Source organism: Salvelinus fontinalis, chromosome 6, assembly GCF_029448725.1.
Source record: "Salvelinus fontinalis isolate EN_2023a chromosome 6, ASM2944872v1, whole genome shotgun sequence".
In the NCBI taxonomy this organism is placed as follows: domain Eukaryota; kingdom Metazoa; phylum Chordata; class Actinopteri; order Salmoniformes; family Salmonidae; genus Salvelinus; species Salvelinus fontinalis.
This window is the reverse complement of record NC_074670.1, coordinates 1,386,716-1,458,804: the sequence shown is the minus strand read 5'-3', so window position 1 is coordinate 1,458,804 and position 72,089 is coordinate 1,386,716. Positions and strand designations below refer to the sequence as shown.

Sequence of the window (72,089 nt, the reverse complement as noted above, 5' to 3'; positions counted from 1 at the left end):
TCCTTGGTGAAGTACTTCACTTCACTTGTTTTTTCTTTATAGCAACATCCTGTTTTACGATGCCCACGCCCATGGATGATTCCATCGATGACTAAAAACAAAATCGTGCAATCTAGTTAAGCTAGTTAACTAAATCCATGCTTTGATGAATTACAGTGTGCGGGAAAACACTACTCTCTAGTATTAAACGGAGCTGAGTGACCCGACCCAGTCTTCCCGAGAGAAGTGAAAATAGACTAGATTTATTATTGTTCTGAATTTCTTTAAGTATATGGAATGTTACGGGTGCGTTAGCAGTCCATCTGTTTTTAGACAGTTAGTTATGACGGCCACACCAAGCCAAGCCAGAGCTCTGGCTGTAACTGGGGAGTTTCCAGAGCTTCCACAGTCAGCACCAGATGAATAGCTTACTTGTGTACTGTGGGTCTGCATTAACGTTTGCCCCCCCCCCCCCCCCCCCCCCCCCCCCTTCTTTTTTTGTAATCTATCTTCAATGCAAAATATCACTCACTTCTCTGGGTGTAGATGTTAATCGGGGTGATAACAAGTGTGGTGCGTTACACAGCGGGTGTGTTCAGGCAATGCCTCATGTTGCATTAAGACCAGTTGCTGTTTCGTAAAAAAACATAAATAGAAACATGGCTAATGCTATTCGATGTATTCTAACCAGAAATCAAAAGGAGAAAGTGTAAGTAAAGCTTTGGTCAATATGAGGAATATACTGTAACTATATTGTTGGAGATTTTGTGTGTGTGTGTGGGGGGGGGGGGGGGGGGGGGGGGGGGGGGGGGGGGGGGGGGCATCCATGTCCTTTCTTGTCAGGGACATATGTTCTGCTGTGTGTCACGTCCTACAGATCAACTCCTCTGACTCAGGCCATACAACTTCTGACCACATGCTTCTCCCAAGACACAAGAACGTAACTCAATATCACTAGGAATTCAACTGAATGTGGCTTCAGGTCAGTTTGACCTGAAAAACCACTTCTCCAATATGTTCTGCTGAGTCTAAATATACAGCTGGGAATTTACAATCTCAATCAAATCAAATTGTTATTGGTCACATTCACATATTTAGAAGATATTATTGAGGGTGTAGTGAAATGCTTGTGTTCCTGGCTCCAACGGTGCAGTAATATCTAACAATACACAACAATACACAACAATACACAACAATACACACACATCTAAAAAGTAAAAGAACGGAATTAAGAAATATATAAATATTAAGATGTGTCGGAGTGGCATTGACTAAAATATAGTAGAATACAATAGAATACAGTATCTACATATGAGATGAGTAAAGCAGTATGTAAACATTATTAAAGTGAACAGTGATTCCATGTCTATGTATACGGGGCAGCAGTCTCTAAGGTGGAGGGTTGAGTAACATTATTAAAGTGGCCAGTGATTCCATGTCTATGTATACGGGGCAGCAGCCTCTAAGGTGGAGGGTTGAGTAACATTATTAAAGTGACCAGTGATTCCATGTCTATGTATAGAGGGCAGCAGCCTCTAAGGTGGAGGGTTGAGTAACATTATTAAAGTGGACAGTGATTCCATGTCTATGTATACGGGGCATCAGCCTCTAAGGTGCAGGGTGGAGTAACATTATTAAAGTGACCAGTGATTCCATGTCTATGTATATGGGGCAGCAGTCTCTAAGGTGCAGGATGGAGTAACCGGGTGGAAGCCGGCTAGTGATGGCTGTTTAACAGTCTAAAGGCCTTGAGATTGAAGCTGTTTTTCAGTCTCTCGGTCCCAGCTTTGATGCACCTGTACTGACCTCATCTTCTGGAAGATAGTGGGGTGAACAGGCAGTGGCTCGGGTGGTTGTTGTCCTTGAGGATCTTTTTGGCCTTCCTGTGACATCGGGTGGTGTAGGTGTCCTGGAGGGCAGGTAGTTTTCCCCTGGTGATGCGTTGTGCAGACTGCACCACCCTCTGGAGAGCCCTGCGGTTACGGGCGGTGCAGTTGCCGTACCAGGCGGTGATACAGCCCGACAGGATGCTCACGATTGTGTATCTGTAAAAGTCTCTGAGGGTCTTAGGGTTCAAGCCAAATTCATTCAGCCTCCTGAGGTTGAAGAGGCGCTGCTGCGTAGGTGGACCATTTCAGATCGTCAGTAATGTGAACTCTGAGGAACTTGAAGCTTTCCACCTTCTCCACTGCTGTCCCGTTGATGTGGCTAGGGGGGGTGCTCCCTCTGCTGTTTCCTGAAGTCCACAATCAGCTCCTTTGTTTTGTTGACGTTGAGGGAGAGGTTATCTGACCTCATTATGAAGACAATGTGTGTGTCCCCCAAATGGCACCCTATTCCCTATATAGTGCACTACTTTTAACCAGAGCCCTATGGGACCCTATTCCCTATATAGTGCACTATTTATTTATTTTATCCCGTACGGGCTCGGGAGAGACGAAGGTCGAAAGCCATGCGTCCTCCGAAGCACAACCCAACCAAGCCGCACTGCTTCTTTAACACAGCGCGCCTCCAACCCGGAAGCCAGCCGCACCAATGTGTCGGAGGAAACACTGTGCACCTGGCCCCCTTGGTTAGCGCGCACTGCGCCCGGCCCGCCACAGGAGTCGCTGGAGCGTGATGAGACAAGGATATCCCTACCGGCCAAACCCTCCCTAACCCGGACGACGCTAGCCCAATTGTGCGTCGCCCCACGGACCCCCCGGTCGCGGCCGGCTGCGACAGAGCCTGGGCGCGAACCCAGAGACTCTGGCGGCGCAGCTAGCACTGCGATGCAGTGCCCTAGACCACTGCGCCACCCGGGAGGCCCATAGTGCACTACTTTTGACCAGAGCCCTATGGGGACCCTATTCCCTATATAGTGCACTACTTTTAACCAGAGCCCTATTCAACATGGGCGCCATTTGGGATGCACAAAGAGCGTCTGGAATGAGGCACACTTCTTCTCTGAAGCAGAGGGACGTTTGTCATTAGGGTCAAGAGGAATAGTCTTCAGAGAGAGTGACCGACCCTATTGTCTACTCTGCATGGAGACCAATGGTTTCCAGTGGTCCAAATCTAGACACTGGGGCTGCCGGGTGCCAATATCACGTCTGGTTCTCTCAACAGACGGCCAAGACCAGAACAGAACCAACTCTGTCCAAAGCGACAGCTTTTGGTCTTTGTTCAGGTCTGGATGCCAGTGTCTCTCTCCACATGAAGCCTTCCAAGGCGGGGGCTGCCGTTACCGTGGTGATGATCTAAATGACCCTGAACGCTGAATCTTAAACAAACTAACAACATGAATAATGGCTCTGTTGAGCAATGAAATGCAGCCTAAATGAATAAAACATGAAGAACTCACTGGCAGGCAACTTTAGATGACATCATCTGTTTCTTGTTGGACAATGTTAACGGCCGTGTAAGAGGTCCCGTACGGAATAACGTCCCGGGACATTACAAACGATTCTGATTACCATGGTTATATTTCACCCGTAACTACATCATTTCATTCTGATTACCATGGTTATATTTCACCTGTAACCACATCATTTCATCCTGATTACCATGGTTATATTTCACCTGTAACCACATCATTTCATCCTGATTACCATGGTTATCTTTCACCTATAACCACATAATTTCATTCTGATTACCATGGTTATATTTCACCTGTAACCACATCATTTCATCCTGATTACCATGGTTATCTTTCACCTATAACCACATCATTTCATCCTGATTACCATGGTTATCTTTCACCTATAACCACATCATTTCATCCTGATTACCATGGTTATATTTCACCTGTAACCACATCATTTCATCCTGATTACCATGGTTATCTTTCACCTATAACCACATCATTTCATCCTGATTACCATGGTTATCTTTCACCTATAACCACATCATTTCATCCTGATTACCATGGTTATCTTTCACCTATAACCACATCATTTCATCCTGATTACCATGGTTATCTTTTACCTATAACCACATAATTATAGGTACAATTTGACCATGAAGGCCTGATTCACACAGTCTCCTCTGAACAGTTGATGAAGGCCTGATTCACACAGTCTCCTCTGAACAGTTGATGAAGGCCTGATTCACACAGTCTCCTCTGAACAGTTGATGAAGGCCTGATTCACACAGTCTCCTCTGAACAGTTGATGAAGGCCTGATTCACACAGTCTCCTCTGAACAGTTGATGTTGAGATGTTTCTTTTACTTGAACTCTGTGAAGCATTTATTTGGGCTGTAATTTCTGAGACTAATGAACTCTAATGAACTTATCCTCTGCAGCAGAGGTAACTCTGGGTCTTCTTTTCCTGTGGCGGTCCTCATGAGAGACAGTTTCATCATAGAGCTGGATGTTTTTTGTTACTGCACAAAGTTCTAGAAATGTTCCAGATTAACTGACCTCCATGTCTTAAAGTAATGATGGACTGTCGTTTCTCTTTGCTTATTTGAGCTGTTCTTGCCATAACATGGACTTGGTCTTTTACCACATAGGACTATCTTCTGTATACCACCCTACCTTGTCACAACACAACTGATTGGCTCAAAGGAAAGAAATTCCACAAATTAACTTTTTAACAAGGCACACCTGTTAATTTAAATGCATTCCAGGTGACTACCTCATGAAGCTGGTTGAGAGAATGCCAAGAGTGTGCAAAGCTGTCGTCAAGGCAGAATGAAGAATATCAAATATCAAATATATTTTGATTGTTTTAACACTTTTTCTTGTTACTACACGATTATTTCTACAATGTAGAAAATAGTACAAATAAAGAAAAACCCTTCAATGAGTAGGTGTGCAAACTTTGCTATGATACTCCAAATTGAGCTCAGGTGCATCCTGTTTCCATTGATCATCTTTGAGATGTCACTGAGATGTCACTACAACTTGATTGGAGTCCACCTGTGGCCAATTCAATTGTTTGGACATGATTTAGAAAGTAACACACCTGACTATATAAGGTCCCACAGTTGACAGTGGATGTCAGAGCAGAAACTATACCATGAATTCCAAGGAACTGTCCGTAGATCTCAGAGATAGAAATGTGATAAAGCATATCTGGGGAAAGGTATAGAACAATTTGTAGAATGTTGGAAGTTTCCAAGAGCACAGTGGAAAATTTAAAAAGATTTAACTACCCAGACTCTGCCTAGAGATGCCCGTCCGACCGAACTGAGCAACCGGGCAAGAAGAACCTTGGTCAGGGAGGAGACCAAGAACCCAATGACCACTATGGCATAACTACAGAGTTCCTTGGCTGAGATGGGGGGAACCTGCCAGAATAACAACAGTCTTGACAGCACTTCACCAATCTAGGCTTTATGGGAGAGTGATCAAACGGAAGCCACTCCTGAGGAAAAAAATCACATGACAGCACGCCTGGAGTTTGCAAAAAGGCAAGTGAAATACTCTGAGAGCATAAGGCAAAAGATTCTGTGGTCTGAAAATGTAAACTTAATTATAAATGTAACTCTTTGGCCTGAATGCAAAGCGCTATGTCTGGAGAAAACCAGGCACAGCTCATCACCTGTTTAACACCATCCCGACTGTGAAGCATGGTGGTGGCAGCATCATGCTATGGGGATGCTTTTCAGCGGCAGGGACTGGGTGTCACGGCTGTCTTTGTCCGACTCATCTGACGAGGAGAAGTGAAAAGGATCGGAGGACCAATACGCAGCTTGGTAAGTGTTCGTCATTTTAATGGAAAAACTGAACACTACAAAACAACAAAGTGACAACCGTGAAGCTAATGAACAATCGTGCTGACACAAACACTACACATAGACAATCACCCACAACCCACAATGACAAAACAGGCTACCTAAATATGGTTCCCAATCAGAGACAACGACTAACACCTGCCTCTGATTGAGAACCATATCAGGCCAAACGCAGAAACAGACAAACTAGACATACAACATAGAATGCCCACTCAGATTACACCCTGACCAAACAAAACATAGAAACATACAAAGCAAACTATGGTCAGGGCGTGACACTGGGAGACTAGTAAGGATAGAGGGAACAATGAATGGATCCAAATACAGGCAAATCCTTGATGAAAACCTGCTTCAGAGTGCAAACGACCTTAGACTGGGGGGGGGCGAAGATTTACCTTCCATCAACACAATGACCCCAAGCAAACAGCCAAAGCAATGCTGGAATCTTCAGAACTAGAATGTAAAAGTCTTTGAGTGACTCACAACTGGCCGTGACCCGGGAGTCCCATAGGGTGGCGCACAATTGGCCCAGCGTTGTCTGGGTTAGGGGCGGGTTTGGCCCGGGGGGGTGGGGCTTTACTTGGCTCATCTCGCTCTAGCAACCCCTTGTGGCGGCCCGGGCGCCTGCAGGCTGACTTCGGTCGTCAGTTGAACAATGTTTCCTCCGACACATTGGTGCAGCTGGCTTCAGGGTTAAGTGGGTGGGTGTTAAGGAGCGCGGTTTGGCGGGTTATTGGAGAACGCATGACTCAACCTTCACCTCTCACGAGCCCGTTGGGGAGTTGCAGCGATGAGACCAGATTGGAATTGAAATTGGGAGAAAAAAAGGGGGGGAAAAAACAAAGAAAATCTTTAGAAAGAGCCCCCAAAGCTGATACAGACATACCCAAGACGAGTCAAAGCTGTAATCACCGCCAAAAGTGCTTCTACAAAGTATTGACTCAGGGGTGTGAATACGCATGTAAAAGAGATATTTCTGTATTTCATTTTCAATAAATTTACAAACATTTCTAAAAACATGTTTTCCCTTTGTCATTATGGGGTAGTTGTCATTATGGGGTAGTTGTCATTATGGGGTAGTTGTCATTATGGGGTAGTTGTCATTATGGGGTAGTTGTCATTATGGGGTAGTTGTCATTATGGGGTAGTTGTCATTATGGGGTAGTTGTCATTATGGGGTAGTTGTCATTATGGGGTAGTTGTCATTATGGGGTAGTGTGTGTAGATTGGGTGAGAATGTATTCAGGCTGTAACACAACACATTTGGAATACGTCAGGGGGTCTGGATATTTTCTGATGAAACTGTAACCAAGCCTGATTACCATGGTTATATTCCACCTATAACTACATCATTTCAACCATTATTTTTGTAATATTTTTAAATGGGATGTAACCAGTGTTTTCCTTTCCCTGAAGTGCGCAAACGCAAAGATCCCTAAAGTGCAATGATGTTACGGCACTTATTTAATCACGAGAAGAACATCCGGAATCTGACTTTGTTGACAGCACGGAAACCAACCGTGTTTTGAACACAACACGGTTTTGACACGAACCAGGGAAGTCAACCGCTCCTCTACGATTGCTGCAAAATCCCTGTCAATCACCTGCTGTGGTGTTGCGTTCGGTTTACCAAGGGTTTGTCCCAAATGGCACCCTATTCCCTGTATATATGGGTCTTGGTCAAAAGTAGTGCACTATAAAGGGAATAGGGTGCCATTTGGGATGTAACCCAGATCATGTGTTGCTGTGGTTTCCCCTGGTAGGAATCTGTTAGCTGCATGCTGTTACTCCTCTCCGCCCTGCAATCAATCCATTTAGGCTGATCATTCATCTATAATCTCCCTGCATGACAGCCAACTCTTTCAGACATCAGGTTACAGCCAGAGCCATATGGCACAGTTTAACACTGATTTATTTCATTTAGAATTTGGAGAAAGTTTTACCTCCTAGCTAACTAACATACTGTGTATAGGAGATGAATTTCTTCTCCTAAGGGTTGGGAATTTTTTCCCACCTATCTAACATATGAAGGAGAATTGTATGAGAGAGTATATGTGAGAACGCAGTCGGACAACTGCTGTGTTTCACTCACTATCACAGCCTGGGTCTATATTTCATATAGGCCCTGAAACCACTCATCAAGGTAGGGTTGAATAAAGGCCCTGAAACAACACATCAAGGTAGGGTTTAATAAAGCCTCCCGGGTGGCCTCCCGGGTGGCGCAGTGGTCTAGGGCACTCCATCGCAGTGCTAGCTGCGCCACCAGAGTCTCTGGGTTCGCGCCCAGGCTGGGCTGGGTTCGCGCCCAGGCTCTGTCGCAGCCGGCCGCAACCGGGAGGTTCGTGGGGCGACGCACAATTGGCATAGCGTCGTCCGGGTTAGGGAGGGTTTGGCCGGTAGGGATATCCTTGTCTCAGTATGTAAAAAAAAAAAAAAAAATGTAATAAAATGTATGCACTCTACTGTAAGTCGCTCTGGATAAGAGCGTCTGCTAAATGACTAAAATGTAAATGTAAATAAAGGCCCTGAAACCACTCATCAAGGTAGGGTTTAATAAAGGCCCTGAAACCACTCATCAAGGTAGGGTTTAATAAAGGCCCTGAAACCACTCATCAAGGTAGGGTTTAATAAAGGCCCTGAAACCACTCATCAAGGTAGAGTTTAATAAAGGCCCTGAAACCACTCATCAAGGTAGGGTTTAATAAAGGCCTTGAAACCACTCATCAATGTAGGGTTTAATAAAGGCCCTGAAACCACTCATCAAGGTATGGTTTAATAAAGGCCCTGAAACCACTCATCAAGGTAGGGTTGAATAAAGGCCCTGAAACCACTCATCAAGGTAGGGTTGAATAAAGGCCCTGAAACCACTCATCAAGGTAGGGTTGAATAAAGGCCCTGAAACCACTCATCAAGGTATGGTTTAATAAAGGCCCTGAAACCACTCATCAAGGTAGGGTTTAATAAAGGCCCTGAAACCACTCATCAAGGTAGAGTTTAATAAAGGCCCTGAAACCACTCATCAAGGTAGGGTTGAATAAAGGCCCTGAAACCACTCATCAAGGTAGGGTTTAATAAAGGCCCTGAAACAAAACATCAAGGTAGTGTTTAATAAAGGCCCTGAAACCACTCATCAAGGTAGGGTTTAATAAAGGCCTTGAAACCACAAGTCAAGATATAGTTGGTTTCATAAAGTCAGGCTCCTCCTGACTCTATGGTTTAATAAAGGCCCTGAAACCACAAGTCAAGATATAGTTGGTTTCATAAAGTCAGGCTCTTCCTGACTCTGGACCAGTTTGCCTAAAGCAACACTAGCATCTCCAACTTCTGTCTGAATCCATCAAAGCAGCTCCAAGAGTCTATAGTCATTTAATAAATCAAAAACCACAAATGAAATAGTGTGTGTGATTTATGCTTCTAGGCAAAAGCATGAAAGTACAAATCTCTGTCTTGAATCTTTGACTTAAAGCAACGTTCTTAACAGTTTTTCAACCAGACAACAGTACTTTCAGAACCCCTTTTCTTCAGATCCTTTTTCTTCAAAAACTATTTTAGTGAACCCTGCAATAACATCAATTAATAATGTGTTATTACAACGCTGATTCTCAACACTCTCAAAACACTTATCTTACTTCTCAGAATGAATGCTAAGGCTTGATCCATAAATTAAATAATGAAATAGGTAGCCACGCCTAGAAAACTAAACCAATCCATACGTTCCAATCAAAAGGCCTGATTAACATGACATCATTAACAAAGCCACATCCTGAGCCCCCCTGTGCCGACACATTCAGAAATCTAAAACTTGTTTAGTATTTAGTTTAAAAGCTGTTGACGAAGGCCACGAGAACAAGAAACACTTTTCAATTAGAAAACAGAAATCCACTTTGGGTAAAAATATATTTTTTAAAACAACTGTTTTCTTAGATGCTATACTCGTGATCATTTTAAGGAGAGAAAAAAACGACTTAGCCTACATTTGAACACGGCAGAAGCTTTGTTATTTGGCATCTTTCTAATGAAGTAACCTAGTTTTGTTGTTTATTTGAGAACTAGGGCTTATTCACTCGCAGCCACATGAGGCTTCTGAGAGGAGAACGGCTCATACTAACGCCCGGAACGGAGCGAACGGAATGACATCAAACACCTGGAAACCATGTGTATGATGGATTTCATACCGTTCCACCAATTCCGCTCCAGGCAGTACCACGAGCCCGATGTCCGCCAATTAAGGTGCCACCAACCTCCTCTTCCAATGCATTGAAGACTGTGCATCTAATTCTACTAGATGAAGAGCTGAGATGAGTAGAACATCCTGGCATTTAAACTATACTCCATTTTTTTTTTATTCACCCACTATAAAACATTCCATTTTGGCATAATGAGAATGCGGCATGCGCCTTGCGTTGTTTGCCGCTATTCGTTGTTTCCGGTAGCTCATCCCAATTGATCAGCTGTTGTCAAAGGTGAAATTAGTATGACATCCGGGCATTTAAAGTATGCTAGATTTTTCGAAAATGTTATACACTATATAAAAAAAAAAATTCTCCCCGCATACTCAAACGGCCTACAATTTTAGGACACAAGTATGGGTATTGGGACAGGCCCATTGACTGTGATGGGTTTTTCTACAGAGTGAGTTTACACAAAGGTGAGACCTGGCCCCCCAAAAAATGGATGAATGACGTCTACTCATTCGTTAATGTTGCTTTCATGCTAAATCTAACCCCCTGCTGTCAAAGGCCCTCAGTCTTAGGGTTATGTCCCAAATGGCACCCTATTCCCTATACCCTAGTTTACTACTTTTGACCAGAGCCATGTGGGCCTTGGTCAAATGAAGTGCACTAAATTGGGACTAGGGTGCCATTTAGGGTCACAGACGGCTTCAGGAGTCCTACCACTCAACAACTTGATGGGCTGTGTGCGGTGGAATGTAGCAGTCACTCTGCATGGGCACAGCTAGCTACAAACAGCCCTTAACTGCCAGACAGAAACAGAGGGAAGCGGGAACTATACGGGGAAGAACTGGTGTTTCACAACGTGTTCCAGGGTAGGTGGGGATTTCTTTTTTAAGCTTCATTCGGTTGGTCACGATGACGGATCTTCGTAAAAAGACCATTACAGGTTTCCCCTCCCTGGCTTTTATTCTCAGTAAATTCCTTGGACCACACACACGTCCTACTAAACAAGGCCGACATGACCGCAGTCTAAATGGCTTGACTGGAATAGAGAATAAACTGTACAGAGCAGATACAGGGCCTTTGGAAAGTATTCAGACCCCTTGAATTTTTCCACATTTTGTTACATTACAGCCTTATTCTAAAATTGATTAAATCGTTTTTTTCCCCCTCATCAATCTACACACAATACCCCATAAGGACAAAAGCGAAAACAATTGTATATTTGTATTTATTTATTTTTCTCCCCAATTTCATGATTACAATCTTGTCTCATCACTGCAACTCCCCAACGGGCTCGGAAGAGGCGAAGGTCGAGTCATGTGTCCTCCAATGACCCGCCCGCTTAACCCAGAAGCCAGCTGCACCAATGTGTCGGAAAAAACACCGTTCAACTGACTACCGAAGTCAGCCTGTAGGAGTCGCTAGAGCGCGATGAGCCAAGTAAAGCCACCCGGCCAAACCCCTCCCATAACCCGGACGACACTGGGCCAATTGTGCGCCGCCCTATGGGACTCCCGGTCACGGCCAGTTGCGGGCCATGATCGAACCCCGGGCTGTAGTGACACGCCGCAACACTGCGATGCAGTGCCTTAGACCGCTGTACCACTCGGGAGGCCTCTCAAAAACATTAATCTTTTCCTTTTTCTTCCAAATGCTCTGTTCTTTGTCAGTTCCCTTGGACCACACTTACGTACACTGCTAAATCAAGGCCACCGTGGCCATAACTGCACCTAAAACTAAATTGTCTGACTGGAAGGAACATAAAAGCTTTGTCAGAAAAAACACCTTTGTTTTCGTAACCGGGAGTTTTAGGTGGAGTCGTGATAAACCGAGGTAGACCAGGCCCTACTCTTCAGTCTTCACCATGACGTTTGAAGAGACACCCTCCTGAGTCATATTGCTTGGCTGTTGCTTCTGAAGTAGTTCTGCTAATCCCACATTTCATCGACAGTGAGGAAAAGACTTAATGGTGGACAAGCCTAAAATCCTAAAGCTTGGGAGTTAACACTGGCACATCATCAGATATTGTCTGTGTCAGAGGCCATTGGAAATATTACCACATCTCTAAATTAAATCATTCTGTGTCAGTGAAATCCTTTTTTAAATGTTTATTGTATTGCTTAATTTAGGATTTTGGCAACAACAGAAACAATTAATAACCCCGTCTTTGCATAGTGATGTAGTAAGTGCTGGCATACCAGTGTATAAGGACAGCCTCTCAGTGAAACAAGTGAGTGCCGCTATGTCAAACCCTAACCCAAACCCAAACCCAAACCCTAACCCTAGCCCTAGCCCTAACCCTAACCCTTAACCCAAACCCTAACCCTAGCCCCTAACCCTAACCCCTAACCCCTAACCCCTAACCCTAACCCCTACCCCTAACCCCTACCCCTAACCCCTAACCCTAACCCTAACCCTAACCCCTAACCCAAACCCTAACCCAAACCCAAACCCAAACCCAAACCCTAACCCTAACCCTAGTCCTCCTAACACAGGATTAAACATTAGAAGACACTTCATTGCACCTCAGCTACCAAGCAAACGACTGCACAGCTTCTGAGTGAAAGGCTTGCACATCTCAGTCAAACTCTTTGAGTGTTGCTGTCGTCAAAGATCTCGTCAGATGGTTGAGTGAGTCTCAGTCTGAGCTCAGTACTGCCAGGTCCTGCTGTGAGGATGGTCCAGGGAGGCCTGGGAGAGACAGACAGACTGTCTGAGTTTCCATGGAGTACTAATACCTCCTGCCATCTTCCTCCTCGGCTCTTCCCAAGGCCATAATGTGTGAAACACTCTGAGCTTTCCCTAGTCGGATCAACTGTCTAACTACGCCTGAAATTAATGAGCTGCATAGAATATTAAGTTGAAACGAATGTGACATTAGGTCCATTTCAGGAGTGAAAACCTTCCATTTTTCTGTCAGGGGAGACAGGAAGGGCCTTTTTTGAGGGAAGTTTGGTTATGTGTCAAAATATTTCCTTGTATCAGCACAGGACAGGATGCTGTCATGATTTCCAATTGGCCTTTACACAAAGATCAACATGACAAGGCATTCAGCTGTTTACAAGTTGGTCCTTCAGGGCACGTCAATGGAAGGTCACTGGAGGCAAACACAACTTTCCAATGGAGATTTTGATCAAATGCCGCCATATGAAAATCTGGAGTAATTTTTTATTTATTTATTTTTATTTCACCTTTATTTAACCAGGTAGGCAAATTGAGAACACGTTCTCATTTACAATTGCGACCTGGCCAAGATAAAGCAAAGCAGTTCGACACATACAACAACACATAGTTACACATGGAGTAAAACAAACATACAGTCAATAATACAGTGAAAAATAAGTCTATATACAATATGAGCAAGTGAGGTGAGATAAGGGAGGTAAAGGCAAAGAAAATATATATATAAATAAATAAAAATATAAAAAGGCCATGGTGGCGAAGTAAATACAATATAGCAAGTAAAAAAAACACTGGAATGGTTGGTTTGCAGTGGAAGAAGGTGCAAAGTAGAGATAGAAATAATGGGGTGCAAAGGAGCAAAATAAATAAATACAGTAGGTAAAGAGGTAGTTGTTTGGGATAAATTATAGATGGGCTATGTACAGGTGCAGTAATCTATGAGCTGCTCTGACAGCTGGTGCTTAAAGCTAGTGAGGGAGATAAGTGTTTCCAGTTTCAGAGATTTTTGTAGTTCGTTCCAGTCATTGGCAGCAGAGAACTGGAAGGAGAGGCGGCCAAAGGAAGAATTGGTTTTGGGGGTGACCAGAGAGATATACCTGCTGGAACGCGTGCTACGGGTGGGCGTTGCTATGGTGACCAGCGAGCTGAGATAAGGGGGGACTTTACCTAGCAGGGTCTTGTAGATGACCTGGAGCCAGTGGGTTTGGCGACGAGTGTGAAGCGAGGGCCAGCCAACGAGAGCGTACAGGTCGCAGTGGTGGGTAGTATAAGGGGCTTTGGTGACAAAACGGATGGCACTGTGATAGACTGCATCCAATTTATTGAGTAGGGTTTTGGAGGCTATTTTGTAAATGACATCACCGAAGTCGAGGATTGGTAGGATGGTCAGTTTTACAAGGGTATGTTTGGCAGCATGAGTGAAGGATGCTTTGTTGCGGAATAGGAAGCCGATTCTAGATTTAACTTTGGATTGGAGATGCTTGATGTGAGTCTGGAAGGAGAGTTTACAGTCTAACCAGACACCTAGGTATTTGTAGTTGTCCACATATTCTAAGTCAGAGCCGTCCAGAGTAGTGATGTTGGACAGGCGGGCAGGTGCAGGCAGCGATCGGTTGAAGAGCATGCATTTAGTTTTACTTGTATTTAAGAGCAATTGGAGGCCACGGAAGGAGAGTTGTATGGCATTGAAGCTCGCCTGGAGGGTTGTTAACACAGTGTCAAAAGAAGGGCCAGAAGTATACAGAATAGTGTCGTCTGCGTAGAGGTGGATCAGAGACTCACCAGCAGCAAGAGCGACATCATTGATGTATACAGAGAAGAGAGTCGGTCCAAGAATTGAGCCCTGTGGCACCCCCATAGAGACTGCCAGAGGTCCGGACAACAGACCCTCCGATTTGACACACTGAACTCGATCAGAGAAGTAGTTGGTGAACCAGGCGAGGCAATCATTAGAGAAACCAAGGCTGTCGAGTCTGCCGATGAGGATGTGGTGATTGACAGAGTCAAAAGCCTTGGCCAGGTCAATGAATATGGCTGCACAGTACTGTTTCCTATCGATAGCGGTTAAGATATCGTTCATGACCTTGAGCGTGGCTGAGGTGCACCCATGACCAGCTCTGAAACCAGATTGCATAGCGGAGAAGGTATGGTGGGATTCAAATTGGTCGGTAATCTGTTTGTTGACTTGGCTTTCGAAGACCTTAGAAAGGCAGGGTAGGATAGATATAGGTCTGTAGCAGTTTGGGTCTAGAGTGTCTCCCCCTTTGAAGAGGGGGATAACCGCAGCTGCTTTCCAATCTTTGGGAATCTCAGACGACACGAAAGAGAGGTTGAAAAGGCTGGTAATAGGGGTGGCAACAATTTCAGCAGATAGACCGGGGTAGGGGTAGCCAGGTGGAAAGCATGGCCAGCCGTAGAAAAATGCTTATTGAAATTCTCAATTATAGTGGATTTGTCGGTGGTGACAGTATTTCCTATCTTCAGTGCAGTTGGAAGCTGGGAGGAGGTGTTCTTATTCTCCATGGACTTTACAGTGTCCCAGAACTTTTTTGAGTTTGTGTTGCAGGAAGCAAATTTCTGCTTGAAAAAGCTAGCCTTGGCTTTTCTAACTGCCTGTGTATACTGATTTCTAGCTTCCCTGAAAAGCTGCATATCACGGGGGCGGTTCGATGCTAATGCAGAACGCCATAGGATGTTTTTCTGTTGGTTAAGGGCAGTCAGGTCAGGAGAGAACCAAGGGCTATATCTGTTCCTGGTTCTAAATTTCTTGAATGGGGCATGCTTATTCAAGATGGTGAGGAAGGCATTTTAAAAAAATATCCAGGCATCCTCTACTGACGGGATGAGATCAATATCCTTCCAGGATACCTCAGCCAGGTCGATTAGAAAGGCCTGCTCGCTGAAGTGTTTCAGGGAGCGTTTGACAGTGATGAGTGGAGGTCGTTTGATCGCTGACCCATTACGGATACAGGCAATGAGGCAGTGATCGCTGAGATCTTGGTTGAAAACAGCAGAGGTGTATTTGGAGGGCAAGTTGGTTAGGATGATGTCTATGAGGGTACCCGTGTTTACGGAATTGGGATGATACCTGGTAGGTTCATTGATAATTTGTGTGAGATTGGGGCATCAAGCTTAGATTGTAGGATGGCTGGGGTGTTAAGCATGTTCCAATTTAGGTCGCCTAGCAGCACAAGCTCTGAAGATAGATGGGGGGAAATCAGTTCACATATGGTGTCCAGAGCACAGCTGGGGGCAGAGGGTGGTCTATAGCAGGCGGCAACAGTGATAGACTTGTTTTTAGAGAGGTGGATTTTTAAAAGTAGGAGTTCAAATTGTTTCGGAACAGATCTGGATAGTAAAACAGAACTCTGCAGGCAATCCTTGCAGTAGATTGCAACACCGCCCCCTTTGGCCGTTCTATCTTGTCTGAAAATCTTGTAGTTAGGGATGAAAATGTCAGAATTTTTGGTGGTCTTCCTAAGCCAGGATTCAGACACGGCTAAAACATCTGGGTTGGCAGAGTGTGCTAAAGCAGTGAACAAAACAAACTTAGGGAGGAGGCTTCTAATGTTAACATGCATGAAACCAAGGCTATTACGGTTACAGAAGTCATCAAAAGAGAGCGCCTGGGGAATAGGAGTGGAGCTGGGTACTGCAGGGCCTGGATTCACCTCTACATCACCAGAGGAACAGAGGAGGAGTAGGATAAGGGTACGGCTAAAAGCTATGAGAATTGGTCGTTTAGAACGTCTAGAACAGAGAGTAAAAGGAAGTTTCTGGGGGCGATAAAATAGCTTCAAGGAATAATGTACAGACAAAGGTATGGTAGGATGTGAATACAGTGGAGGTAAACCTAGGTAATGAGTGATGATGAGAGAGATATCGTCTCTAGAAACATCATTGAAACCAGGTGATGTCATCGCATATGTGGGTGGTGGAACTGAGAGGTTGGATATATAGTGAGCAGGGCTAGAGGCTCTACAGTGAAATAAGCCAATAAACACTAACCAGAACAGCAATGGACAAGGCATATTTACATTAAGGAGAGGCATGCTTAATCGAGTGATCATAAGGGTCCAGTGAGTAGAGGTTGGTTGGGGTCACGGCGATCCAGACAGCTGGCCGGGTAGCAAGATATCATAGGATGGAGGTCTGTTTTTTAAAAAATTTAAATTTTTTATTATTATTATATATTTTTTTGTCACCTCGTTCGTTTCCGTCGGTAGATTAGTGGGGTTCCGTGTGGTAGAGGGGATCGATCCAATTGGCAAAATAGATATAGTGACCCAAGAAAAAAAAGAAAAAAAATGTCCGGTATATTTATTTAGATAGCAGCCGATAAGACAGCTAATAATTAGCAGATGGGTATTCAGAAACGTCGCAATGGAAAAGCCTGTTGAAACCACCTCGGACAATTACGTCGGCAGACCAGTCGTGATGGATCGGCGGGGCTCCGTGTCGGCAATAAAGGGTCCAGTCCAATTGGCAAAAGAGGTATTGTAGCCCAAGAATTTGCTGGTAGACCTCTTCGGCTAGCCGGCAGATGGGCCTAGCTCGAGGTTAGCTCAAGGCTAACTGGTGCTTGTTTCGGGACAGATGTGTTAGCCAGTAGTAGCCACTTGGTTGCAGCTAGCTAGCGACGATGATCCGGTGTAATTGTCCAGAGCTTGCGTCAGGAATCCGGTGATGTGGTAGAGAAAAAGCAGTCCTATATTCTCTGGGTTGATATCGCGCCTGCAGACTGGCAGGTATTGGCCCGAGCTGAAGCTGGCTGGTGTCCGAGTTAAGGGTGAAGACCGCAGCAGTGGCTAACTGACCACTGGCTAGTAGCTAGTTATCTGGCTAGCTTCTGATTGGGGTTACGGTTCTAAAGTATAAAAAAATAGCAGATCCGTACCACATTGGGTGAGGCGGGTTGCGGGAATGTATATTCAGTTCCAAGATGGAAAGTGAAATTAAAATATATACGAAATGTATACAAAAAATACGAGGACTATTTACGCGGGACAAGACGGGAGAAGACAAACACACGTCCGACTGCTACGCCATCTTGGTATCCACAATCCTTTAGATCCTTTATCCACAATAATACAATCCTTTAGATCCCTCAAACTCAACTCGAGCTCGAAGCCAGTTCCACTGCATTTTTTAATTGTTCTCCTCTAATCAGGGACTGATTTAGACCTGGGACACCAGGTGTGTCCAATTAATTATCAGGTAGAATAGAAAACCAGCAGGCTCCAATGCCCCTGCTTTAGATAACAAATACACCCGAAGCAACAAAGAAGAAAAGAAGAAAGAAGAAACATACTCCACACATCACAGTTGACTAGACCTGAGGTAGACTTACAGGAAGTAACATACCCCACACATCACAGTTGACTAGACCTGAGGTAGACTTACAGGAAGCAACATACCCCACACATCACAGTTGACTAGACCTGAGGTAGACTTACAGGAAGCAACATACCCCACACATCACAGTTGATTAGACCTGAGGTAGACTTACAGGAAGCAACATATAGCCACACATTACAGTTGACTAGACCTGAGGTAGACTTACAGGAAGTAACATACCCCACACATCACAGTTGACTAGACCTGAGGTAGACTTACAGGAAGCAACATACCCCACACATTACAGTTGACTAGACCTGAGGTAGACTTACAGGAAGTAACATACCCCACACATCACAGTTGACTAGACCTGAGGTAGACTTACAGGAAGTAACATACCCCACACATTACAGTTGACTAGACCTGAGGTAGACTTACAGGAAGTAACATACCCCACACATCACAGTTGACTAGACCTGAGGTAGACTTACAGGAAGCAACATACCCCACACATCACAGTTGACTAGACCTGAGGTAGACTTACAGGAAGCAACATATAGCCACACATTACAGTTGACTAGACCTGAGGTAGACTTACAGGAAGCAACATATCCCACACATCACAGTTGATTAGACCTGAGGTAGACTTACAGGAAGCAACATATAGCCACACATCACAGTTGACTAGACCTGAGGTAGACTTACAGGAAGTAACATACCCCACACATCACAGTTGACTAGACCTGAGGTAGACTTACAGGAAGCAACATACCCCACACATCACAGTTGACTAGACCTGAGGTAGACTTACAGGAAGTAACATACCCCACACATCACAGTTGACTAGACCTGAGGTAAACTTACAGGAAGTAACATACCCCACACATCACAGTTGACTAGACCTGAGGTAGACTTACAGGAAGCAACATATAGCCACACATCACAGTTGACTAGACCTGAGGTAGACTTACAGGAAGCAACATATAGCCACACATCACAGTTGACTAGACCTGAGGTAGACTTACAGGAAGTAACATACCCCACACATCACAGTTGACTAGACCTGAGGTAGACTTACAGGAAGCAACATACCCCACACATCACAGTTGACTAGACCTGAGGTAGACTTACAGGAAGTAACATACCCCACATATCACAGTTGACTAGACCTGAGGTAGACTTACAGGAAGCAACATACCCCTCACATCACATCAACTGTTCCCTAGAATATGAGTTTCTGGTGGAGACTGGAAAAAGACAGCCGTGTTTCAGCAGTGATGTCATCAACACCAACGTCCAGAGAGGTGATGGATCAGATTATAACCAAATTGTGACAGGAAGTCCTATATTTAGACACACAGCAAGGCTGCATCCCAAATGGCACCCTAGTCCCTATAAAGTACTGTTGACCAGGACTGGCACCCTAGTCCCTATAAAGTACTGTTGACCAGGCCTGGCACCCTAGTCCCTATAAAGTACTGTTGACCAGGACCCATAGGGCTCTGCTCAAAAGTAGTGCTCTATATAGAGAAAATGGAGTGCCGTTTGCTCCAAACCGACTGACACCACTGAGGATAGCTACAATGCTGCTCTAACAAACCGACTGACACCACTGAGGAGAGCTACACTGCTGCTCTAACAAACCGACTGACACCACTGAGGAGAGCTACACTGCTGCTCTAACAAACCGACTGACACCACTGAGGAGAGCTACAATGCTGCTCTAACAAACCGACTGACACCACTGAGGATAGCTACAATGCTGCTCTAACAAACCGACTGACACCACTGAGGAGAGCTACAATGCTGCTCTAACAAACCGACTGACACCACTGAGGATAGCTACAATGCTGCTCTAACAAACCGACTGACACCACTGAGGAGAGCTACACTGCTGCTCTAACAAACCGACTGACACCACTGAGGAGAGCTACAATGCTGCTCTAACAAACCGACTGACACCACTGAGGAGAGCTACAATGCTGCTCTAACAAACCGACTGACACCACTGAGGAGAGCTACACTGCTGCTCTAACAAACCGACTGACACCACTGAGGAGAGCTACACTGCTGCTCTAACAAACCGACTGACACCACTGAGGAGAGCTACAATGTGGATCTAACAAACCGACTGACACCACTGAGGAGAGCTACACTGCTGCTCTAACAAACCGACTGACACCACTGAGGAGAGCTACAATGTGGATCTAACAAACCGACTGACACCACTGAGGATAGCTACAATGCTGCTCTAACAAACCGACTGACGCCACTGAGGATAGCTACAATGTGGATCTAACAAATCAACTGACACCACTGAGGAGAGCTACAATGTGGATCTAACAAACCGACTGACACCACTGAGGATAGCTACAATGTAGATCTAACAAACCGACTGACACCACTGAGGATAGCTACAATGTGGATCTAACAAACCGACTGACACCACTGAGGATAGCTACAATGCTGCTCTAACAAACCGACTGACACCACTGAGGAGAGCTACAATGTGGATCTAACAAACCGACTGACACCACTGAGGATAGATACAATGTGGATCTAACAAACCGACTGACACCACTGAGGATAGCTACAATGCTGCTCTAACAAACCGACTGACACCACTGAGGAGAGATACAATGCTGCTCTAACAAACCGACTGACACCACTGAGGATAGCTACAATGCTGCTCTAACAAACCGACTGACACCACTGAGGAGAGATACACTGCTGCTCTAACAAACCGACTGACACCACTGAGGATAGCTACAATGCTGATCTAACAAACCGACTGACACCACTGAGGATAGCTACACTGTGGATCTAACAAACCCACTGACACCACTGAGGATAGCTACAATGCTGCTCTAACAAACCGACTGACACCACTGAGGAGAGATACACTGCTGCTCTAACAAACCGACTGACACCACTGAGGATAGCTACAATGCTGATCTAACAAACCGACTGACACCACTGAGGATAGCTACAATGTGGATCTAACAAACCAACTGACACCACTGAGGAGAGCTACAATGTGGATCTAACAAACCGACTGACACCACTGAGGATAGCTACAATGCTGCTCTAACAAACCGACTGACACCACTGAGGATAGCTACAATGCTGCTCTAACAAACCGACTGACACCACTGAGGATAGCTACAATGCTGCTCTAACAAACCGACTGACACCACTGAGGAGAGCTACAATGCTGCTCTAACAAACCGACTGACACCACTGAGGAGAGCTACAATGTGGATCTAACAAACCGACTGACACCACTGAGGATAGATACAATGCTGCTCTAACAAACCGACTGACACCACTGAGGATAGATACAATGCTGCTCTAACAAACCGACTGACACCACTGAGGAGAGCCACAATGCTGCTCTAACAAACCGACTGACACCACTGAGGAGAGCCACAATGCTGCTCTAACAAACCGACTGACACCACTGAGGAGAGCTACAATGCTGCTCTAACAAACCGACTGACACCACTGAGGAGAGCTACACTGCTGCTCTAACAAACCGACTGACACCACTGAGGAGAGCTACAATGCTGCTCTAACAAACCGACTGACACCACTGAGGATAGCTACAATGCTGCTCTAACAAACCGACTGACACCACTGAGGATAGCTACACTGTGGATCTAACAAACCGACTGACACCACTAAGGATAGCCACAATGCTGCTCTAACAATCAGGGCAAAGACAACACACAGAATCCCTCTTGATCCATATCATTGGTCGTTAAAACACAGTGGCACGTTCAGAGGCCCAAAACAAGCCCTGCTGAAAAGCAGTCAAGTCATCACAGATCCAGCAGTACACGTCACATGGTACAGCATGTCATAATGGTGTCAAGTAGTTAAATTGTCCTCCTCTTGACACCAGCTGTTATGACTGGCTGGGATCTACTATGTCATGCTTACGACAGCTTTATGATACATGGTTAGTGGACATAGTAGAGTAGGGCCATGTAACCACCACCCATTGACAACACAGCCACAAAGACATGTTATCTCGGCTCATTTGAATAGCTGGTTACTCTTTTATCATATTGACATTTAGCTCACCGGAACATCTGCATAAAAAACAAAGAGGGTAACATTTGTTTACAGGACTCACGGAATGAATTTGGAGCTCCCGAGTGGCGCAGCTGTCTAAGGCACTGCATCTCATTGCTTAGAGGCATCACTACAGACCCTGGTTCGATTCCAGGCTGTATCACAACCGGACGTATTTGGGGGTCCCATAGGGCAGCGCACAATTGGCCCAGTGTCGTCCTGGTTAGGGCTTGGCCGGGGTAGGCCGTCATTTGTAAATAAGAATTTGTTCTTAACTGATTTGCCTAGTTAAATAAAGTTTAAATGAATCCCATGTAATAATTTGGAATATGACGGCATTGAGATGCTATATTTCACACACACACACACACACACACACACACACACACACACACACACACACACACACACACACACACACACACACACACACACACACACACACACACACACACACACACACTAACAAGAAGTCTGACCACAATATTACATGTTTCTCTAATATCAAAAACTCTTCTTGACAAAGAAACATTTCTCTGAAAGTGAAATCCTAAAACCAGACGACCAATAACAGTGTGAATGTGGTCCTCGTCATGCTGCAAGCCTCTCCGCTCTCCAATAGCTGAGAGATCAGTTGCATGGATTTCCCAAAACAGTCATTATGAAAACCAACCTTGCAAAGCAGTCGGTCAGTCATTGTTCCTGTGAATAATCTGCGGTACAGCATTGCTCACCAACAACGTAAACCTTGTTGGTCCAGAAGTGTGAATCACACTAAATAAAGGGGTTCCATTGACCCACATGTCAACAATAAGCCCTTATAGTAATATGTCTGTCAGTACTATTTATACTGATGTAGCAGGATGGATGATGGGTGAAGAGGAGAGAAGAGGCACTTTCTCAGACCCCGGAGAGTAAATATTTTAAGAGAGCGAGACAGAGAAAGAGTCCATATACAGTATGCCAATAAAGGCCATTTGAATTGAATTGAGAGAGAGCAGAGAGCAAGAGAGGGAGAGAGGGAGGGAGAGAGAGAGGGAGAGAGGGAGGGAGAAAGAGAGGGAGAGAGGGAGGGAGAGAGAGAGGGAGAGAGGGAGGGAGAAAGAGGGAGAGAAGGAGAGAGAGAGAGAGGGAGAGAGGGATTTGCTTTGGCAATGTAAACATATGTTTCCTATGCCAATATAGCCCTTGAATTGCAATTTAATTGAATTGAGAGAGAGCAGAGAGCAAGAGAAGGAGAGCGGGAGAGAGGGTGAGACGGAGAGAGAGAGAGGGAGAGAGGAAGGGAGAGAGTGAAGGAGGGAGAGAGGGTGAGATGGAGAGAGAGAGGGGGAGGGTGAGACGGAAAGAGAGAGAGGAAGGGAGAGAGGGAGGGAGGGAGAGAGTGAAGGAGGGAGAGAGGGTGAGACGGAGAGAGAGATAGGGAGAGGGGAAGGGAGAGAGGAAGGGAGAGAGTGAAGGAGGGAGAGAGGGTGAGACGGAGAGAGAGATAGGGAGAGAGGAAGGGAGAGAGGGAGGGAGAGAGTGAAGGAGGGAGAGAGGGTGAGACGGAGAGAGAGAGGGAGAGAGGAAGGGAGAGAGGAAGGGAGAGAGGAAGGGAGAGAGTGAAGGAGGGAGAGAGGGTGAGACGGAGAGAGAGAGAGAGGGAGAGAGGAAGGGAGAGAGGGAGGGAGAGAAGAAGGGAGAAAGTGAAGGAGGGAGAGAGGGTGAGACGGAGACAGAAAAAAAAGAGTACGGAAGAGAGAACAAGCGTGTCATACCCTGATTAGGGTTTCATCAAATCAAATCAAATTGTATTGGTCACATACACATATTTAGCAGATGTTATTGTGAAATGCTTGTGTTCCTACCTCCAACAGTGTCTTTCTACATTATGTCTTTCTACAATTAGAGTCTCTTGGAAAGAAAATATGCTCCCCTGCCTCCTCCCCTTTAAAGATTAGAGGCCCCTGGAAAGAAAAGATGCTCCCTCCCACTTCCCCTTTAAAGATTAGACGCCTCTTGCCTCTCTCCTCCCCTTTAAAGATTAGAGGCCACTGGAAAGAAAATATGCTCCCTCTCTCTTCTCCTTTAAAAAATAGATGGCCCTGGCCTCTCTCCTCCCCTTTAAAGATTAGGAGGGGCAACTCCACAACTGGTTTCATATTGATGAAGAGCTAAAAGTACTGGAGGAAACACAAATCTATGAGGAAACGGCTCTAGCCAAGACATGTGGTTCAGTGCAGACAGCTTTTCCTCTCAGAGTGAATTCCACTCCTCCAAACCCCACTGTAATCTATGCATTCTTCATCCCATGGTGTCAAATGAGGTGGACGCAATTATGAGAGAATGTCTCGAGGGGAAACAGGGGTTTGTGGTTGATCATTGAGAGAGAGGGAGCACCCTATTCCCTATGTGGCCTGGTCAAAAGCAGTGCACTATAAATGAAATAGGGTGCCATCTGGGATGCAGCCTTCTCGCCGGTCACGCCTGCAGGGATGAGCTGCTGGAACCAGGCTGGAACACACAGACACACCACTCCAACTGCCCTGTCTGACTCTGTGGTCAACAGGGTGGAGAGGAGGAGAGGAGAGGAGAGGAGAGGAGAGGAGAGGAGAGGAGAGGAGAGGAGAGGAGAGGAGAGGAGAGGAGAGGAGAGGAGAGGAGAGGAGAGGAGAGGAGAGGAGAGGTGTTCCCTTGGTATTGATAAGACTGTCACACCCTCTGATTCAAGCAGTGTTGATACTATACTGACTAGAACGTTGTAACATTTCCATCTGTAGGCCAAGACCTTGAACTGGCAGGTAGAACACATGTTTTATGGACCTATTGATGACCTGTAGATTGAACTGGCAGGTAGAACACATGTTTTATGGACCTAATGATGACCTGTAGATTGAACTGGCAGGTAGAACACATGTTTTATGGACCTATTGATGACCTGTAGATTGAACTGGCAGGTAGAACACATGTTTTATGGACCTATTGATGACCTGTAGATTGAACTGGCAGGTAGAACACATGTTTTATGGACCTATTGATGACCTGTAGATTGAACTGGCAGGTAGAACACATGTTTTATGGACCTATTGATGACCTGTAGATTGAACTGGCAGGTAGAACACATGTTTTATGGACCTATTGATGACCTGTAGATTGAACTGGCATGTAGAACACATGTTTTATGGAGCATCATTCTGTCAGTTCAGTAACAACTCTCTCATTCCACTGAAGATGCTCCTACTGCCCCTATACCAGGACACACATACTGTCAGAGACACTCCTAATGGACACTACATAGACTACATACTGTCAGAGACCCTACTAATGGACGCTACATAAACTACATACTGTCAGAGACACTCCTAATGGACACTACATACTGTCAGAGACACTCCTAATGGACACTACATAGACTACATACTGTCAAAGACCCTCCTAATGGACACTCCTAATGGACACTACATAAACTACATACTGTCAGAGACCCTACTAATGGACACTACATAAACTACATACTGTCAGAGACACTCCTAATGGACACTACATACTGTCAGAGACACTCCTAATGGACACTACATAAACTACATACTGTCAAAGACCCTCCTAATGGACACTACATAAACTACATACTGTCAGAGACACTCCTAATGGACACTACATAAACTACATACTGTCAGAGACACTCCTAATGGACACTACATACTGTCAGAGACACTCCTAATGGACACTACATAGACTACATACTGTCAGAGACACTCCTAATGGACACTACATAGACTACATACTGTCAGAGACACTCCTAATGGACACTACATAGACTACATACTGTCAGAGACACTCCTAATGGACACTACATAAACTACATACTGCCAGAGACACTCCTAATGGACACTACATAGACTACATACTGTCAGAGACACTCCTAATGGACACTCCTAATGGACACTACATAAACTACATACTGTCAGAGACACTCCTAATGGACACTGCTAATGGACACTCCTAATGGACACTACATACTGTCAGAGACCCTCCTAATGGACACTACATAAACCACATACTGTCAGAGACACTCCTAATGGACACTACATAAACTACATACTGTCAGAGACCCTCCTAATGGACACTACATAAACTACATACTGTCAGAGACCCTCCTAATGGACACTATATAAACTACATATTGTCAGAGACACTCCTAATGGACACTACATAAACTACATACTGTCAGAGACACTCCCAATGGACACTACATAAACTATAAACTGTCAGAGACCCTCCTAATGGACACTCCTAATGGACACTCCTAATGGACACTCCTAATGGACACTCCTAATGGACACTACATACTGTCAGAGACACTCCTAATGGACACTACATAAACTACATACTGTCAGAGACACTCCTAATGGACACTACTAATGGACACTACATAAACTACATACTGTCAGAGACACTCCTAATGGACACTACCTAGACTACATACTGTCAGAGACACTCCTAATGGACACTACATACTGTCAGAGACACTCCTAATGGACACTACATAAACTATAAACTGTCAGAGACACTCCTAATGGACACTACATAAACTACATACTGTCAGAGACACTCCTAATGGACACTACATAAACTACATACTGTCAGAGACCCTCCTAATGGACACTACATACTGTCAGAGACCCCACTAATGGACACTACATAAACTAGATACTGTCAGAGACACTCCTAATGGACACTACATAAACTACATACTGTCAGAGACCCTCCTAATGGACACTACATACTGTCAGAGACACTCCTAATGGACACTCCTAATGGACACTACATAAACTACATATTGTCAGAGACACTCCTAATGGACACTACATAAACTACATACTGTCAGGGACACTCCTAATGGACACTACATAAACTACATAGTGTCAGAGACACTCCAAATGGACACTACATAAACTACATACTGTCAGAGACCCTCCTAATGGACACTCCATAAACTACATACTGTCAGGGACACTCCTAATGGACACTACATAAACTACATACTGTCAGAGACACTCCTAATGGACACTACATACTGTCAGAGACACTCCTAATGGACACTACATACTGTCAGAGACACTCCTAAAGGACACTACATAAACTACATACTGTCAGAGACACTCCTAATGGACACTACTAATGGACACTACATAAACTACATACTGTCAGAGACCCTCCTAATGGACACTACATAAACTACATACTGTCAGAGACACTCCTAAAGGACACTCCTAATGGACACTACATAAACTACATACTGTCAGAGACACTCCTAATGGACACTCCTAATGGACACTACATAAACTACATACTGTCAGAGACACTCCTAATGGACACTACTAATGGACACTACATAAACTACATACTGTCAGAGACACTCCTAAAGGACACTCCTAATGGACACTACATAAACTACATACTGTCAGAGCCCCTCCTAAAGGACACTACATAAACTACATACTGTCAGAGACACTCCTAATGGACACTCCTAATGGACACTACATAAACTACATACTGTCAGAGACACTCCTAATGGACACTACATACTGTCAGAGACACTCCTAAAGGACACTCCTAATGGACACTACATAAACTACATACTGTCAGAGACACTCCTAATGGACACTACATAAACTACATACTGTCAGAGACACTCCTAATGGACACTATATAAACTAAAACACAATCAATAACAGTCGTAATAATACATTGATATAACATAATCCTGGGGCAAATACAACATTGCAAAGATAGTCACTAATTTGTTCACTCAAATTCCAGATACAAGAGTGAGAAAGCATGTGTCCCCTTCCTACCCTGGCTAATTAGCTAGCCTGGATAATGTTGTCTGACAGCATGACAGTGGAGTGATAACGTTTGGTAAACAGAGATAGAACCCAGCTCTGCGTCTAAACCATACGGTATGGTCCTTGTGCTGTGTTGAATCCTCATACTAAAGGACATGAAACATCACGACTTCAGCAGGAGGCTCCTGGTGCTCTCTGTTCTTTCAACTATCTTTGATTCTCTAAATGCGGTCGAAGTCTGTTCCAACACTATTCTGCCAGGATCTAAAGGTGATGTTTTCAATCTTCCATCTGCAGGCTTTCTAAAGGATTTTAGAACTATCTGGCGTTTCTCCACAGTACAGCAATCCGTCTGATGTTATGTAAGAGCTTGGGAATTGTCAGGGCTCGAAAAAACATTTTGTAAACCTCATCATAGATATTGCCATTTGCCATTTAATAGATATGTTATGCAAATTCAATGTTATGCAAAACAAATGATGATCTAAAGCCTGTCTGCACCGTGTTAAACCCGGTGGTTAATGGAGATATCATGATCTGTCTGCACCATGTTAAACCAGGCGGTTAATGGAGATATCATGATCTGTCTGCACCATGTTAAACCCGGCGGTTAATGGAGATATCATGATCTGTCTGCACCATGTTAAACCAGGTGGTTAATGGAGATATCATGATCTGTCTGCACCGTGTTAAACCAGGCGGTTAATGGAGATAGCATGATCTGTCTGCACCATGTTAAACCAGGTGGTTAATGGAGATATCATGATCTGTCTGCACCATGTTAAACCAGGAGGTTAATGGAGATAGCATGATCTGTCTGCACCATGTTAAACCAGGCGGTTAATGGAGATAGCATGATCTGTCTGCACCATGTTAAACCAGGCGGTTAATGGAGATATCATGATCTGTCTGCACCATGTTAAACCAGGTGGTTAATGGAGATATCATGATCTGTCTGCACCATGTTAAACCAGGTAGTTAATGGAGATAGCATGATCTGTCTGCACCGTGTTAAACCAGGCGGTTAATGGAGATAGCATGATCTGTCTGCACCATGTTAAACCAGGCGGTTAATGGAGATATCATGATCTGTCTGCACCATGTTAAACCAGGAGGTTAATGGAGATAGCATGATCTGTCTGCACCATGTTAAACCAGGCGGTTAATGGAGATAGCATGATCTGTCTGCACCATGTTAAACCAGGAGGTTAATGGAGATAGCATGATCTGTCTGCACCATGTTAAACCAGGTGGTTAATGGAGATAGCATGATCTGTCTGTACCATGTTAAACCAGGTAGTTAATGGAGATAGCATGATCTGTCTGCACCATGTTAAACCAGGAGGTTAATGGAGATAGCATTATCTGTCTGCATCATGTTAAACCAGGTGGTTAATGGAGATAGCATGATCTGTCTGCACCATGTTAAACCAGGAGGTTAATGGAGATATCATGATCTGTCTGCACCATGTTAAACCAGGTGGTTCATTTCTATTTTAAAATGTTTTATTTAACCTTTATTTAACTAGGCAAGTCAGTTAAGAACAAATGCTTATTTACAATGATGGCCTAGACCGGCCAAACCCGGGACGACGCTGGGCCAATTGTGCGCTGCCCTATGGGACTCCCAATCACAGCCGGTTGTGATACAGCCTGGTTAATGGAGGTAGCATGCCTCGGTTGTGATACAGCCTGGTTAATGGAGGTAGCATGCCTCGGTTGTGATACAGCCTGGTTAATGGAGATAGCATGCCTCGGTTGTGATACAGCCTGGTTAATGGAGGTAGCATGCCTCGGTTGTGATACAGCCTGGTTAATGGAGGTAGCATGCCTCGGTTGTGATACAGCCTGGTTAATGGAGGTAGCATGCCTCGGTTGTGATACAGCCTGGTTAATGGAGGTAGCATGCCTCGGTTGTGATACAGCCTGGTTAATGGAGGTAGCATGCCTCGGTTGTGATACAGCCTGGTTAATGGAGGTAGCATGCCTCGGTTGTGATACAGCCTGGTTAATGGAGGTAGCATGCCCCGGTTGTGATACAGCCTGGTTAATGGAGGTAGCATGCCTCGGTTGTGATACAGCCTGGTTAATGGAGGTAGCATGCCCCGGTTGCTGTTTTGTTGTTTCACTACAACAGTAGCTTGTTCCCTACAGAGACCATGATGTTACAAGTAAACAATGTGTTTTGTTGTTTTACGACAACAGTAGCTTGTTCCCTACAGAGACCCTGCTGGTATTAAACAATAACCATGTGTTGAAATAGTACAGTCACTTCCATCTCCTTTATTGGGGCAACAGCCTCAAGACATGGTTGGTATGAGAGGCTGCTACTGTTGTAGTGTTGTGCAGTATTAACACGGTGTTGGCTGTGTAGCTTGGACTATAACTAACACCCTAAGACAGTAGAGGTAGTACTGTAATAATAGGGGGAGTATATACTGTATGAGTAATTATAAAATATACACAAGGAAATGTTTCACTTTGTTTTGCGTGCTATTTGCTAGCGCCAGAGAAGTGGCCACTATGACTGTCTGGCTGCCTGTCTGTATTGAAACAGCTGCTCCACAATAGGGGAGTTTATTTAGATAAGACCCATCCCAAACAGTACTGTCTATATGGACTGAGAAAGAACGGCTATGGTTTGTCTTGAAGTCAGTGAACCTGTAAACCACGCACAGAAAAGCCAAGGCACTACTGAGTCAGGTTTTCTCAGGTCAAATGAGACCCTTTCAGTCCACTGAACAAACCTCTGTCTCTATTGTCATTCTCTTCTCTCTGTAGTTTGCTTGACATATTTATTGCATTGTTATAAAATGGGTTGTATGCTTTTTCTTCCCCTCGTTGTGATTGGTCTCTGAGTTCATAGGAGGCCATTTTGAAATGTATAAAAGCATCACGTTTTTTTTATTTATGTAAAAAAAAACCTTGAAGGCCAAAAGCCAAAACACATTGGTTTTATGTGCAACAATAAAGAAGCTTTTTTATTTACTTCCATTGGCCTCCAAGAGTTGCTGAATCTCCTCTCAACTTTTCTTCCTCTCCTAACAGGAGACCTGGGTGAAGGGGGAGACGAGGGAGACCAGGGACGGCTGGGAAAGACCGGACCACCAGGACTACGAGGTTCCTCCTTATATATTTTTTATTGGTTTAATATTAAAATACATGAATCATTGAGGAATTAAAAGGAAGTGGTATAAAAGCCAGAGAGTTGATTCAACTCACCGGCATGTTCTACTGATCCTTTTTAAATCGTTTTTAAATTGTTGTCTGGACGGTTTTAAACAGAGCATCTAAACAGAGTTTGTTAACATCTAAGTGAGCTGAGGTGTTTTGTATACTCCCACGCGTAGTGGTGTAAAGTACTTAAGTAAAAATACTTTAAAGTACTACGTAAGTAGCTTTGGGGGTATCTGTACTTTTATAATTTATAATTTTGACAATTTTAACTTTTATTTCACTACATTCCTGAAGACAATTTGGTACTTTTTACTCCAAACATTTCCCCTGACACCCAAAAGTACTCGTTACATTTTTTATGCTTAGCAGGACAGGAAAATGGTCCAATTCACACACTTATCAAGAAAATATCCATCGTCATTCCCACTGCCTTTGATTTGGCAGACTCACTAAACACAAATGCTTTGTTTGAAAATTATGTCTGAGTGTTGTAGTGTTCCCCTGGCTATCCGTAAAAAAAAAAAAAAAAAATCGTTAATTTTCTTAATATAAGGAATGTTTTATTATTTGTACTTTTACTTTTGATACTTAAGTATATTTAAAACCAAATACTTTTAGACTTTTACTATTTCACTTTTACTTGAGTAATTTTCTATGAAGGTATCTTTACTTTTACTCAAGTATCACCATTTTTCCACCACTGCCAAAGCAGAGTCAGTCCCCAGAGATAAAGGTATGTAAACCGCCCCAGTTGAAGGTAAATGCCTATATAAGCACTCAATACTCTAGACTCAGAAGCAGAACAGACTAGCTATCCCCCCAGTCTTTCTAGATTCAGAAGCAGAACAGACTAGCTATCCCCCCAGTCTTTCTAGATTCAGAAGCAGAACAGACTAGCTATCCCCCCAGTCTTTCTAGATTCAGAAGCAGAACAGACTAGCTATCCCCCCCAGTCTTTCTAGACTCAGAAGCAGAACAGACTAGCTATCCCCCCAGTCTTTCTAGATTCAGAAGCAGAACAGACTAGCTATCCCCCCAGTCTTTCTAGACTCAGAAGCAGAACAGACTAGCTATCCCCCCAGTCTTTCTAGATTCAGAAGCAGAACAGACTAGCTATCCCCCCAGTCTTTCTAGATTCAGAAGCAGAACAGACTAGCTATCCCCCCAGTCTTTCTAGATTCAGAAGCAGAACAGACTAGCTATCCCCCCAGTCTTTCTAGATTCAGAAGCAGCACTGTGTCTGACTCTGACGTGAGTGAGTGAGGTCTAATTGGCACCGGCAGTGAGCTGAGTTACAGTGGAGTAGCCTGGGCCAGACCAGACAGCCTCCGTGAGCCTGACTCTGGGCTTTTCCTTGAAGGAAGTCACATCAGAGCAGACGTGTTAATTGCTGCTGCTACAGGATGGCGGCCAGCGGTCGGCTGGAGCACTATGTATGTTCTGTGGGAGGTGGAGGTAGGAGGCAGGGAGGCAGGGCCAGGTGCTAAATGAACTTCTGGCTGGCTGGCCTCTTTCACAAACACACACCTCTATCATCGGACCAACAGACAGAGACAAATGTCAGCCAGGACCGTTGGAGTCATTTACAACAAAAAAGAAAGAACAAATAAAACTTGTTGCCTTGTTTTTTCAACTTCACCCACAGTGTATAACAAAACTGGTTTCCTGTATGTTTGTTGTTAGGTTGGATTTGATGTATGTTGGTTTCCTGTATGTTTGTTGTTAGGTTGGATTTGATGTATGTTCACCATAAAGTAGTGCTTAATAAATCCATTACATGACATTACAGTAAGTACTCAGCTTGATCAAAGTTTCCTTTACAGGTAATTTACTAAGAGATGTTTACTAGAGTTACTTTAAAATGTACATGGGGCTTATAGAGGGTTACTAACCATCAAAGTGAGTTTAAAACATCCACTACACACACTACTGTCGTTGACTAAGCTAAGATTGACTGAAGCCAAAGGGTAATTGCCTTTAATTTTACATTGCATGAAAGGGTCACTAAACTAAAATGCATTACAAATGGCACCATATTTTCCTTAAATAATACAGTACTTTTGACCAGGACCCATAGGGCTCTACTGTTGACCAGGACCCATAGGGCTCTACTGTTGACCAGGACCCATAGGGCTCTACTGTTGACCAGGACCCATAGGGCTCTACTGTTGACCAGGACCCATAGGGCTCTACTGTTGACCAGGACCCATAGGGCTCTACTGTTGACCAGAACCCATAGGGCTCTACTGTTGACCAGGACCCATAGGGCTCTACTGTTGACCAGGACCCATAGGGCTCTAATGTTGACCAGGACCCATAGGGCTCTAATGTTGACCAGGACCCATAGGGCTCTACTGTTGACCAGAACCCATAGGGCTCTACTGTTGACCAGGACCCATAGGGCTCTACTGTTGACCAGGACCCATAGGACTCTACTGTTGACCAGGACCCATAGGGCTCTACTGTTGACCAGGACCCATAGGGCTCTAATGTTGACCAGGACCCATAGGGCTCTACTGTTGACCAGGACCCATAGGGCTCTACTGTTGACCAGGACCCATAGGGCTCTAATGTTGACCAGGACCCATAGGGCTCTACTGTTGACCAGGACCCATAGGGCTCTACTGTTGACCAGGACCCATAGGGCTCTACTGTTGACCAGGACCCATAGGGCTCTACTGTTGACCAGGACCCATAGGGCTCTACTGTTGACCAGGACCCATAGGGCTCTACTGTTGACCAAGACCCATAGGGCTCTAATATTGACCAGGACCCATAGGGCTCTACTGTTGACCAGGACCCATAGGGCTCTACTGTTGACCAGGACCCATAGGGCTCTAATGTTGACCAGGACCCATAGGGCTCTACTGTTGACCAGGACCCATAGGGCTCTACTGTTGACCAGGACCCATAGGGCTCTAATGTTGACCAGGACCCATAGGGCTCTAATGTTGACCAGGACCCATAGGGCTCTACTGTTGACCAGGACCCATAGGGCTCTAATGTTGACCAGGACCCATAGGGCTCTACTGTTGACCAGGACCCATAGGGCTCTACTGTTGACCAGGACCCATAGGGCTCTAATGTTGACCAGGACCCATAGGGCTCTACTGTTGACCAGGACCCATAGGGCTCTACTGTTGACCAGGACCCATAGGGCTCTACTGTTGACCAGGACCCATAGGGCTCAACTGTTGACCAGGACCCATAGGGCTCTACTGTTGACCAGGACCCATAGGGCTCTACTGTTGACCAGGACCCATAGGGCTCTACTGTTGACCAGGACCCATAGGGCTCTACTGTTGACCAGGACCCATAGGGCTCTACTGTTGACCAGGACCCATAGGACTCTACTGTTGACCAGGACCCATAGGGCTCTACTGTTGACCAGGACCCATAGGACTCTACTGTTGACCAGGACCCATAGGGCTCTACTGTTGACCAGGACCCATAGGGCTCTACGGGTCCTGCATCAGCTGCTGGTGCCTTCAGCACCTGGGAGAAGGAGAGTCATTAGACAAGTTACAACGGCTGGGGGGGGAAGTGAGGGGGAAGTGAAATGAGAGAATGACATCTTCTGATTGCTGGTTAAACTGGCAATATCAGTGAGAAAATGTCAATAATCAGACCTGTATAAAGTAGTGGATAATCAAGTAATAAGGTGCAAGAGGCAGTGCTATATAATGACTGCAGTCACAGCAGGTAAATGGGATTGTTTGGCTCGATGCGATAAGCCACTGCCTTTAAACGGTCTAAAGTTATACTGTTACACATACACTTGAATTATTCCACCAGAATAATCTGGTTGTTAGTTATTTTTGTCATGTTGCTACAGATGTGACCCAGTTGTAAATGATTTTTGCATAGTTGCTATGCAAAAGGACAGGTCACCCGTTCTAAATAAAATGGTTGCTATGCAGGCTGTATAGCTAACGTTCTTGTCACTTGCTAGATAGCTAGCCAACTTCAGCTAACTCAGTCACGGCAACACATTGAACCTTGAATAACAGGACACAAACTGCATTTTCCTTTGTTTGAGCTTTTTGTTCTGTTGACATTTACTTGGATATGTCCATGATACTGACGTTGATGGGTGATTTCCACTGGCTCAGAGAAAGTTGTCGAGTCTCGTCTGGACACCGTTCACTATATGGTACTACAGAGATCTACATTAAAAAGTTGAACACTGTTTCCGAGGTCTGACAGGCAGACAGCGAGGCGTATATTATCCCCCGCTGAACCAAACTAAATGCTAGGCTGGAAGCAAGGGGAAATAATGTGCGAGTTGGGATAAAACCAAGAGATGATTCGGACAGCAACACGATCAGGATAGTCTTATGGAGGTGCAGTGATACTTCTGAGAGGGAAGCGTTGATCAGGTATAGGTGTGTCTGGGACCGTCAATACAACACGGCTTGGAACGCTGCTCGTCCAATCAGCATCCAGGATCCAAACAACCAGTTCTATAATGACTGTTACTGACTAAATCAAACAATCTCTTCTCGTTCAGCCTATAATTTTAAATGTCCCACCTGCTAGAATAAGAAAGCAGACAGCATAATGATGATGTTCCATGTTGAGAAATGTTTCCGTGTGTTAGGATCTTTCCTTTAAAAAAAAATGGTGTATTCAGTCAGCTGAAATTATGTTGAAATGATTGTCCTGAAAAATGATGATGACTAAAATACTTGAGCTGTACATATGCCAGGCTGAACAAAACCCAAACGTAGGAAAAACACCATGAGATCTCACAACCTGGGGGGGAAAAAACGCTTTATACAATCTGTGAAGATACAAAATAATTACAATTCAATCAAAATGGACATGGCTGAATTACATAATGATAAACAATATTGACTGGTGCTAGATGGTTCATGTGTGGTACAGGCTATTGGGAAGGGCGTCCTGCATCAGTTATTATCTCAACTACTATCCATTTGCAGCTGAATATGTCCTGAGGAAATACTCATTTTGATCCTGGCAGAGCGGCTCTGGCATAAAAAGCAGATTTCCCAATCCGTCTCTCGAAATATATGTTAACGTTCCCAAAGCAAGTGAAGTAGATAATAAACAAAAGGGAAATAAACAATACAAATTAACAGTAAACATTACACTCACAGAAGTTCCAAAAGAATAAAGACATTTCAAATGTCATATTATGTCTATATACAGAGTTGTAATGATGTGAAAATAGTTCAAGTACAAAAGGGAAAATAAATAAACATAAATATGGGTTGCATTCACAATGGTGTTTGTTCTTCACTGGTTGCCCTTTTCTTGTGGCAACAGGTCACAAATCTTACTGCTGTGATGGCACACTGTGGTATTTCTCCCAGTAGATATGGGAGTTTATCAAAATTGGGTTTGTTTTTCGAATTCTTTGTGGATCTGTGTAATCTGAGGGAACTATGTCTCTCTAATATGGTCATACATTGGGCAGGAGGTTAGGAAGTGCAGCTCAGTTTCCACCTCATTTTGTGGGCAGTGTGCACATAGCCTGTCTTCTCTTGAGAGCCATGTCTGCCTACGACGGCCTGATTCAATAGCAAGGCTATGCTCACTGAGTCTGTACATAGTCAAAGCTTTCCTTAAGTTTGGGTCAGTCACAGTGGTCAAGTATTCTGCCACTGTGAACTCTCTGTTTAGGGCCAAATAGCATTCCAGTTTGCACTGTTTTTTTCCAATGTGTCAAGTAATTATCTTTTTGTTTTCTCATGATTTGGTTGGGTCTCTCTCTCCCCCCTCTTCATCTCCCCCTCTTTCTATTTCTCCACCCTCTCCCCCCCTCTCACTCTCCACCTCTCTCCCCCTTTCTCTCTCTCTCCCCCTCTCCCTCCCCTCTCTCCCCTCTCTCTCTCTCCATCTTCTCTCCCTCTCCCTCCCCTCTCTCTCTCTCCTCCTCTCCCTCCCCTCTCTCTCTCTCCACCTCTCCCTCCCCCATCTCTCTCTCCACCTTCTCTCCCTCTCCCTCCCCTCTCTCTCTCTCCACCTTCTCTCCCTCTCCCTCCCCTCTCTCTCTCTCCACCTTCTCTCCCTCTCCCTCCCCTCTATCTCTCTCCCCCTCTCCCTCCCTTCTCTCTCTCTCTCTCCACCTTCTCTCCCTCTCCCCTCTCTCTATCTCTCCACCTTCTCTCCCTCTCCCTCTCCCTCCCCTCTCTCTCCCTCCCCTCTCTCTCTCCACCTTCTCTCCCTCTCCCTCCCCTCTATCTCTCTCCCCCTCTCCCTCCCCTCTCTCTCCACCTTCTCTCCCTCTCCCTCCCCCCTCTCACTCTCCACCTCCCTCTCTCTCCACCTTCTCTCCCTCTCTCTCTCCCCCTCTCCCTCCCCTCTCTCCCCTCTCTCCATCTTCTCTCCCTCTCCCACCCCTCTCTCTCCTCCTCTCCCTCCCCTCTCTCTCTCCCCCTCTCCCTCCCCCATCTCTCTCCACCTTCTCTCCCTCTCCCTCCCCTCTCTCTCCCTCCCCTCTCTCTCTCTCCACCTTCTCTCCCTCTCCCTCCCCTCTCTCTCTCTCCACCTTCTCTCCCTCCCCTCTATCTCTTTCCCACTCTCCCTCTCCTCTCTCTCTCTCCACCTTCTCTCCCTCTCCGTCCCCTCTCTCTCTCTCTCCCCCTCTACCTCCCCCCTCTCTCTCTCTCTCTGGCCTTTAGTTTCTCTCTTTAAATTCCATCAGTAGTCTAACTGCCATACAAAACCATAAGAAAACAGCAATAAAGAAACAGACCAAAAAAACTCCCTACCTATTTACAATTTTCTTTGGTCTGGCAGTTCACCAGTCTTCTCCTTCCCTCTCTCACAGGTCTGACAGGGGAGCTCGGAGATAAAGGAGAGGTGGGCCGGATGGGGAAGATGGGTTCTGCTGGAGACAAAGGTAATCATTTAGTAATCAGACTGACTGAGAACCATTCTGCTTACAGAGAAGAAAACTGTTCTGGCTGCATCTCAGGCCAATGATACAGAGGCCGTGTCTCTACTGGCACCCTATTCAGCCATGGGACTGGTCAAAAGTAGTGCACTACTACACATAGGGCTGGTCAAAAGTAGTGCACTATACAGGGAATAGGGTGCCATTTAGAGCGTAGCCACAGAGACACACTGCCAGACCCAAACTACCTGGGAGAGACCTTCATCAAGTTTGTTTTACATAAACAGGTACGTGTTTAGTTTTTATCCAATGTATTCAGCCTCTCTTCCCATTGAACCCTTCAACTTGGGTTGTTGATGCATCTACTAGACCTGGGTTCAAATAGTATTTGAAATCCTTCCATTCTTTGATTATTTGCTCTGACCTGGCCTGTAGTATCAGATGGACAGGGGTTACAGTGCTCTAGTCTGGCCTGCCTGTAGTATCAGATGGACAGGGGTAACAGTGCTCTAGCCTGGCCTGCCTGTAGTATCAGATGGACAGGGGTTACAGTGCTCTAGCCTGGCCTGTAGTATCAGATGGACAGGGGTTACAGTGCTCTAGCCTGGCCTGTAGTATCAGATGGACAGGGGTAACAGTGCTCTGGCCTGGCCTGTAGTATCAGATGGACAGGGGTAACAGTGCTCTAGCCTGGCCTGTAGTATCAGATGGACAGGGGTAACAGTGCTCTAGCCTGGCCTGTAGTATCAGATGGACAGGGGTTACAGTGCTCTAGCCTGGCCTGCCTGTAGTATCAGATGGACAGGGGTTACAGTGCTCTAGCCTGGCCTGCCTGTAGTATCAGATGGACAGGGGTAACAGTGCTCTGGCCTGGCCTTCCTGTAGTATCAGATGGACAGGGGTAACAGTGCTCTAGCCTGGCCTGCCTGTAGTATCAGATGGACAGGGGTTACAGTGCTCTGGCCTGCCTGTAGTATCAGATGGACAGGGGTAACAGTGCTCTAGCCTGCCTGTAGTATCAGATGAACAGGGGTAACAGTGCTCTAGCCTGCCTGTAGTATCAGATGGACAGGGGTAACAGTGCTCTAGCCTGGCCTGCCTGTAGTATCAGACGGACAGGGGTAACAGTGCTCTGGCCTGGCCTGTAGTATCAGATGGACAGGGGTAACAGTGCTCTAGCCTGCCTGTAGTATAAGATGGACAGGGGTTACAGTGCTCTAGTCTGGCCTGCCTGTAGTATCAGATGGACAGGGGTAACAGTGCTCTAGCCTGCCTGTAGTATAAGATGGACAGGGGTTACAGTGCTCTAGTCTGGCCTGCCTGTAGTATCAGATGGACAGGGGTTACAGTGCTCTAGCCTGGCCTGCCTGTAGTATCAGATGGACAGGGGTAACAGTGCTCTAGCCTGCCTGTAGTATCAGATGGACAGGGGTAACAGTGCTCTAGCCTGGCCTGCCTGTAGTATCAGATGGACAGGGGTAACAGTGCTCTAGCCTGGCCTGCCTGTAGTATCAGATGGACAGGGGTAACAGTGCTCTGGCCTGGCCTGCCTGTAGTATCAGATGGACAGGGGTTACAGTGCTCTAGCCTGGCCTGTAGTATCAGATGGACAGGGGTTACAGTGCTCTAGCCTGGCCTGCCTGTAGTATCAAATGGACAAGGGTAACAGTGCTCTAGTCTGGCCTGCCTGTAGTATCAGACGGACAGGGGTAACAGTGCTCTAGCCTGGCCTGCCTGTAGTATCAGATGGACAGGGGTTACAGTGCTCTAGCCTGGCCTGTAGTATCAGACGGACAGGGGTAACAGTGCTCTAGCCTGGCCTGCCTGTAGTATCAGATGGACAGGGGTTACAGTGCTCTAGCCTGGCCTGCCTGTAGTATCAGATGGACAGGGGTAACAGTGCTCTAGTCTGCCCTGCCTGTAGTATCAGATGGACAGGGGTAACAGTGCTCTAGCCTGGCCTGCCTGTAGTATCAGATGGACAGGGGTAACAGTGCTCTGGCCTGCCTGTAGTATCAGATGGACAGGGGTAACAGTGCTCTAGCCTGGCCTGCCTGTAGTATCAGATGGACAGGGGTAACAGTGCTCTGGCCTGGCCTGCCTGTAGTATCAGATGGACAGGGGTAACAGTGCTCTAGCCTGGCCTGCCTGTAGTATCAGATGGACAGGGGTAACAGTGCTCTAGCCTGGCCTGCCTGTAGTATCAGATGGACAGGGGTAACAGTGCTCTAGCCTGGCCTGCCTGTAGTATCAGATGGACAGGGGTAACAGTGCTCTAGCCTGGCCTGCCTGTAGTATCAGATGGACAGGGGTAACAGTGCTCTAGCCTGGCCTGCCTGTAGTATCAGATGGACAGGGGTAACAGTGCTCTAGCCTGGCCTGCCTGTAGTATCAGATGAACAGGGGTAACAGTGCTCTAGCCTGGCCTGTAGTATCAGATGGACAGGGTAACAGTGCTCTAGCCTGGCCTGCCTGTAGTATCAGACGGACAGGGGTAACAGTGCTCTAGCCTGGCTGTAGTATCAGACGGACAGGGGTAACAGTGCTCTAGCCTGGCCTGCCTGTAGTATCAGACGGACAGGGGTAACAGTGCTCTAGCCTGGCCTGCCTGTAGTATCAGATGGACAGGGGTTACAGTGCTCTAGCCTGGCCTGTAGTATCAGATGGACAGGGGTTACAGTGCTCTAGCCTGGCCTGCCTGTAGTATCAGATGGACAGGGGTTACAGTGCTCTAGCCTGGCCTGCCTGTAGTATCAGATGGACAGGGGTTACAGTGCTCTAGCCTGGCCTGCCTGTAGTATCAGATGGACAGGGGTAACAGTGCTCTAGCCTGGCCTGCCTGTAGTATCAGATGGACAGGGGTTACAGTGCTCTAGCCTGGCCTGCCTGTAGTATCAGATGGACAGGGGTTACAGTGCTCTAGCCTGCCTGTAGTATCAGATGGACAGGGGTAACAGTGCTCTAGCCTGGCCTGCCTGTAGTATCAGATGGACATGGGTAACAGTGCTCTAGCCTGGCCTTCCTGTAGTATCAGACGGACAGGGGTAACAGTGCTCTAGCCTGCCTGTAGTATCAGATGGACAGGGGTAACAGTGCTCTAGCCTGGCCTGCCTGTAGTATCAGATGGACAGGGGTTACAGTGCTCTAGCCTGGCCTGCCTGTAGTATCAGATGGACAGGGGTTACAGTGCTCTAGCCTGCCTGTAGTATCAGATGGACAGGGGTAACAGTGCTCTAGCCTGGCCTGCCTGTAGTATCAGATGGACATGGGTAACAGTGCTCTGGCCTGGCCTGGCCTGTAGTATCAGATGGACAGGGGTAACAGTGCTCTAGCCTGGCCTTCCTGTAGTATCAGACGGACAGGGGTTACAGTGCTCTAGCCTGGCCTGCCTGTAGTATCAGATGGACAGGGGTTACAGTGCTCTAGCCTGGCCTGCCTGTAGTATCAGATGGACAGGGGTAACAGTGCTCTAGCCTGCCTGTAGTATCAGATGGACAGGGGTAACAGTGCTCTAGCCTGGCCTGCCTGTAGTATCAGATGGACAGGGGTAACAGTGCTCTAGCCTGGCCTGCCTGTAGTATCAGATGAACAGGGGTTACAGTGCTCTATTCTGGCCTGCCTGTAGTATCAGATGGACAGGGGTAACAGTGCTCTAGCCTGGCCTGTAGTATCAGATGGACAGGGGTAACAGTGCTCTAGCCTGCCTGTAGTATCAGATGGACAGGGGTAACAGTGCTCTAGCCTGGCCTGCCTGTAGTATCAGACGGACAGGGGTTACAGTGCTCTAGCCTGGCCTGCCTGTAGTATCAGATGGACAGGGGTTACAGTGCTCTAGCCTGGCCTGCCTGTAGTATTAGATGGACAGGGGTTACAGTGCTCTAGCCTGGCCTGCCTGTAGTATCAGATGGACAGGGGTTACAGTGCTCTAGCCTGGCCTGTAGTATCAGATGGACAGGGGTTACAGTGCTCTGGCCTGGCCTGCCTGTAGTATCAGATGAACAGGGGTTACAGTGCTCTAGCCTGGCCTGCCTGTAGTATCAGATGGACAGGGGTTACAGTGCTCTAGCCTGGCCTGTAGTATCAGATGGACAGGGGTTACAGTGCTCTAGCCTGGCCTGCCTGTAGTATCAGATGGACAGGGGTAACAGTGCTCTAGCCTGGCCTGCCTGTAGTATCAGATGGACAGGGGTTACAGTGCTCTATTCTGGCCTGTAGTATCAGACGGACAGGGGTAACAGTGCTCTAGCCTGGCCTGCCTGTAGTATCAGACGGACAGGGGTAACAGTGCTCTAGCCTGGCCTGCCTGTAGTATCAGATGGACAGGGGTAACAGTGCTCTGGCCTGGCCTGCCTGTAGTATCAGATGGACAGTGGTTACAGTGCTCTAGCCTGCCTGTAGTATCAGATGGACAGGGGTAACAGTGCTCTAGCCTGGCCTGCCTGTAGTATCAGACGGACAGGGGTAACAGTGCTCTAGCCTGGCCTGCCTGTAGTATCAGATGGACAGGGGTTACAGTGCTCTAGCCTGGCCTGCCTGTAGTATCAGATGGACAGGGGTAACAGTGCTCTAGCCTGGCCTGCCTGTAGTATCAGACGGACAGGGGTAACAGTGCTCTGGCCTGGCCTGCCTGTAGTATCAGATGGACAGGGGTAACAGTGCTCTGGCCTGGCCTGCCTGTAGTATCAGATGGACAGGGGTAACAGTGCTCTAGCCTGGCCTGCCTGTAGTATCAGATGGACAGGGGTAACAGTGCTCTAGCCTGCCTGTAGTATCAGACGGACAGGGGTAACAGTGCTCTAGCCTGGCCTGTAGTATCAGATGGACAGGGGTAACAGTGCTCTGGCCTGGCCTGCCTGTAGTATCAGATGGACAGGGGTTACAGTGCTCTAGCCTGGCCTGCCTGTAGTATCAGATGGACAGGGGTAACAGTGCTCTAGCCTGGCCTGTAGTATCAGATGGACAGGGGTAACAGTGCTCTGGCCTGGCCTGCCTGTAGTATCAGATGGACAGGGGTAACAGTGCTCTAGCCTGGCCTGCCTGTAGTATCAGATGGACAGGGGTAACAGTGCTCTAGCCTGCCTGTAGTATCAGATGGACAGGGGTTACAGTGCTCTAGTCTGGCCTGCCTGTAGTATCAGATGGACAGGGTAACAGTGCTCTAGCCTGCCTGTAGTATCAGATGGACAGGGGTAACAGTGTTGGGACTATTCTATCGGTATATTAAGCCAGGCAAGCTCAATCAAGCACAGATAAAGAATTTGCCTAGATGCCTTTGTGCTCTTGAGCAAGGCACTTAACCCCCCACAACAACAGCTCCCCCCCCCCCCCCCCAACCCACCTCTCAAAAAAAACGGTATGTGTGCCTGTGTGTGTGTGTGTGTGCGTGCGCGCGTGCGTGTGTGTGTGTGCGTCTTTCTGAGGGGTTAAATCCAAAGTCAAAGTTCCGTTGGACCTTGTGTGCAGTTGACCAATAAAGTGATGGTACTGTTAATAGTATTTAGTATTAGTATCAAATCGTATGTGAACTCAGGTCTGCTAGTAGAGAATTATTTTCCACGGTCGTCAAAGTGATCAGCTTGGAAGGGACTCATATTTAGGTGTCAGGAACGTGTTTACTGAGAGCTAAACCATTATGTCCTCCTTGAAACCCTGTGTACATCCCAAATGCCATCTATTCCCTATATAGTGCACTACTTTCTACCAGAGCCTGGTCAACAATAGTGCACTACTTTCTACCAGAGCCTGGTCAACAGTAGTGCACTACTTTCTACCAGAACCTGGTCAACAGTAGTGCACTACTTTCTACCAGAGCCTGGTCAACAATAGTGCACTACTTTCTACCAGAACCTGGTCAACAGTAGTGCACTACTTTCTACCAGAACCTGGTCAACAGTAGTGCACTACTTTCTACCAGAGCCTGGTCAACAGTAGTGCACTACTTTCTACCAGAACCTGGTCAACAGTAGTGCACTACTTTCTACCAGAACCTGGTCAACAGTAGTGCACTACTTTCTACGAGAGCCTGGTCAACAGTAGTGCACTACTTTCTACCAGAGCCTGGTCAACAGTAGTGCACTACTTTCTACCAGAGCCTGGTCAACAGTAGTGCACTACTTTCTACCAGAGCCTGGTCAACAGTAGTGCACTACTTTCTACCAGAGCCTGGTCAACAGTAGTGCACTACTTTCTACCAGAGCCTGGTCAACAGTAGTGCACTACTTTCTACCAGAGCCTGGTCAACAGTAGTGCACTACTTTCTACCAGAGCCTGGTCAACAGTAGTGCACTACTTTCTACCAGAGCCTGGTCAACAGTAGTGCACTACTTTCTACCAGAGCCTGGTCAACAGTAGTGCACTACTTTCTACCAGAGCCTGGTCAACAGTAGTGCACTACTTTCTACCAGAACCTGGTCAACAGTAGTGCACTACTTTCTACCAGAACCTGGTCAACAGTAGTGCACTACTTTCTACCAGAGCCTGGTCAACAGTAGTGCACTACTTTCTACCAGAGCCTGGTTAACAGTAGTGCACTACTTTCTACCAGAGCCTGGTTAACAGTAGTGCACTACTTTCTACCAGAGCCTGGTCAACAGTAGTGCACTACTTTCTACCAGAGCCTGGTCAACAGTAGTGCACTACTTTCTACCAGAACCTGGTTAACAGTAGTGTACTATGTAGGGAATAAGGTGTTATTTGTGACGCAGCACCTCTCTGAAGTAACATGTACGTAAACCTCAAGGCCTCATCAAGAGTCTGGTCAATCCTGTCTGTAATGCTTTGACAGACCTACAGAAAGAGTCTGGTCAATCCTGTCTGTAATGCTTTGACAGACCTACAGAAAGAGTCTGGTCAATCCTGTCTGTATTTCTTTGACAGACCTACAGAAAGAGTCTGGTCAATCCTGTCTGTATTACTTTGACAGACCTACAGAAAGAGTCTGGTCAATCCTGTCTGTAATGCTTTGACAGACCTACAGAAAGAGTCTGGTCAATCCTGTCTGTATTACTTTGACAGACCTACAGAAAGAGTCTGGTCAATCCTGTCTGTAATGCTTTGACAGACCTACAGAAAGAGTCTGGTCAATCCTGTCTGTAATACTTTGACAGACCTACAGAAAGAGTCTGGTCAATCCTGTCTGTATTACTTTGACAGACCTACAGAAAGAGTCTGGTCAATCCTGTCTGTATTACTTTGACAGACCTACAGAAAGAGTCTGGTCAATCCTGTCTGTAATACTTTGACAGCCCTACAGAAATCCAGACCTCACTTAGCAGGCACATAATGCCACTATCAACTTAGTAGGTTAAGGCCTAACAATAATGAAAAAATATCTATATTTGGGTTATATAAAAACATTATGCTGGTACTATTGTTCCAGGTAATTGTGGAAAATACAGGGTATTTCATGAAGCTGTATCAAGTCAAGAGAAAAGCCTTCAAATCAATCTCAGTGAAAATCTCAGATCCTTGAGTTATCTTGTGACACAATAATGTGACACCTACACATTATTGCCCTCCGGGTAGTCTAACTGTCATAAAAAAAACCTGTGTTGAGTTGGTAATCTACTTACTTCCCCTAATTTATAAACTGCCAGTTAGGAGGTAAAACACCTAGTGTACAGGTCTGATTCCCCTTCCTGTCAGTTAGGAGGTAAAACACCTAGTGTACAGAGAGGTTGATTCTCCTTCCTGTCAGTTAGGAGGTAGAGCATCTACTGTAGAGAGAGGTTGATTCTCCTTCCTGTCAGTTAGGAGGTAGAGCATCTACTGTAGAGAGAGGTTGATTCTCCTTCCTGTCAGTTAGGAGGTAGAGCATCTACTGTAGAGAGAGGTTGATTCCCCTTCCTGTCAGTTAGGAGGTAGAGCAGCATCTACTGTAGAGAGAGGTTGATTCTCCTTCCTGTCAGTTAGGAGGTAGAGCAGCATCTACTGTAGAGAGAGGTTGATTCTCCTTCCTGTCAGTTAGGAGGTAGAGCAGCATCTACTGTAGAGAGAGGTTGATTCACCTTCCTGTCAGTTAGGAGGTAGAGCAACATCTACTGTAGAGAGAGGTTGATTCTCCTTCCTGTCAGTTAGGAGGTAGAGCATCATCTACTGTAGAGAGAGGTTGATTCTCCTTCCTGTCAGTTAGGAGGTAGAGCATCTACTGTAGAGAGAGGTTGATTCTCCTTCCTGTCAGTTAGGAGGTAGAGAATCTACTGTAGAGAGAGGTTGATTCTCCTTCCTGTCAGTTAGGAGGCAGAGCAACATCTACTGTAGAGAGAGGTTGATTCTCCTTCCTGTCAGTTAGGAGGTAGAGCAACATCTACTGTAGAGAGAGGTTGATTCCCCTTCCTGTCAGTTAGGAGGTAGAGCAGCATCTACTGTAGAGAGAGGTTGATTCTCCTTCCTGTCAGTTAGGAGGTAGAGCATCTACTGTAGAGAGAGGTTGATTCTCCTTCCTGTCAGTTAGGAGGTAGAGCAGCATCTACTGTAGAGAGAGGTTGATTCACCTTCCTGTCAGTTAGGAGGTAGAGCATCTACTGTAGAGAGAGGTTGATTCTCCTTCCTGTCAGTTAGGAGGTAGAGCAGCATCTACTGTAGAGAGAGGTTGATTCTCCTTCCTGTCAGTTAGGAGGTAGAGCATCTACTGTAGAGAGAGGTTGATTCACCTTCCTGTCAGTTAGGAGGCAGAGCAACATCTACTGTAGAGAGAGGTTGATTCTCCTTCCTGTCAGTTAGGAGGTAGAGCAGCATCTACTGTAGAGAGAGGTTGATTCTCCTTCCTGTCAGTTAGGAGGTAGAGCATCATCTACTGTAGAGAGAGGTTGATTCCCCTTCCTGTCAGTTAGGAGGTAGAGCATCTACTGTAGAGAGAGGTTGATTCTCCTTCCTGTCAGTTTGGAGGTAGAGCAGCATCTACTGTAGAGAGAGGTTGATTCTCCTTCCTGTCAGTTAGGAGGTAGAGCAGCATCTACTGTAGAGAGAGGTTGATTCCCCTTCCTGTCAGTTAGGAGGTAGAGCATCTACTGTAGAGAGAGGTTGATTCCCCTTCCTGTCAGTTAGGAGGTAGAGCAACATCTACTGTACAGAGAGGTTGATTCCCCTTCCTGTCAGTTAGGAGGTAGAGCATCTACTGTACAGAGAGGTTGATTCTCCTTCCTGTCAGTTAGGAGGTAGAGCATCATCTACTGTAGAGAGAGGTTGATTCCCCTTCCTGTCAGTTAGGAGGTAGAGCAACATCTACTGTAGAGAGAGGTTGAAACCCCTTCCTGTCAGTTAGGAGTTAGAACATCTACTGTAGAGAGAGGTTGATTCCCCTTCCTGTCAGTTAGGAGGTAGAGCAACATCTACTGTAGAGAGAGGTTGATTCTCCTTCCTGTCAGTTAGGAGGTAGAGCATCTACTGTACAGAGAGGTTGATTCCCCTTCCTGTCAGTTAGGAGGTAGAGAATCTACTGTACAGAGAGGTTGATTCTCCTTCCTGTCAGTTAGGAGATAGAGCATCTACTGTAGAGAGAGGTTGATTCACCTTCCTGTCAGTTAGGAGGTAGAGCAGCATCTACTGTAGAGAGAGGTTGATTCTCCTTCCTGTCAGTTAGGAGGTAGAGCATCTACTGTAGAGAGAGGTTGATTCCCCTTCCTGTCAGTTAGGAGGTAGAGCAGCATCTACTGTAGAGAGAGGTTGATTCTCCTTCCTGTCAGTTAGGAGGTAGAGCATCTACTGTAGAGAGAGGTTGATTCCCCTTCCTGTCAGTTAGGAGGTAGAGCAGCATCTACTGTAGAGAGAGGTTGATTCACCTTCCTGTCAGTTAGGAGGTAGAGCAGCATCTACTGTAGAGAGAGGTTGATTCTCCTTCCTGTCAGTTAGGAGGTAGAGCAACATCTACTGTAGAGAGAGGTTGATTCCCTTCCTGTCAGTTAGGAGGTAGAGCATCTACTGTAGAGAGAGGTTGATTCTCCTTCCTGTCAGTTAGGAGGTAGAGCAGCATCTACTGTACAGAGAGGTTGATTCTCCTTCCTGTCAGTTAGGAGGTAGGGCATCTACTGTACAGAGAGGTTGATTCTCCTTCCTGTCAGTTAGGAGGTAGAGCAGCATCTACTGTACAGAGAGGTTGATTCTCCTTCCTGTCAGTTAGGAGGTAGAGCATCTACTGTAGAGAGAGGTTGATTCTCCATCCTGTCAGTTAGGAGGTAGAGCAACATCTGCTGTAGAGAGAGGTTGATCCTCCTTCCTGTCAGTTAGGAGGTAGAGCAGCATCTACTGTAGAGAGAGGTTGATTCTCCTTCCTGTCAGTTAGGAGGTAGAGCATCTACTGTAGAGAGAGGTTGATTCCCCTTCCTGTCAGTTAGGAGGTAGAGCATCTACTGTAGAGAGAGGTTGATTCTCCTTCCTGTCAGTTAGGAGGTAGAGCAGCATCTACTGTAGAGAGAGGTTGATTCTCCTTCCTGTCAGTTAGGAGGTAGAGCAGCATCTACTGTAGAGAGAGGTTGATTCCCCTTCCTGTCAGTTAGGAGGTAGAGCATCTACTGTAGAGAGAGGTTGATTCTCCTTCCTGTCAGTTAGGAGGTAGAGCATCATCTACTGTAGAGAGAGGTTGATTCCCCTTCCTGTCAGTTAGGAGGTAGAGCATCTACTGTAGAGAGAGGTTGATTCTCCTTCCTGTCAGTTAGGAGGTAGAGCATCATCTACTGTAGAGAGAGGTTGATTCCCCTTCCTGTCAGTTAGGAGGTAGAGCATCATCTACTGTAGAGAGAGGTTGATTCCCCTTCCTGTCAGTTAGGAGGTAGAGCAGCATCTACTGTAGAGAGAGGTTGATTCCCCTTCCTGCCACATCTCTGCTCTATGAAGTGAAGCACTGTGGAGTGCTGCTGTCTAGTGGTGATATCTTACCAGTGCAACTAGTTCTCATCCTGAAGCAGACATCTACTCAGCAGAATGGATATGGCTGGTCTCTATCCTCCCTGGACTATGCTGCTGTCCCCTATATGTCGTGTAACTGTGCATGTTAATTCCAGGAGACACAGGAGTAGCAGGAGTTGATGGGCCCTCTGGACTGAAAGGGAAAGCAGGTGAGCTCGTTCATTATTTAGCCTCGTCCTTTGTTCATGTATGTTTCCAAACCACTGGCTATGTGGGAACTCCTTCAAGACCGTTGGAAAAGCATTCCAGGTGAAGCTGGTTGAGAGAATGCCAAGAGTATGCAAAGCTGTCATCAGGCAAAGGGTGGCTACCTTGAAGAATCTAAAATCTAAAATCTATCTTGATTTGTTAAACACTTTTTTGGGTTACTACATGATTCCATGTGTGTTATTTCACAGTTTTGATGTCTTATTCTACAATGTAGAAAATAGTAAAAACAAAGAAAAAACCCTTGAATGAGTAGGTTTGTAAAAAACTTTGGACTGGTACTGTATGTTTCCAAACCACTGGAGATAGTACCTCCAAGTCACTATCATACAATGTTGTGTCTTCATATTGTGGACTGGCCTAGTTTCAAAGAGAGATTTCCTGAAACAGAATGATGTTTATTGTGAGACACATGTCGTACCTGACTACAAGCGTGTCTGACAGGAACAACATGTGACTGCGGGAGGTACAGGAAGGTCATTGGACAGATGGACGTCAATGTCAGAAAGCTGAAGAACGCAGTCAAGTTTGTGAAAAATGGTAAGTCATTGTATTCTGCTTAAATCATCATTTCAGGTCAGATCATTAGAAAACAATTTAACTAAAATAAGAATATCTCAGCCAATGTGTAGCACAACGTAAATCAAACTGGCATTCCACAACACAACAAAAATATTGTTTTGACTTGGATTGAATGAATAAGGAGTTTAGACTCCAACTTATTACATCTCATACGTCATATTCAGTCATTTTAGGCATTAAGGAAACGGAGGAGAAATTTTACCTGATTGTGAAAGAGGCCAGAAAGTACCGAGAGGCTCTGATAAACTGTAAGCTGAGAGGCGGTATGCTCGCCATGCCCAAAACAACAGACACCAACACCCTGATAGCAGACTACGTCACCCAGGCTGGCCTGACCCAGGTCTTCATCGGGCTGCAGGCTGGGCAGAATGGGGGAGGGCCTGTTTACGCAGACCTGACCCCAGTGAGGAACTATACGGCCTGGGGCCTAGAGGAGCCATCAGGGGCCCCTTCCAACACCAGCTGTGTGAAGATGGTCAGCACAGGTATGGCAAGACATTTTAACATGTACTCACTACGATTGACTAGTCCTAATTCTAATTCTAGATATCAATGAGCAACACTGGAATGGCACTCTATTCTCTGCCCTATGGTGATGCACTACTCTGGTCAAACGTAGTGCATCAAGCTAGGGAATAGGGTGCCACTTTAGACACAACCAATAAATACATTTGGACTTAGTACCATTTCAGAGTCAAGATATCGGCTGTGTTCCCCTGCTCAGACGTTGCACGTATCAGCCAATGGTTGCGTGCCACGTCATCGACCGTGCCGTCTGGTACCAGATTGCTATGACGTAATGAATGTAGTCAGCCGATACTTCATAAATACCTATCCAGGTGTTGTGAGACCTGGGATGCGTCGGCAACGTCTGAGCAAAGGGGGACGCCACCATCAACACTTCCACTAGTCCTCCTGATTGTAATCACCCACACACTAGTCCTCCTGATTGTAATCACCCACACACTAGTCCTCCTGATTGTAATCACCCACACACTAGTCCTCCTGATTGTAATCACCCACAGGCACCTGGAACCAGGTGGAGTGTGACATCACCATGTACTACGTGTGCGAGTTCAAGAAGAGCAGGAGAGGTCTCGCCGCCGTGCTGTGATGTCATCGAGTCGGTCGAAGGTTGTTGATGTGGACATTAGACCTTTATACTAAGACAGAAATCAGTAGTACTTTAACCTATAGATAAACATGTAGCCTTATAGTAACTAGACAAAGGTCATTGATATAACCTAGCCTATTGATATTAATGAGAGATAAAAGTTGGTATCCATGGGGCCTCCCGAGTGGCGCAGCGGTCTAAGGTGTCACTACAGACCTGGGTTCGATCCCGGGCTGTATTACAACCGGCCGTGATCGGGAGTCCCATAGGGCAGTGCACAATTGGCCCAGTGTCGTCCGGGTTAGGGGAGTGTTTGGCCGGGGGGGATATACTTGGCTCATCGCGCCCCAGCGCCTCCTTGTGGCGGGCCGTGCGCCTGCAGACTGACCATGGTAGTCAGTTGAACGGTGTTTCCTCCGACACATTGGTGCGGCTGACTTCTGGGTTAAGCGGGCGGGTGTTAATAAGAAGCTCGGTTTGGCGGGTCATGTTTCAGAGGACGCATGACTCGACCTTCGACCTCCCGAGCCCCTTGGGGAGTTGCAGTGACGAGATAAGATTAAAATTGGGGGAAAAAAATGTTTTTAGTTTTTTTTAAGTTGGTATTCCTTTTGACACTTAAACCTTTTGTCTTTGGGATAGCATATGAAACCTTTTCCTTTGTGTAATAAACACCATACTAATCAACCACCTCATTTTGATTGTCCATTTATTCAGATCAGAACAGGTCAGATTATGTTTCTAGTGAGCAGCGGCACAGCGGCAAGGAAAGACTCCCGAGAAGAAAGGAAGAAACCTGGAGAGGAACCAAAAAGATAAACATTCATTGCACCAGTAACTTTAGGAATACAGTACAGCCAGTGAAATAGATGAGTCCTTAATTGGACGGACTCTAACATTGTTAACAGCATGTGCAGCTTGGGGTTAAGTCAACAGGAGCTGAGTTTATCCACATATTCCAGGTAAACATTAACCAGGTGGAGCTTTTCTAGCCTGTTACTGCCCCTATATAAAATAACAATCCCTCTCTCATAATACTGTTCTCACTCTCTCTGACAATATAGATAAGTGACAGACACGAGTCCTGCTCTATTAAATTCAGAGGCTTGCAGGTGTAGGCTAATTGTTCGCCCCAAATGGCACCTTAAACGTAGTGCACTACGTAGGGCGTGGGGTGCTATTTGGTGACGTTTCTCTGTGGGTCATGGTTATTGAGTAAACAACTTAAGTTGTGCAATTATTTACCTAAACCATGAAGCTGTTTCCGCTTGCAGATAAATCACAGCTCCGCTTTCCCTTTCTCAGATTCCTCTCACCTTGGAATTTTCTCCCCCTGCAGGTAGACTAATATTGACTTTCGAGTGGCCTATCAACATCTGTGGATATTAATCGGCATCACTGCATCTAGTCTGCCTGTTTGTATCGTATTTTTTCTCGAAAGGGATTCTATAGTAGGGCCCATCTCTCATTTACTCAGGCAGGTTCAATTCGTAGCAGATTCATCTTTAGCGAGTCGCGACAGAGAGATCGAGGTGAGATATTGCGGTAACTGCGTCTGCCTCCACTCTGCGGGCAGGGTAGAGTTGGATAAAGTGAAGGGAGGAGCCGTGCACCTGTTAGACCAGTTAGGGACACATGACTGCAGAAGAATTTGCTTGAGTTGGTGTCCTTTTGTCGAGATACAAGACGGAAAGGATGTCGGAGCCAGCGACGAGTCCTGCGGTGACAGCATTCCCAGCGCCGACGATATCTTTGCCATTGGGACTACAAATATTGAGGACGTACTCCGGTGCTCTGATCTGCTTGGAAATAGTGAGTGTCCCATCTCTATTTCTGACTACGAGTTTTGTAAGGAAATACATAACCGGTGGTCAGATAGATTCTGGGTACACCCTTGTTTGAAGTAGGCCTAATTGGGGAAACTGCAGCCTAATCGATAGTCTCTATTAATTCTGCTTAGTTTATTTTGTTCATTTGAGCTTTAGGATGAGCTTTTTCATCGTTTTATCATCGCACAGATAGTTATGTATAACACTATCAGACGAGCCAGGCAGGTAGCGTCGTAGTAATGGGAGTTCAGTCATTACTGTACTTGGGCTGTGTTTTACTAACGGCATATAGGCAACTCCCTATTGTACAATCTGATAGTGTAGTGGTGATAGGCAATTGAGCAGACTGTACATTGTGTCATTGTGAAGTGAACGACAAAATAGATACAACTGTTCTCCAGCTAAATAGTATAGCAGTGTGCTACTAGGCCTATAAATAATCTGTGTTCAGTTAATAGCATCCTGCTCCTTTTAGGCCTATAAATTATCTGTGTTCAGTTAATAGCATCCTGCTCCTTTTAGGCCTATAAATTATCTGTGTTCAGTTTATAACATCCTGCTCCTTTTAGGCCTATAAATTATCTGTGTTCAGTTTAATAGCATCCTGCTCCTTTTAGGCCTATAAATAATCTGTGTTCAGTTTATAACATCCTGCTCCTTTTAGGCCTATAAATAATCTGTGTTCAATTTAAAACATCCTGCTTCTTTTAGGCCTATAAATAATATGTGTTCAGTTTATAACATTCTGCTCCTTTTAGGCCTATAAATAATCTGTGTTCAATTCACTAACATCCTGCTTCTTTTAGGCCTATAAATAATCTGTGTTCAATTTAAAACATCCTGCTTCTTTTAGGCCTATAAATAATATGTGTTCAGTTTATAACATCCTGCTTCTTTTAGGCCTATAAATAATCTGTGTTCAATTCACTAACATCCTGCTTCTTTTAGGCCTATAAATAATCTGTGTTCAGTTCAATAACATCCTGCTTCTTTTAGGCCTATAAATAATATGTGTTCAGTTTATAACATCCTGCTTCTTTTAGGCCTATAAATAATCTGTGTTCAATTCACTAACATCCTGCTTCTTTTCACAAATGGAAATCGTACCCTGTGTCAGGCCTAGGATGCATTTTAAATAAACAGACATTCATGTCATGATCAGATCTCACAGTCTGGTCAAACAGTCCTGATATTCTTAAAGCATTTATTATGTCACAAATATCAATCAGTCTCACGTACGATGACTTGTCGAACAAATCTTCTGTATTCTGTCCTTACAGATATTTGGAGGGTTAGTATGGATCCTGGTGGCGTCCTCCAACGTGCCCGTGCCCCTGCTACAGGGCTGGGTGATGTTTGTCTCTGTCAGCACGTTCTTCTGCTCCAGCGTGTACCTCCTCCTCTTCCTCCTGGGCCTGGCTGACAGGATCAACACTGACTGGAACCTGATGGTGAGTCTAGTGACCAGACTTACCCCAGGAACAGGTCACAGAAAATAACTCATTCTTGGTAAATAGGTTGGGGAGCAGTGAAAAACCAGCAGAGGTACAGATCTTCTTTACCGTCAGATATACACAGGTATACTGACGTCACATGACATCTTTATCAGAGGTAGAGTCTTCCTGGTCTGGTTGGTTGATCACTTCAGGGCTGTCCAACTCCAGTCTTCCTGATCTGGTTGGTTTATCACTTCAGGACTGTCCAACTCCAGTCTTCCTGGTCTGGTTGGTTTATCACTTCAGGGCTGTCCAACTCCAGTCTTCCTGGTCTGGTTGGTTTATCACTTCAGGGCTGTCCAACTCCAGTCTTCCTGGTCTGGTTGGTTTATCACTTCAGGGCTGTCCAACTCCAGTCTTCCTGGTCTGGTTGGTTTATCACTTCAGGGCTGTCCAACTGGTTGGTGCAGGGTTTAGTTCCACCTCGGCACTAAACACAATTCAAATGATAAACAAATAGTAGTCTTCAGTCTGGACGTTTGCTATTTGAATCCGATGAGGTGGAGATCACCCTGCAAACCAAACACAATAGCTTTAGAATAATCAGGAAGCATGTTCTTCAGGAGCCTCATTCAAACGCTGCCGAACCCATAGCAGTTTCCCCTGAACTCCTGTTGAAATGCTGTGACCCCATAGCAGTTTCCCCTGAACTCCTCTTGAAATGCTGTGACTCCATAGCAGTTCCCCTGAACTCCTGTTGAAATGCTGTGACTCCATAGCAGTTTCCCCTGAACTCCTGTTGAAATGCTGTGACTCCATAGCAGTTCCCTGAACTCCTGTTGAAATGCTGTGACTCCATAGCAGTTTCCCCTGAACTCCTCTTGAAATGCTGTGACCCCATAGCAGTTTCCCCTGAACTCCTGTTGAAATGCTGTGACTCCATAGCAGTTCCCTGAACTCCTGTTGAAATGCTGTGACTCCATAGCAGTTTCCCCTGAACTCCTGTTGAAATGCTGTGACTCCATAGCAGTTTCCCCTGAACTCCTGTTGAAATGCTGTGACTCCATAGCAGTTTCCCCTGAACTCCTGTTGAAATGCTGTGACAACATAGCAGTTCCCTGAACTCCTGTTGAAATGCTGTGACTCCATAGCAGTTTCCCCTGAACTCCTCTTGAAATGCTGTGACCCCATAGCAGTTTCCCCTGAACTCCTGTTGAAATGCTGTGACTCCATAGCAGTTTCCCCTGAACTCCTGTTGAAATGCTGTGACTCCATAGCAGTTTCCCCTGAACTCCTGTTGAAATGCTGTGACTCCATAGCAGTTCCCTGAACTCCTCTTGAAATGCTGTGACTCCATAGCAGTTTCCCCTGAACTCCTCTTGAAATGCTGTGACCCCATAGCAGTTTCCCCTGAACTCCTGTTGAAATGCTGTGACTCCATAGCAGTTCCCTGAACTCCTGTTGAAATGCTGTGACTCCATAGCAGTTTCCCCTGAACTCCTGTTGAAATGCTGTGACTCCATAGCAGTTTCCCCTGAACTCCTGTTGAAATGCTGTGACTCCATAGCAGTTTCCCCTGAACTCCTGTTGAAATGCTGTGACTCCATAGCAGTTTCCCCTGAACTCCTGTTGAAATGCTGTGACTCCATAGCAGTTTCCCCTGAACTCCTCTTGAAATGCTGTGACTCCATAGCAGTTTCCCCTGAACTCCTCTTGAAATGCTGTGACTCCATAGCCGGTCCCCTGAACTCCTCTTGAAATGCTGTGACTCCATAGCAGTTTCCCCTGAACTCCTCTTGAAATGCTGTGACTCCATAGCAGTTTCCCCTGAACTCCTCTTGAAATGCTGTGACTCCATAGCAGTTTCCCCTGAACTCCTGTTGAAATGCTGTGACTCCATAGCAGTTTCCCCTGAACTCCTGTTGAAATGCTGTGACTCCATAGCAGGTCCCCTGAACTCCTGTTGAAAGGCTGTGACTCCATAGCAGTTCCCCTGAACTCCTGTTGAAATGCTGTGACTCCATAGCAGTTCCCCTGAACTCCTGTTGAAATGCTGTGACTCCATAGCAGTTCCCTTGAACTCCTGTTGAAATGCTGTGACTCCATAGCAGTTCCCTGAACTCCTGTTGAAATGCTGTGACTCCATAGCAGTTCCCCTGAACTCCTGAAAGGATGTTCCATTCAGTGTCACGTCACTACAGATGTAGAACAATCCTGCTCTTTGATAGTCCTAATTACAGTACAGAGGATGTCTTCCACAGACAGGTGTGTGTGTGTGTGTGTGTGTGTGTGTGTGTGTGTGTGTGTGTGTGTGTGTGTGTGTGTGTGTGTGTGTGTGTGTGTGTGTGAAACACTCTGCACCACACCTACTGAGTATGATCTCATCACAACGTTAGTCATGAGGGTGTCTCTACACATGCAGGTATCAAAACTGACCAGAAACAGTACAGAGAGCTGCTCTACTAGTCTGTCAAGAAACGTAAAGCCATGTAACAGGGCAGAGCCTAGTGCACATTATAACGGCAAGAACACACTGCATGTGCTGGGTGAGCCATAATGTCATTTAATTTACTGAAAAACAATGGTCCTAGGCAGGCAGACCCAGTCAGTGTTGTGCCAATCAGTCCTCACACTGGCCCTGAATACAGCTATGCTGCTGCTACTGGCCCTGATCCCAGCTCTGCTGCTACTGGCCCTGATCCCAGCTCTGCTTTTGCTGCTGGCCCTGATCCCAGCTCTGCTGCTGCTACTGGCCCTGATCCCAGCTCTGCTGCTACTGGCCCTGATCCCAGCTCTGCTGCTGCTACTGGCCCTGATCCCAGCTCTGCTGCTGCTACTGGCCCTGATCCCAGCTCTGCTGCTACTGGCCCTGATCCCAGCTCTTCTGCTACTGGCCCTGATCCCAGCTCTTCTGCTACTGGCCCTGATCCCAGCTCTGCTGCTGCTACTAGCCCTGATCCCAGCTCTGCTGCTGCTACTAGCCCTGATCCCAGCTCTGCTGCTGCTACTAGCCCTGATCCCAGCTCTGCTGCTGCTACTAGCCCTGATCCCAGCTCTGCTGCTGCTACTAGCCCTGATCCCAGCTCTGCTGCTGCTACTAGCCCTGATCCCAGCTCTGCTGCTGCTACTAGCCCTGATCCCAGCTCTGCTGCTGCTACTGGCCCTGATCCCAGCTCTGCTGCTACTGGCCCTGATCCCAGCTCTGCTGCTACTGGCCATGATCCCAGCTCTGCTGCTACTGGCCCTGATCCCAGCTCTGCTGCTGCTACTGGCCCTGATCCCAGCTCTGCTGCTGCTACTGGCCCTGATCCCAGCTCTGCTGCTGCTACTGGCCCTGATCCCAGCTCTGCTTTTGCTGCTGGCCCTGATCCCAGCTCTGCTGCTGCTGCTGGCCCTGATCCCAGCTCTACTATTGCTGCTGGCCCTGATCCCAGCTCTACTATTGCTGCTGGCCCTGATCCCAGCTCTACTATTGCTGCTGGCCCTGATCCCAGCTCTGCTGCTACTGGCCCTGATCCTAGCTCTGCTGCTACTGTGCCTAATGTATCCTCAATGCTTTTTCCACATGTATTAACACTTTCATATTTTAATCATATTTCTGCCATTTAGCAGACACTTTTATCCAAAATGACTTTGCCACACTTACACATGAACTAATAATAAACATGAAGTACTAATGACTGACTGCACTAGAGGTTGACTTGAAGGGTACTGCCTACACTACTAGCTACAGTACAGTATTGACACAGACTGCGTCCCAAATGACCCTGGTCAACAGTAGTGCGCTATATAGGGAATAGAGTACCATTTGGGACCTATCCACAGACAGGCCTCAGACCCACCAGGCTCCAGTTCTTCTCCTAAATGTAGTCGTGTGTGTGTGTGTGTGTTGTCATCTCACAGACAATGAGAAAACAAAGCTTGTGACACAGCTACTGAGAGAATAGTGAGCTCACACCAGACAATAGCCAGTCTGTGGGCCCTGAGGCCCCATGGTCAACAGAAGGGAGTCTGTGGCTACCTACGAAATTGCACCCTTATTCATAAGGCTCAGGTCAAACGCAGGTCAAAGATAGTGCACTATATTGTAGTAGGGTGCCATTTGGGAGGCAACTGGTCTCTTACTGTAACCCCTTATCTCTCTGGGAGGCGGCCGGTCTCTTACTGTAATCCCCTATCTCTCTGGGAGGCGGCCAGTCTCTTACTGTAACCTCCTATCTCTCTGGGAGGCGTCCGGTCTCTTACTGTAACCCCCTATCTCTCTGGGAGGCGGCCGGTCTCTTACTGTAATCCCCTATCTCTCTGGGAGGCGGCCGGTCTCTTACTGTAACCCCCATCTCTGGGAGGCGGCCGGTCTCTTACTGTAACCTCCTATCTCTCTGGGAGGCGGCCGGTCTCTTACTGTAACCTCCTATCTCTCTGGGAGGCGGCCGGTCTCTTACTGTAATCTCCTATCTCTCTGGGAGGCGGCCGGTCTCTTACTGTAACCCCTATCTCTCTGGGAGGCGGCTGGTCTCTTACTGTAACCCCCATTCTCTCTGGGAGGCGGCCGGTCTCTTACTGTAACCTCCTATCTCTCTGGGAGGCGGCCGGTCTCTTACTGTAATCCCCTATCTCTCTGGGAGGCGGCCAGTCTCTTACTGTAACCTCCTATCTCTCTGGGAGGCGTCCGGTCTCTTACTGTAACCCCCTATCTCTCTGGGAGGCGGCCGGTCTCTTACTGTAATCCCCTATCTCTCTGGGAGGCGGCCGGTCTCTTACTGTAACCCCCATCTCTGGGAGGCGGCCGGTCTCTTACTGTAACCTCCTATCTCTCTGGGAGGCGGCCGGTCTCTTACTGTAACCTCCTATCTCTCTGGGAGGCGGCCGGTCTCTTACTGTAATCTCCTATCTCTCTGGGAGGCGGCCGGTCTCTTACTGTAACCCCTATCTCTCTGGGAGGCGGCTGGTCTCTTACTGTAACCCCCATTCTCTCTGGGAGGCGGCCGGTCTCTTACTGTAACCTCCTATCTCTCTGGGAGGCGGCCGGTCTCTTACTGTAATCCCCTATCTCTCTGGGAGGCGGCCGGTCTCTTACTGTAATCCCCCATCTCTCTGGGAGGCGGCCGGTCTCTTACTGTAACCCCCTATCTCTCTGGGAGGCGGCCGGTCTCTTACTGTAATCCCCCATCTCTCTGGGAGGCGGCCGGTCTCTTACTGTAACCCCCCATCTCTCTGGGAGGCGGCCGGTCTCTTACTGTAACCCCTATCTCTCTGGGAGGCGGCCGGTCTCTTACTGTAATCCCCCATCTCTCTGGGAGGCGGCCGGTCTCTTACTGTAACCTCCTATCTCTCGGAGAGGCGGCCAGTCTCTTACTGTAATCCCCTATCTCTCGGAGAGGTGGCCGGTCTCTTACTGTAATCCCCTATCTCTCGGAGAGGCGGCCGGTCTCTTACTGTAATCCCCTATCTCTCGGAGAGGCGGCCGGTCTCTTACTGTAATCCCCTATCTCTCGGAGAGGCGGCCGGTCTCTTACTGTAATCCCCTATCTCTTTGGGAGGCGGCCGGTCTCTTACTGTAACCCCTATCTCTCGGAGAGGCGGCCGGTCTCCTACTGTAACCACTATCTCTCGGAGAGGCGGCCGGTCTCTTACTGTAACCCCCTATCTCTCGGAGAGGCGGCCGGTCTCTTACTGTAACCTCCTATCTCTCTGGGAGGCGGCCGGTCTCTTACTGTAACCTCCTATCTCTCTGGGAGGCGGCCGGTCTCTTACTGTAACCTCCTATCTCTCTGGGAGGCGGCCGGTCTCTTACTGTAACCTCCTATCTCTCTGGGAGGCGGCCGGTCTCTTACTGTAACCTCCTATCTCTCTGGGAGGCGGCCGGTCTCTTACTGTAATCCCCTATCTCTCTGGGAGGCGGCCGGTCTCTTACTGTAATCCCCTATCTCTCTGGGAGGCGGCCGGTCTCTTACTGTAATCCCCTATCTCTCTGGGAGGCGGCCGGTCTCTTACTGTAATCCCCTATCTCTCTGGGAGGCGGCCGGTCTCTTACTGTAATCCCCTATCTCTCTGGGAGGCGGCCGGTCTCTTACTGTAATCCCCTATCTCTCTGGGAGGCGGCCGGTCTCTTACTGTAATCCCCTATCTCTCTGGGAGGCGGCCGGTCTCTTACTGTAACCCCTATCTCTCTAGGAGGCGGCCGGTCTCTTACTGTAACCTCCTATCTCTCTGGGAGGCGGCCGGTCTCTTACTGTAATCCCCTATCTCTCTGGGAGGCGGCCGGTCTCTTACTGTAACCCCTATCTCTCTAGGAGGCGGCCGGTCTCTTACTGTAATCCCCTATCTCTCTGGGAGGCGGCCGGTCTCTTACTGTAATCCCCTATCTCTCTGGGAGGCGGCCGGTCTCTTACTGTAACCTCCTATCTCTCTGGGAGGCGGCCGGTCTCTTACTGTAATCCCCTATCTCTCTGGGAGGCGGCCGGTCTCTTACTGTAATCCCCTATCTCTCTGGGAGGCGGCCGGTCTCTTACTGTAATCCCCTATCTCTCTAGGAGGCGGCCGGTCTCTTACTGTAACCTCCTATCTCTCTGGGAGGCGGCCGGTCTCTTACTGTAATCCCCTATCTCTCTGGGAGGCGGCCGGTCTCTTACTGTAATCCCCTATCTCTCTGGGAGGCGGCCGGTCTCTAACTGTAACCTCCTACCTCACGTGATTTTCTCAATACGTTCAATGAGACCGGTCTACTCTCAATCCATATTAGAACCGTGTCTTTCCATCTTCATTGCAGGATGTGCTGTACCACTTCACAGCACTGCTGTTCTACTTCAGTGCGTTGGTGCTGGAGGCTGCTGTTACGTCTGCCAGAGGGGTCATCAGTAGTACCAACAGCTCCATACCAGGATGTGTAACAGCCCCTAGTGGGAATATACTCACCTTTCTGGACAACAGACAATACAGTATTAACGTGGCAGCTACGGTCAGTGTACACTAACACACAATGTCAAGGCTATCTGTAATGCAAATGGTGGTTCACTGATCAGACCAGGCTTTTAATTCAAATTCTTCTTACTGTACGTGCCTGTTTGAGTTTGCCTGGGTTGATAAACCAATAGAAAGTTCCCAGAACTGCAAACCCTGCCCATCTGGTTGTCACTATTTACCAAAGTCAAAATTGTTGTAATATTTTTTATTTTAATTTAAGGTTAATCAGATTTTAAGAAGATAAATTGTAGAAATAGGTGTGGGTTATCCATAATTATGACTTTGTGGTAACTAATGACAACCTACTCATCTGGCACTCCAGGCAGACTCAAGCAAACGATCAGTTATTGGAATCGATTGTTGTAGTATTATAAACCCAGAGGTCTGTTACTACTATACCATGTTATTATTGTTGTAGTATTATAAACCCAGTGTTACTACTATACCATGTTATTATTGTTGTAGTATTATAAACCCAGAGGTCTGTTACTACTATACCATGTTATTATTGTTGTAGTATTATAAACCCAGAGGTCTGTTACTACTATACCATGTTATTATTGTTGTAGTATTATAAACCCAGAGGTCTGTTACTACTATACCATGTTATTATTGTTGTAGTATTATAAACCCAGAGGTCTGTTACTACTATACCATGTTATTATTGTTGTAGTATTATAAACCCAGAGGTCTGTTACTACTATACCATGTTATTATTGCTGTAGTATTATAAACCCAGAGGTCTGTTACTACTATACCATGTTATTATTGTTGTAGTATTATAAACCCAGTGTTACTACTATACCATGTTATTATTGTTGTAGTATTATAAACCCAGTGTTACTACTATACCATGTTATTATTGTTGTAGTATTATAAACCCAGAGGTCTGTTACTACTATACCATGTTATTATTGTTGTAGTATTATAAACCCAGTGTTACTACTATACCATGTTATTATTGTTGTAGTATTATAAACCCAGTGTTACTACTATACCATGTTATTATTGTTGTAGTATTATAAACCCAGTGTTACTACTATACCATGTTATTATTGTTGTAGTATTATAAACCCAGTGTTACTACTATACCATGTTATTATTGTTGTAGTATTATAAACCCAGTGTTACTACTATACCATGTTATTATTGTTCCAGTATTATAAACCCAGAGGTCTGTTACTACTATACCATGTTATTATTGTTCTAGTATTATAAACCCAGAGGTCTGTTACTACTATAACATGTTATTATTGTTGTAGTATTATAAACCCAGAGGTCTGTTACTACTATACCATGTTATTATTGTTGTAGTATTATAAACCCAGAGGTCTGTTACTACTATACCATGTTATTATTGTTGTAGTATTATAAACCCAGAGGTCTGTTACTACTATACCATGTTATTATTGTTGTAGTATTATAAACCCAGTGTTACTACTATACCATGTTATTATTGTTGTAGTATTATAAACCCAGAGGTCTGTTACTACTATACCATGTTATTATTGTTGTAGTATTATAAACCCAGAGGTCTGTTACTACTATAACATGTTATTATTGTTGTAGTATTATAAACCCAGAGGTCTGTTACTACTATACCATGTTATTATTGTTGTAGTATTATAAACCCAGAGGTCTGTTACTACTATACCATGTTATTATTGTTGTAGTATTATAAACCCAGTGTTACTACTATACCATGTTATTATTGTTGTAGTATTATAAACCCAGTGTTACTACTATACCATGTTATTATTGTTGTAGTATTATAAACCCAGTGTTACTACTATACCATGTTATTATTGTTGTAGTATTATAAACCCAGTGTTACTACTATACCATGTTATTATTGTTGTAGTATTATAAACCCAGTGTTACTACTATACCATGTTATTATTGTTGTAGTATTATAAACCCAGAGGTCTGTTACTACTATAACATGTTATTATTGTTGCAGTATTATAAACCCAGAGGTCTGTTACTACTATACCATGTTATTATTGTTGTAGTATTATAAACCCAGTGTTACTACTATACCATGTTATTATTGTTGTAGTATTATAAACCCAGTGTTACTACTATACCATGTTATTATTGTTGTAGTATTATAAACCCAGTGTTACTACTATACCATGTTATTATTGTTGTAGTATTATAAACCCAGAGGTCTGTTACTACTATAACATGTTATTATTGTTGCAGTATTATAAACCCAGTGTTACTACTATACCATGTTATTATTGTTGTAGTATTATAAACCCAGAGGTCTGTTACTACTATAACATGTTATTATTGTTGTAGTATTATAAACCCAGAGGTCTGTTACTACTATACCATGTTATTATTGTTGTAGTATTATAAACCCAGAGGTCTGTTACTACTATACCATGTTATTATTGTTGTAGTATTATAAACCCAGTGTTACTACTATAACGTGTTATTATTATTGTAGTATTATAAACCCAGTGTTACTACTATAACGTGTTGTTATTGTTGTAGTATTATAAACCCAGTGTTACTACTATACCATGTTATTATTGTTCCAGTATTATAAACCCAGTGTTACTACTATACCATGTTATTATTGTTCCAGTATTATAAACCCAGTGTTACTACTATACCATGTTATTATTGTTGCAGTATTATAAACCCAGAGGTCTGTTACTACTATACCATGTTATTATTGTTGCAGTATTATAAACCCAGAGGTCTGTTACTACTATACCATGTTATTATTATTGTAGTATTATAAACCCAGTGTTACTACTATAACATGTTATTATTGTTGTAGTATTATAAACCCAGAGGTCTGTTACTACTATACCATGTTATTATTGTTGTAGTATTATAAACCCAGTGTTACTACTATACCATGTTATTATTGTTGTAGTATTATAAACCCAGAGGTCTGTTACTACTATAACATGTTATTATTGTTGTAGTATTATAAACCCAGAGGTCTGTTACTACTATAACATGTTATTATTGTTGTAGTATTATAAACCCAGAGGTCTGTTACTACTATAACATGTTATTATTGTTGTAGTATTATAAACCCAGAGGTCTGTTACTACTATACCATGTTATTATTGTTGTAGTATTATAAACCCAGAGGTCTGTTACTACTATACCATGTTATTATTGTTGTAGTATTATAAACCCAGTGTTACTACTATACCATGTTATTATTGTTGTAGTATTATAAACCCAGTGTTACTACTATACCATGTTATTATTGTTGTAGTATTATAAACCCAGTGTTACTACTATACCATGTTATTATTGTTGTAGTATTATAAACCCAGTGTTACTACTATACCATGTTATTATTGTTGTAGTATTATAAACCCAGAGGTCTGTTACTACTATACCATGTTATTATTGTTCTAGTATTATAAACCCAGAGGTCTGTTACTACTATACCATGTTATTATTGTTGTAGTATTATAAACCCAGTGTTACTACTATAACATGTTATTATTATTGTAGTATTATAAACCCAGAGGTCTGTTACTACTATACCATGTTATTATTGTTGTAGTATTATAAACCCAGTGTTACTACTATACCATGTTATTATTGTTGTAGTATTATAAACCCAGAGGTCTGTTACTACTATACCATGTTATTATTGTTGTAGTATTATAAACCCAGAGGTCTGTTACTACTATACCATGTTATTATTGTTGTAGTATTATAAACCCAGAGGTCTGTTACTACTATACCATGTTATTATTGTTCTAGTATTATAAACCCAGAGGTCTGTTACTACTATACCATGTTATTATTGTTGTAGTATTATAAACCCAGAGGTCTGTTACTACTATACCATGTTATTATTGTTGTAGTATTATAAACCCAGTGTTACTACTATACCATGTTATTATTGTTGTAGTATTATAAACCCAGTGTTACTACTATACCATGTTATTATTGTTGTAGTATTATAAACCCAGTGTTACTACTATACCATGTTATTATTGTTGTAGTATTATAAACCCAGTGTTACTACTATACCATGTTATTATTGTTGTAGTATTATAAACCCAGAGGTCTGTTACTACTATACCATGTTATTATTGTTGTAGTATTATAAACCCAGAGGTCTGTTACTACTATACCATGTTATTATTGTTGTAGTATTATAAACCCAGAGGTCTGTTACTACTATACCATGTTATTATTGTTGTAGTATTATAAACCCAGAGGTCTGTTACTACTATACCATGTTATTATTGTTGTAGTATTATAAACCCAGAGGTCTGTTACTACTATACCATGTTATTATTGTTGTAGTATTATAAACCCAGAGGTCTGTTACTACTATACCATGTTATTATTGTTGTAGTATTATAAACCCAGAGGTCTGTTACTACTATACCATGTTATTATTGTTGTAGTATTATAAACCCAGTGTTACTACTATACCATGTTATTATTGTTGTAGTATTATAAACCCAGAGGTCTGTTACTACTATACCATGTTATTATTGTTGTAGTATTATAAACCCAGTGTTACTACTATACCATGTTATTATTGTTGTAGTATTATAAACCCAGAGGTCTGTTACTACTATACCATGTTATTATTGTTGTAGTATTATAAACCCAGAGGTCTGTTACTACTATACCATGTTATTATTGTTGTAGTATTATAAACCCAGAGGTCTGTTACTACTATACCATGTTATTATTGTTGTAGTATTATAAACCCAGTGTTACTACTATACCATGTTATTATTGTTGTAGTATTATAAACCCAGAGGTCTGTTACTACTATACCATGTTATTATTGTTGTAGTATTATAAACCCAGTGTTACTACTATACCATGTTATTATTTTTGTAGTATTATAAACCCAGAGGTCTGTTACTACTATACCATGTTATTATTGTTGTAGTATTATAAACCCAGAGGTCTGTTACTACTATACCATGTTATTATTGTTGTAGTATTATAAACCCAGAGGTCTGTTACTACTATAACATGTTATTATTATTGTAGTATTATAAACCCAGAGGTCTGTTACTACTATAACATGTTATTATTGTTGTAGTATTATAAACCCAGTGTTACTACTATACCATGTTATTATTGTTGTAGTATTATAAACCCAGAGGTCTGTTACTACTATAACATGTTGTTATTGTTGTAGTATTATAAACCCAGTGTTACTACTATACCATGTTATTATTGTTGTAGTATTATAAACCCAGTGTTACTACTATAACATGTTATTATTGTTGCAGTATTATAAACCCAGAGGTCTGTTACTACTATACCATGTTATTATTGTTGTAGTATTATAAACCCAGAGGTCTGTTACTACTATACCATGTTATTATTGTTGTAGTATTATAAACCCAGAGGTCTGTTACTACTATACCATGTTATTAATGTTGTAGTATTATAAACCCAGAGGTCTGTTACTACTATACCATGTTATTATTGTTGTAGTATTATAAACCCAGAGGTCTGTTACTACTATACCATGTTATTATTGTTGTAGTATTATAAACCCAGTGTTACTACTATACCATGTTATTATTGTTGTAGTATTATAAACCCAGAGGTCTGTTACTACTATACCATGTTATTATTGTTGTAGTATTATAAACCCAGTGTTACTACTATACCATGTTATTATTGTTGTAGTATTATAAACCCAGAGGTCTGTTACTACTATACCATGTTATTATTGTTGTAGTATTATAAACCCAGTGTTACTACTATACCATGTTATTATTGTTGTAGTATTATAAACCCAGTGTTACTACTATACCATGTTATTATTGTTCCAGTATTATAAACCCAGAGGTCTGTTACTACTATACCATGTTATTATTGTTGTAGTATTATAAACCCAGAGGTCTGTTACTACTATACCATGTTATTATTATTGTAGTATTATAAACCCAGAGGTCTGTTACTACTATACCATGTTATTATTATTGTAGTATTATAAACCCAGTGTTACTACTATACCATGTTATTATTGTTGTAGTATTATAAACCCAGAGGTCTGTTACTACTATACCATGTTATTATTGTTGTAGTATTATAAACCCAGAGGTCTGTTACTACTATACCATGTTATTATTGTTGTAGTATTATAAACCCAGAGGTCTGTTACTACTATAACATGTTATTATTGTTGTAGTATTATAAACCCAGTGTTACTACTATACCATGTTATTATTGTTGTAGTATTATAAACCCAGTGTTACTACTATACCATGTTATTATTGTTGTAGTATTATAAACCCAGTGTTACTACTATACCATGTTATTATTGTTGTAGTATTATAAACCCAGTGTTACTACTATACCATGTTATTATTGTTGTAGTATTATAAACCCAGAGGTCTGTTACTACTATACCATGTTATTATTGTTGTAGTATTATAAACCCAGTGTTACTACTATACCATGTTATTATTGTTGTAGTATTATAAACCCAGAGGTCTGTTACTACTATACCATGTTATTATTGTTGTAGTATTATAAACCCAGAGGTCTGTTACTACTATACCATGTTATTATTGTTGTAGTATTATAAACCCAGTGTTACTACTATACCATGTTATTATTGTTGTAGTATTATAAACCCAGTGTTACTACTATACCATGTTATTATTGTTGTAGTATTATAAACCCAGTGTTACTACTATACCATGTTGTTATTGTTGTAGTATTATAAACCCAGAGGTCTGTTACTACTATACCATGTTATTATTGTTGTAGTATTATAAACCCAGAGGTCTGTTACTACTATACCATGTTATTATTGTTCCAGTATTATAAACCCAGAGGTCTGTTACTACTATACCATGTTATTATTGTTGTAGTATTATAAACCCAGTGTTACTACTATAACACGGTGATGTTGTTAGAGCCTCTTGGTGAGGGCGTATTATATGAATCAGTGTTCTCCTGTTGAGAGGGAACCGATGTTGTGCTTCGTCCCGACAGCCTCCTCCATTTCTGTATTGGTAGCTCCTGTACTGCACAGAGCTGTCCTCAGAACGTAACACTTCATTACCAAGGAGACCAAACACAAAAGCTCTGTAGTAAACTCCTAATCTAAGTCAATGTTTTTTCAGTAAATGGAGCTGTAGGCCTTTGCGTTCCATGAGTTAATGTTTGGCCGTTGTTCTCCTGACTCTATACTACTAGTTGGTTCAGTGATGTTGCTGCTGCTGTACTATATAGCTGCTGCTATTACATTAGGTGTCATTGCTCAAGGCTCTCTGTGAGTTTAGCCTAACCTTTTGTTTGTTTGTTGTTGTCCTGGTTCTCCTCTAGATATTTGCCTTTGTGGTGACGCTCTGCTACGCCTGCAGCCTGTTCATGGGCTTCAGGAGGTGGCAGATGTGATGTGACACGGAAGAAAGAAAACACGCCATTTTACGTTTTTACAGGTCAAACTCCTACCGTGCGGTCAAGACATTAGTCACGTTGTCTGTTTATTACATGTGTATAACAACATTGTTTTTTAAAGAGAACTTCTGTATCATGATATTTGCATCAAGTGTATATTTGTTGCTCTGAGATCAAGACAGAACACGTTGTTGTATCAGTCATGTAATAACAGCAGGTGTTATGGCTACGCTACCAGATGTTGTATCAGTCATGTAATAACAGCAGGTGTTATGGCTACGCTACCAGATGTTGTATCGGTCATGTAATAACAGCAGGTGTTATGGCTACGCTACCAGATGTTGTATCGGTCATGTAATAACAGCAGGTGTTATGGCTACGCTACCAGTTGTTGTATCAGTCATGTAATAACAGCAGGTGTTATGGCTACGCTACCAGATGTTGTATCAGTCATGTAATAACAGCAGGTGTTATGGCTACGCTACCAGATGTTGTGGTTCAATTAGTGCCTGGTTTCTGAGGCCGACATGTTTAATTGTGTGATCAATAGTGGAGATTTTATTTATTCGTGTTTGATTCCCTGTAAAATAAATTAAACTCTGGATCAGAAGAGGCCTATAACTGATTAGATAACAATAAGGTGACGTTATAGTTAGATTTTCCCCTTGTAGAGTGTCTAACTTTTTTTATAGCAACACGGAAAACTATGTTAAACATACTACATAGGAAAAATATCATAATAATCACTTAATGGCATTGTGTGAATTCCTACTGGAATATATTTGAGTATATTCTGTGATTTCTGAAATGCATTTTTTACAAATAAATAACTTTTGTTATCTTGTCGATACAACTTGTATTTTTTATATTTGGCTAGTTTAGCAGGGCTTCGCCAGAAGGGGGAACTATTCTCACAAAGACTGTATTTAGCGGGGAGAGTTATTGGCTCATCAGCCCGGCTGGTTATTCAGGAGCCAGTTCAAGGTGCAGGTCCCAGAGGTTAACTAGGCTGCTGTAGGTGGTTGGACCAGATGCCTTTGTTGTCAGTTGAAGGGAATGGAACTTTGCCTCTCTCTTCAACCATGGAACCAGTTTTGATGTCGTCACTATTATTCTATAATGTAGAAAATAGTAACAATAAATAAAAACCCTTGAATGAGTAGGTGTTCCCAAACTTATGACCGGTAGTGTACATGATTCAATTATTTAATTTAACCTTTTTTTTTTAACTAGGCAAGTCAGTTAGGAACACATTTTTCTTGATGGCCTACCCCGGCCAAACCCGGACGACGCTGGGCCAATTGTACGTAGCCCTATGGGATTCCCAATCACGGCCCGGATGTGATACAGCCTGGATTGAAACCAGGGACTTTAGTGACGCCTCCTACACTGATGCCTCTTAGACTGCCGCGCCACTCGGGAGCAAGAGATATTTAATACAATATTAACTACATTAATTACAGTACAGTCAGCAGTCCAGTCAGTTATTCCTACCACAGAGGGAAATACTATCAATCAGTGGTTATGTGGTGAGCCTAGAGGATGGTGAGCACATTAAACAGCCTATTTAAGTTGCCTACAGTGAAATTCCTGTGCTCCATATCAGACAAATGAGCCCATAATCTTGTACCCATAAGGAGGAAGAAGATGTATGTGTCTACACGTGGGGGGAAATATCTCAGTGTTCGTCCCAAATGGCACCCTATTCCCTATACAGTGCACTACTTTTGACCTGGGCCCTGGTTGGTAGAGCATGGTACTTGCAACACTAGGGTTGTCGGTTGGATTCCCAAGGGGGGGCTAGTATGAAAGAGGAAGAAAATGTCTGCACTCACTACTGTAAATCGCTCCGGATAAGAGCGTCTGCTAAATGACTCAAATGTCAAAAGTAGTGCACTCAGTAATACGGTACCATCTGTAGGGAGTCATACGGTACCATCTGTAGGGAATCATACGGTACCATCTGTAGGGAGTCATACGGTACCATCTGTAGGGAGTAATACGGTACCATCTGTAGGGAGTAATACGGTACCATCTGTAGGGAGTCATACGGTATCATCTGTAGGGAGTAATACGGTACCATCTGTAGGGAGTAATACGGTACCATCTGTAGGGAGTAATACGGTATCATCTGTAGGGAGTAATACGGTATCATCTGTAGGGAGTAATACGGTACCATCTGTAGGGTGTAATACGGTACCATCTGTAGGGAGTAATACGGTACCATCTGTAGGGAGTAATACGGTACCATCTGTAGGGAGTAATACGGTATCATCTGTAGGGAGTAATACGGTATCATCTGTAGGGAGTAATACGGTATCATCTGTAGGGAGTAATACGGTATCATCTGTAGGGAGTAATACGGTACCATCTGTAGGGAGTAATACGGTACCATCTGTAGGGAGTAATACGGTATCATCTGTAGGGAGTAATACGGTACCATCTGTAGGGAGTAATACGGTATCATCTGTAGGGAGTAATACGGTATCATCTGTAAGGAGTAATACGGTATCATCTGTAGGGAGTAATACGGTACCATCTGTAGGGAGTAATACGGTATCATCTGTAGGGAGTAATACGGTATCATCTGTAGGGAGTAATACGGTACCATCTGTAGGGAGTAATACGGTATCATCTGTAGGGAGTAATACGGTATCATCTGTAGGGAGTAATGCGGTATCATCTGTAGGGAGTAATACGGTATCATCTGTAGGGAGTAATACGGTACCATCTGTAGGGAGTAATACGGTATCATCTGTAGGGAGTAATACGGTATCATCTGTAGGGAGTAATACGGTACCATCTGTAAGGAGTAATACGGTACCATCTGTAGGGAGTAATACGGTACCATCTGTAGGGAGTAATATGGTACCATCTGTAGGGAGTAATACGGTACCATCTGTAGGGAGTAATACGGTACCATCTGTAGGGAGTAATACGGTATCATCTGTAGGGAGTAATACGGTACCATCTGTAGGGAGTAATACGGTACCATCTGTAGGGAGTAATATGGTATCATCTATAGGGAATAATACAGTATCATATGTAGGGAGTAATACGGTACCATCTGTAGGGAGTAATATGGTATCATCTATAGGGAATAATACAGTATCATATGTAGGGAGTAATACGGTACCATCTGTAGGGAATAATACGGTATCATCTGTAGGGAGTAATACGGTACCATCTGTAGGGAGTAATACGGTACCATCTGTAGGGAGTAATATGGTATCATCTATAGGGAATAATACGGTACCATCTGTAGGGAGTAATGCGGTACCATCTGTAGGGAGTAATATGGTATCATCTATAGGGAATAATACAGTATCATATGTAGGGAGTAATACGGTACCATCTGTAGGGAGTAATATGGTATCATCTATAGGGAATAATACAGTATCATATGTAGGGAGTAATACGGTACCATCTGTAGGGAATAATATGGTATCATCTGTAGGGAATAATACAGTATCATATGTAGGGAGTAATACGGTACCATCTGTAGGGAGTAATATGGTATCATCTGTAGGGAGTAATAGGATAGCATTTGGGACACAGCCCCATACTTGGGGGTAAACTTAGGAACCTCTCAGATATGTGCAACCTATGGCTTTGACAGGGTGTTGTCAAGTTTAACACACCTCCACCTTTTTGACCTCTGTGGCTTTGCTGACCCACATTAGATGCAAGCAAAAGCCTATAGTCTGTCTTCTGAACCGTTCTGTGTTCTGGCAGCTTAGGCCTGAAGTGGAAGTAGTGGTTCTGATTTGTCTATTGTCAAAATCACACGACTTACTATGTAGCTATACAATAATAATGTGGAAAGCCC

General features: G+C 44.6%; 2 protein-coding genes and 1 long non-coding RNA gene across 5 annotated transcripts; 2 read left to right on the top strand and 1 right to left on the bottom strand.

The window, feature by feature from the left end:
* Nucleotides 1-27,882: 27,882 nt before the first annotated feature.
* On the top strand, nt 27,883-51,339 carry colec10 (collectin sub-family member 10 (C-type lectin)). 2 transcript variants are annotated; one of them, XM_055924568.1, is made up of 7 exons: nt 27,885-28,075; nt 30,854-30,925; nt 37,779-37,850; nt 48,842-48,895; nt 49,398-49,493; nt 49,700-50,020; nt 50,561-51,339. In XM_055924568.1, exons 1-7 carry the CDS (start codon nt 27,961-27,963, stop codon nt 50,647-50,649), a joined length of 819 nt encoding a protein of 272 aa, XP_055780543.1. In that variant the 5' UTR covers nt 27,885-27,960; the 3' UTR covers nt 50,650-51,339. The 2 variants fall into 2 exon arrangements, with proteins under 2 accessions (XP_055780544.1, XP_055780543.1); XM_055924569.1 differs by lacking the exon at nt 48,842-48,895 and having other exon boundaries at nt 27,883-28,075.
* Nucleotides 51,340-51,341: 2 nt separating this feature from the next.
* LOC129856850 (uncharacterized) lies at nt 51,342-51,975 on the bottom strand. Its single transcript, XR_008759820.1, has 2 exons — nt 51,895-51,975; nt 51,342-51,445 (listed from the first exon to the last, which is right to left on the bottom strand). It is a non-coding gene; the product is annotated as an uncharacterized LOC129856850 (long non-coding RNA).
* A 6-nt stretch (nt 51,976-51,981) lies between these two features.
* mal2 (mal, T cell differentiation protein 2) lies at nt 51,982-69,099 on the top strand. Of its 2 annotated transcripts, XR_008759819.1 has the most exons (5): nt 51,982-52,461; nt 53,759-53,929; nt 60,684-60,872; nt 68,186-68,477; nt 68,728-69,099. XR_008759819.1 is itself a non-coding variant. In XM_055924570.1 (4 exons), the coding sequence occupies exons 1-4, from the start codon at nt 52,345-52,347 to the stop codon at nt 68,255-68,257; spliced, it is 549 nt and encodes a 182-aa protein (XP_055780545.1). In that variant the 5' UTR covers nt 51,982-52,344; the 3' UTR covers nt 68,258-69,099. The 2 variants fall into 2 exon arrangements, 1 of the variants encoding a protein (XP_055780545.1); XM_055924570.1 differs by having other exon boundaries at nt 68,186-69,099.
* The last annotated feature ends 2,990 nt before the right edge of the window (nt 69,100-72,089 follow it).

Excerpts from the sequence above, each read along its gene's own strand:
- colec10 (XM_055924568.1), top strand. The coding sequence starts at position 27,961 with ATGAAACATCACGACTTCAGCAGGAGGCTCCTGGTGCTCTCTGTTCTT. Across the intron at positions 28,076-30,853 it reads TATTCTGCCAGGATCTAAAG|GAGACCTGGGTGAAGGGGGA; the intron begins GTGATGTTTTCA and ends CTCTCCTAACAG. Across the intron at positions 48,896-49,397 it reads TGGACTGAAAGGGAAAGCAG|GAACAACATGTGACTGCGGG; the intron begins GTGAGCTCGTTC and ends CGTGTCTGACAG.
- mal2 (XM_055924570.1), top strand. The coding sequence starts at position 52,345 with ATGTCGGAGCCAGCGACGAGTCCTGCGGTGACAGCATTCCCAGCGCCG. Across the intron at positions 52,462-53,758 it reads CTCTGATCTGCTTGGAAATA|ATATTTGGAGGGTTAGTATG; the intron begins GTGAGTGTCCCA and ends CTGTCCTTACAG. Across the intron at positions 53,930-60,683 it reads ACACTGACTGGAACCTGATG|GATGTGCTGTACCACTTCAC; the intron begins GTGAGTCTAGTG and ends TCTTCATTGCAG.